This window comes from Amblyomma americanum, unplaced genomic scaffold, assembly GCF_052857255.1.
Source record: "Amblyomma americanum isolate KBUSLIRL-KWMA unplaced genomic scaffold, ASM5285725v1 scaffold_34, whole genome shotgun sequence".
NCBI classification, from domain to species: Eukaryota; Metazoa; Arthropoda; class Arachnida; order Ixodida; family Ixodidae; genus Amblyomma; species Amblyomma americanum.
In genome coordinates this window covers 265,977-326,924 of record NW_027526506.1, presented here as the reverse complement: position 1 = coordinate 326,924, position 60,948 = coordinate 265,977, and the positions used below count along the sequence as shown (strand labels likewise).

The following is a 60,948-nucleotide window of genomic DNA, read 5'->3' as shown; positions in this document are numbered from 1 at the left end:
CGTAACGAGACTTTAGTGCACCACATAATTTTTTCTATTTACTGCACTTAGCATGCATATTCGTATTGAAAACTTAGAGGCAGAGGCATTCAAAGACGTGCATATCTCAGGACACAGGCATTTTACTAAAATTGGAATGAAGGTAATATTCTTTTAATATCAGTGCCTCTAAGTTTTCGATATAAACATGCGGGCTTACTGAAGAAGATTAAAAGCTAATTCATGAATTTTAGTTGTTTACTCAGGTTACGATGGCAATTTTTCTCGCTGTTTGCACCCGCCCGGCCGCTTAACCAATTTAGAAAAATTACTTGTGCACTGTTCTTGGAATTAAAAAAAGTTAATTAAAGCCCACTTTTGAACACTCTGCGTATATATTATGTCGATTCCATTCCTAGAAGCCAAGTAATCGCCAACTAGAAAAACACCGTCGCTAGGCCCCATGTCCCGCGTGAGGAGGAGGAGGACGAAGAAGAAAAAACTATTTGGGCCAGCACTAATGCCCTGGCCAATCCCCCGTAGTGGGTATGTGTCAGCTTTATCTGAAACCAACCAACCAAAGAACCAACCAACCGACCTACCGAGCCCGAGTGAAGCCAAGCACTCCAGGAAGGAGGGAAAGGGTAAGAGAAATAATAAGAGGTAATGGCAGTGTTACATGATCAGAGAATGTCTGTGTCTGCCCTGATCTCTGGACAGCTGGGACAGTGAGCTGTGCCACGCCATCAGAAGTTGCAGAGCATTAGCGGAGTGAAGAGAGCGTTAGTCCGAACTTTGCGAAGGACGTGTGCTTCTTCCGCGTGAAGCTCGCCCGCGGTGTGGAGCAGCGAGTAAACACCGGCATGGTGACGTCGCAAAACGAGCCCATCGCGGCCGCGATTGCATTGCTCGCATCTGAGCGCCTGCCGTGCAGCCGAGCCCCCAATCGGCTGCGACGGGCTCCTCTCATCTTGGTATAATCATCGAGCTTGAGGAAGTGTGTAGGCGGAGCGGTGAAGTTCTAGAGAGACATGAAAGAAGATCCAAGAAGATAAATTCAGGGGGCACTTTGTTGACCCAAAGTGCGTTGAGGCGAAAGCCTTTAGAGCGGTGTTTGTCGCTGACGTGTGGTTAAGATGTTAAGTACACAATCGTTTGTGAATGGTAAATTCTGGAGGCACTGGAGGGCGTTTGGGAGGCATCCGTCTGATACGACGCCTTTCCGCAAACACTCTCCAGCGTCCTAGACAAGGAGAACTACATATGCGTTGGCAGGAAGTAGCGTTGTCGGTACCACGCTCGGCTGCGGAGCGGAAGCATGGGGTTCGAATCCCATCGTGCACGAAAATTTTTTTCTTATCGAATTGAAGAATGTCACGGACGGACGGACGGATGGACACCGCGAGTATGAGCCATTAAATGCTTTCGCCTTAATAGCGAGCGAATCATAGCGGCCTTCTGCGCAGCCTTTCGGCGTCCGACCACCAGCGGTCGGGAAGATGCCGTCTTTCACTGCTGCCCGCCAGAAAACAGGCTAAGCAAGCAGCGCAGTCGGTTGCGGCTTTGAAAGGGGACGATTTTTAACCCCCGCTTACATGTGCAGCACGGATCACTGCCGTGACAATGATATTGTGACGTACAACGCGAAGGAGAACCACCGAAGCAGAGCCGAAAAACTGCTGCCGTCATTGTTGTTTTAGGCTCTGGTGGATTAGCGCATACCCACAGGTGGGGGGGGGGGGGGATTGGGCAGGGTGCCTTGCACATTCAAACATTAGGAACAATTAAGATTGACGTAGGTGAAATTTTGTTGTAATGGAAAATATTCAGATTATCATAACTAACAAAGGAGTCTCCCCGACGCATGACTTAATGATGAAGATAATCGCGCACTGGTTTTAGGACATATCCCCTGGCGCTTGCCCTAAATGAGAGATGGACTAAAATAGAAAGTGGAAGCCCTGATCGAGTGAGCACAAAGTGGTCTCAGCGCGCGAGAGAGGCAACCGACTTCTCCCTCTACTAATGCATGCGTTACTTCGTCTACAATTGCATGTATCAATGTCCTAAGACCTCCTCGGTAATCGTTGAGAGGCGGGCAAATTTAGTACCACTTCCAGCGAATCCATTTCGCATCGAGAAGTGTCACTTTGGAGGTATGTATGCCACACAGGGAAGGAGAGCGCCATTTATAATGAAGCTTTTTCCGCAGCATATTGCCTATTCGGCCGCATCGCGGCCACCGTCCTCGCAATTGAAACCCGCTGCACCTGTTTTGTATAGCGCTGGTATATTCTCGTCTAAAGCTGAAGCTCACGCAGTCCCCGCACCAACATGAATCAAGAAAAAGACGCGCTCTGGTACGCCAGAGTACTCCAAGAGGAAATACCAGAGTACCTAATTACATTTTGCTTTGGCAATTCCATAACATTCGAAGGTGTTGATGCCTTTGTCAGAGGTGAGCGGTGAGGCTTGCGAGACCCAGGGTGCTCTCCTTACGAAGCTCTTCTCGTACACCACGTTTGGTAAGTTGAGGCTTTACAGAGGCGCGTCTGGTCAGGTGACTTCACTTACCTGCAGCCAGTGCTCATTCTGCGCTCTGGTGACGTCATCGATGACGTCAATGCCCGCCAGCCAGTCAAGATTTATTCTGGAAAAAACCCCGGGTGATGCCGGGTTCCTACTTCTGAGAGGGTTCAGTGCTATCGAGTAGAACGGATCAAGTGCCGCCGTAACCCCAGATGGGCTATACGATACCGGCGCTACTTAGAAATATTTTCCTGAAGTAAAGCCAAGCATGCATTGCACAGCAATTTGCTAATGTGCACCGCACAGGGAAGCCGCCTGTGCACACAGATAAACCGTGTTTAAGCCGAGTGTAGTGCGGTTGCCGAAATCACTTCGCGCCGAGCGTGTACTTCAGCGAAGATCACTAAAGTGCATCGCATGGCCCGCCGCGAATATGACACTAAAGGCGAGTTCCACTCGTTCAAAGTCACACTGAACTTGCCCGCGCAACAAGCGTTGCAATACCATCAGGCTTTTCTCACAAAACGAACACGTAACCGTCGTTGTCAGGCGATTTTGCCAAGAGAATCGCAATGAAAAGAGGGGAAACGAATTAACGGGTGTTTTTACATCTCGCCTCCAAGAATATGCGGTAGCCGCGGATGGTGTCCAGCCGCGCTGGGCAGCAGAATCGACAACGGCGGCTAAAAGCACGGCGTCCGTCACGTGTGGTATGGAACCTGCGACAAAGTTCCATAGCAGCAAAAAGGCAACCACTGAACAGCCACTGCGGTAGTTTTGCGAAGTGCCGATGTAGCGGGTCCCACGGAGCGTTCGGCTACTTTGGTGCTACTTCGCTTGTTCGCTAGGCTCAGCATTTAATCTGCTTGCAAGTGTGGGAGACGAGTGCTTAAACAAAGGCAGTAGTAATACGAGGGGTCAATAGAACGCTTCAATATGTAGCAAAGTGCTATACACCTTTGCCGTGTCCGCACATTTTCGTCCGTTCGTCCGTCGGTCCGTAACGAACACCTAATATGAATAGGAATAAAATTAACTCGCTAAGGGTGGAGCTCCAAGCTCACTCGGGTGACAATAAAGATCCCTCCACTGCTCCGTAAGCATACGCTCTAGAGAAAAAGAGCTCTTTAATTCGGTTGGATAGAGTTAGGTAAAAATAACTAAAACATTAATGGGAGTGAAAGACGGAAGGGAGTTAAAGCCGCTGCATTAAGGGCGGAAACGTGTTCTTCAACCATTCCACTCTGCGATCGTTTTTGGCGGTTCGTTCACGGTTGGCTGTCGGTGTACCCTAGATCAACGATCGCAGAGGGGAATGGTTCTCGATTCGTTCTAGAAAAAAAAAACGGGAACTGAACAGGACCGTGCATTGCTCAGTTCTGAACAAATGCCCCAACCAGCTGGCTCGCTAAATAATAGCAGCAGCCAAGATTTCAAACCTCAAGAGTGATTGCGCTAGCACGCTTTCCGTTTCGCTTTCAAACAAAGAATTCGCATTCCTGTCTGGTTTTATGCGATTTTAACCGGGTATTTCCGGTGGCTTTTTCCTTCTCCATTTTATTTTATGTCTTTGCATCCCTTGGCTGTTTTTTCTCTCTTCTAGTCTTCAAATTGTAGAATTTTAATTTTGAACGTCTTGTCTTTTGCCGTGTCTTTTTATCGTTTAGCCGTGTTAATTGTTGGCTCTCATAGACATCAGATTTTCGGCTCGATCACCTTCAGGCTTCCATGCCGCGCTTGGTTACTTTTATCGCTTCTAAAGAGATGTTTCCTCTGTACTGAATGTTGTGCCTACTGCTTTTTATGCAGAAAAGAGGGCAAGCGAAATTGTTTTTTTCCTCTTATAATCTTTGTTATTTCTCAGGGCTTGGTTCTCTGTCTGCCGTACTCTTAACAGATAAAGAATTTTTTTTTTCGCTTTTTCATCTCTCTTCTAGCTCGACACATGCTCTGATTCTGGTTCTTCTCTGGTGGGCGGTTGATTGAGGGTACATATGTAGTGGTAGGCGCCTTTCTCAAATAAAGTTTTTGTTCAGCGCTCGTGTGCCTTTGTTTTCTCGTCCTTCTGTGCGCGTCTAGATTCCGCTATTGAAATATCATCGGTTAAAGTTAGACGCCTAGTTGCAATTACAGACTTGTAGCCGGTCTTTATTAACAGCCATAACAGTTTTTAGAATTTAGAAAACGCCTTTACCCTTGGCGCTGTCGCTCGACAAAATTTGGCTTTTTCGACTAGTTGCGTTCACTAGAGGGGTTACTTTGCCCTAATGCTTTCGAAAGCGCAAATGGCACTCAAGCCTCATCCTTGCGTCCGTGGTTGGAATCAACTTCTCGGTGAACATGGTGTCGCCAGAAGAGCCAGTACTTATTTCCTTCTATTTCAGTGCGTCGTTATGCAAGATCATTTTTAATTTTCGTAACTTCAGCAAGTGAGAAAATCTTGGGAAAGTTTTAACGCAACATATTTCTGTTGTCGTGCCCTTGAACGACGAAAGAATAAAAAGCACCAAGCTATGACAAGCAAATTCATTTTGGTACCATTAGCGCTGACAGACCACGAATGCCTTGTCAGTAGCTGCTGTTGTCACTTGTGCTTCTGTAACGTCCTCCGGGCCCAGATGTGGTTGTTCTTGGCCTGTTTCCTTGAGCTTCAAAACGCAGCAACGCGAGGTGACCGTTTGCTCCGTTGTATTCTGGAGCAAGAAGTGTTGGCGCCATTCGTGCCAACTTTTTTTCATCCCGCACCACTTCTCGCCCGTCGCCTGGTACGCAGGAACAGATGGTTGCCAAGTGACTGTTCCGACTCGTGTCAGAGCCGCTAATTGTTGCGCATATGCGGTCACATTCGGAGCAAGTGCATTTTGCAAAGTACTTCCTCCTTAAAAGGGCGCTCGAGGCTCTTTCGAAGGCGCAGATAGTACAACGTCACAACCGGCGTCTAATCACTGGCCGCTCGCCAGGGCTGGTCAGGGTTGTCAGAAAACACACACACACACACACACACACACACACACACACACACACACACACACACACACACACACACACACACACACACACACACACACACACACACACACACACACACACACACACACACACACACACACACACACACACACACACACACACACACACACACACACACACACACACACACACACACACACACACACACACACACACACACACACACACACACACACACACACACACACACACACACACACACACACACACACACACACACACACACACACACACACACACACACACACACACACACACACACACACACACACACACACACACACACACACACACACACACACACACACACACACACACACACACACACACACACACACACACACACACACACACACACACACACACACACACACACACACACACACACACACACACACACACACACACACACACACACACACACACACACACACACACACACACACACACACACACACACACACACACACACACACACACACACACACACACACACACACACACACACACACACACACACACACACACACACACACACACACACACACACACACACACACACACACACACACACACACACACACACACACACACACACACACACACACACACACACACACACACACACACACACACACACACACACACACACACACACACACACACACACACACACACACACACACACACACACACACACACACACACACACACACACACACACACACACACACACACACACACACACACACACACACACACACACACACACACACACACACACACACACACACACACACACACACACACACACACACACACACACACACACATATAAAGGAAGCCAACAGTCACCGAAACCCAGGTGCATAGGGGAATGTTTCTGTTTTTTTATTTGTTATGCAAATAAATTGGCATTACAAATAAAAAAATAGAAACAACCATGTCGCCGCCGGCCGCCGGCATGGTTGTTGTGTCTGCTGCTTTATAAGTCATTATCTTTAAGCCAATTGATTGGAATCACAAATAAAAAATACAAACATTCCCCTATGCACCGTCAAAGGAGCCTCTCATTTCATTTGCCTTGTCTGCTATATATATATACACATAGCTCGCCAACTGTTAACTGACTCTGCAATCAGTGGCTGTTCGAGCGAGAGTCAGACAGGCGTCGCTTTCCGTTTCGAGCCGAAGACAGGCTGCCGTCTCTGCGCGCGGCTTACAAGCCAGCGTCTTTCACCGACACGATTAACAGCGCGAATGACGTCTGTGAAACAGGCTGTATAGGGACTGGTAAATTGAGGCACGAACTTGAGGAAGCGAATCTGGCTCCAGGATTGTTCCGCAGATGTGATAGCTTGCGCTTTATATTCGAGGTTTATTTCTATTATCTTTGGACGTCATTTGAGGAGACGTTGGCATATGAAGTCGTTGCTGGCCACACTTTCCCTCTCGCGGTGTAATAAGTGAGTAAAAAAAAACAGGCGTGTACAAACTAAAACGTAGCTGCCACTTCAAAATTAGGTATCTAATAAGGTGCTTGAGGTTACATCATGCGTCAGCAAATAGGAAGCGTTTACTTACCGTGCCAACAGAAACCGGCTGCGATCCCGGCGGCCTACCCCTCCATAATCACGTAAGCTTTGTATTTAAATGAAAAATGTCTATCTTTGAGCCATGCACTCGGTGACCAGCGGGCCCCAGCCTTGCGATCATTCCAGTCGTAACATGACAAATGTGTGATTTCCTTGTTGAAAGGTTAAACGGACGAAGATCAACTGCAATTTATTTATTTATTTATTTCCAGATACTGCTGGCAGCAGTGCTACCCAGGCAGGAGAGGGTTACAAAAGGTAAGTTTACACAGAACGCTCAAAGGTATTAATGTTAGCTCATTCAACAATCGAAGGAGGCATGCGATTTCACTGTTCGATTGTGCATGTGCAAGAAGATTTTTGGAACTGCTTAGTCCTGGAATTATATGGCCTTATCACTTTTGTGTGGTTTAGCATTGATGATCTTTGGGGTGCAGAAAGTAAATACGAATCACGTGGCCATCCTGTTTTGTTATGACATAGTAAGTGCAAAAATTTTAACCTGGAAATCTGTCTGCGCATCTGGAGCGGGTCCAACTTATGCTGCCTCAACATATTAGTAACGCAAGAACGTTTCCGGTAATCGGATGAGATGAACCTGGCTGCATGACGTTGGATGCGCTACACCTGCTCGATATTTTTGACATGGTAAGGATCCCACACAACAGAGGCGTACTCTAGGACTGGTAGATTCGTAGTGCGATATGTTCAAGTTTTACGCTGGATGGGGACGCTTTTAATTTCTTGCTTAGGTAGTATGATTTCGTGAATGATTTCGAGCCTATAGCATTGAGATGCATATCCCATTTAAGATTGGTAGTAATTGTCAGGCCAAGATATTTAATGTTTGTGACTGCATTTATGCACTGATCTCGAATTTTGCAAACAAGTTTGATTATAAATTAGAGCATCCGAGCATTCAGCCTGATCTAGGAATCTGCTCACATTGTACTAGAATGAGAATAATGATATTAAGCGAGTCTATTTTCAGGAGCGGTCAAGTCACAGCCGAATGCAGGCTTCGTGCAGAAAAAATGGGTATTCTTTCTGTCAAGTCCAGCAGTGGGCCTGAGTGCGTGCGCGTTGTTTTGCCATCTGCAAGACACAGCAGATTGTTATTATACCGTTCTTTCGTACAGAGAACTGCGTAAGTGGTTGTGGCGCACGCCGGCAGGAACTGCGAAGTACTAGACTAAAAATTAAATAGGATTGTTTGCACGGACACTGTAGTTCGCACGGCTGCGTCAACCTCTGACATGCCTCATAGCAACGAGCGTCGTCATTCGAGACTAAGCACGCTTTCTTTTCCGCTCGAAAAATAAAAACAGACCGAAATCGACCAAGGCCAATGAAACCGGATTCTTCGAGGCAGTCGGCGCTGGTCTTGCATACGTCACTGCAACGAAATGCACAGCTGTAGGCCGGCACGGTCTGCAATCCATAGGGCCCGCAATAATGATGGTGGGGTGGGGCGCTCAGGCGGGCGGGGTTCAGTATCGTTAGCAAGTCGGCTTTCGCTGCTACCCCGACAAGCTGTCAGGTGCAAAGCTCAACTATCAAGTTTGCATAGCTTCATTCAAAATAAGACTCCTTTGGAGGAATCCAATGCTTACGCAGCATTAAGTGCCAAAATGGCATGTCGTGTCTCTACGTCCTTTATTTTGCTGCCTGGAAAGAAAAGCACACGAAAAGCGGCAAAATACTACGGTCGAATTGAGCAGAACACTGCTTTCATCATTCAATGAAGCCGGCTCAGGACTGGCGTTAGAACAGTGAAGAAAGCGCTGAGCTGTGTGTCCCTGTGTCGGCGACAATCCGAAGGACCTACTCAGAGGTTGGGAGGAGGGGGGGGGGAGGCGTAGTAGGGAGAACTTGGAGTGTGGGGGGGGGGGGGGGATATGGCGGGTCCTAGTAACAGGCGCCAGGCTGCGGATAGGACGGCCGGCGGAACAGCCCGGCCGGCGTCTGCTGTTTTTTCGCGACGCGATGCCGCGAGAACTTGCCGAGAATGAGGCGGCCAGGCGGCGGCGGCATCACTAGCGCCCCCACTCAGTGCAGTGAAGGAAGTGAGGCCGTCTGCCGTCGCCTTCCCTTCGTCAAAAAGCCGGGCCGAGCCGGTCGTGCAAAACAAGACGCGGCCGTTTTTTCAGGGGGCTAAACTTTCGGTCCCCATTGGGCCTTCGGCGCGCCTGGTAACAGCGAGCGATGTCCAAATATGAGCATGCCGGCGGCGGCAGAGGCAGCGGTGACATCTGCCTGCGGAGCGGACGTCGTCTGCTCTTTTGCGCGCACGCAGACGACCACTTGTTGCGTCGCCTGCTGCCGTGCCGCGGGCTTCTGTCCTACTTGTATTCCCAGCTGGCTAGAAAGTAGTGCAGAATAAAGCGAGAGCCAGGATCCGATGTCTGGCAGCTACGGGTCTCAGCTTTTACGAACAAGCATACTGCGTTCCGTGGGACACAGCAACACAATCAACATTCTCTGCTACACTTCGTTCGACTAACGTACAGTGATTTCATTTCAGGCGTTTGTGCAGAACCCTGACTATAGATAAAAAGATAGTTTGAAAGAAGTGTCTTCTCTTGCTCTATTTGTCTCAGCTGCACAGGAAAAACTTCTACTAAACTTACATGGACATCGCTAATCATGTATGGGTAGCCTAACAAATCTAATAGCTAACAAGTCCGACATTCATGAATAGCAAAGTCCATCCCCAACCGCCTCCAAACTACACCCGTTTATTATGCCCGCTTGCTTAGCAACTCAATAAGCTATGAAAGCTATATTTGTTACATGGTGTCCCGCTCATTTCGCCTTTTGTCAGGATAATAACTACGACTGCAACGACGGGTTCTCGGTTACGACACAACACAATGGTGACCCGTCTTATCCCCAACAGTGCGCCTCTCGGTATCGTATAACAGTCCGGAATCACGTCAGTTGCAGTGCACGGAATTATTTGGGCGCTGTATTTTTGCTTTTCATGTCCACTTTGACTTTGTCGGTTTCCCCATGCCCAAGCATTTTTGTTCATCGGGTGCATCAGCGGATGAGCCTGGGTAACAATAAACTGTGCGCAAGCCTTTAAAAGTGTTCACTGTATCAGCGACTCATATATCGTACGCTGCTACCCCTTGGCTAAGAGGTTAGACTGTCGATGCTATCAAAGTATTCTTGGAAGAAAACGAAGACAAGGAAAGATAGCAGACGAAAGATAAGCTCAACTGAAATTGTGGGTAGCCGACCTCACCTACTCAAAAGTACGTGCCCAGAATCATCTGGATCAAAGAGAAGCATCAACGTTCTACTGCATGAAACGCATTACACGGATGATTTTGACTTTCCCATGTCCTATCCTCCGTTGCCCGGATTCCTATGTACAGCCATTTCTGTCCGTCCAGCCGCCGCTCTGCACAGGTGTACCTGTGTATAGGTGCACCCGTGCACAGAGTGCGTGCTCCTGTGCGAACGCCGTACGTCGTAGAGCCGGCCAACGCGCCTTATACTGCTAGTGCTACTTTTTTTATTTTTTAAAAATTGTTTATCGCTATACCCACAGTGCCGTGAGGCATTACAGTGGGGGGAGGGGGGGGGCAAATGCAGATAAAAATCAAATAGGCAAGCAACTGAATCAAACAAGCATACAGGCAACACTAACAAAAACAAAAAAAGACAAGAAGAAAAAAACAACGGCTTAATTACAATGCATATTTCGCTAAGAAGAAAAAGATACATCAGGGGAGGTAATGGTAGCAATATCATGTGGGAGTTTATTCCATTCGCGAATTGTTGGGGGGAAGAAGGACATCTTGAAGAAGTTCGTTTTACACCTGATCTCTTTAATTTTGAAGGCATGATCAAGACGCGGTGAGACATAGTCGGGATGACGCAGATAATGCTCCCGGTTAATGCCAGTTTTATTATGAAAGATATTGTGGAGAAGTTTTAGTCTGAGAAGTTTCCTTCGCTGCTTGAGTGATTCCCATCCAAGGTTATTCTTTGCAGCGGAGACGCTAAAATTCCTGGAAAAATTGTCATTAACAAATCGCTGAGCCAAATTCTGGGTCCTTTCAACCTTGTGAATATCTACCTGCAGTCAAGGGTCCCAGACACAGCAAGCATATTCAAGTACTGGTCTAATGTTAGTTTTATACAGGAGCTCTTTGGCATTGGGCGGTAAATTCTTCGCATTTCTGCGAAGAAAACTCAGTACTCTGGAAGCCTTGCTTGTAATGTAATCTATATGGGGACGCCAGGATAAATTTGCAGAAAAGTATACACCAAGATATTTATGTTTTAAAACTTTTGACAATGTTTCCGCGTTAATACAGTATGAAAAGTCATCAGAATTTTTTTTCAAGTAAAACACATGTACACAGATTTTTTCACGTCAATATCCATGCGCCAAGTATTGCATAAGTTGGTAATCAAGGATAAATCATTCTGCAGGGCAATGCGATCGTCGGAAGTATGAATGACCTTGTATAGAATGCAATCGTCTGCAAACAGACGCATTTTTGGAGAAATACCGCAACATATATCATTCATGTAGATTAAAAAGAGGAGTGGCCCCAGCACCGACCTCTGAGGTACACCAAACGATACGTCTGCCTGATCAGACTGCGCCCCATTTAACAATACTATTTGACGTCTCAAATGCAAATATTCTTTCATCCAGGCAATAACTGAACAATTTATGTTGTACCAGGATAGTCTTTCAAGCAGTAAAGAATGGGGGACTAAGTCAAAGGCTTTCCGGAAATCGAAATATTAACAGTCAATAGTGAATCCGTCGTCCAAGGCACCAGCCAGGTCATATGTAAATTCGGTCAATTGCGTGACACAAGAGAATCCAGTGCGGAAACCGTGTTGCTGGTGGGATAGTAACGAAGAAGCGTTCAAAGGATTCATTATGTTTGTAAAGAAGATATGTTCAAGCATCTTGTAGCTAATACTCGTTAGTGAGATCGGACGGTAATTTGAAACTATACTACGGGGCCCCGACTTGTGCACTGGCACGACATGAGGAAATTTCCAATCATCTGGTAAAGCACTTTCTTGAAGCGATTTTGTGAAAATAAGAAACAAATATTTTGATACTGGGCCCGCGCACGAAGAAAGTAATGAAGATGGTAAGCCGTCTGGCCCCGTGGCTTTCGAAGGATTCAGTTTTCCTAGCAATGTTTGAATTCCGTGCAAATCAAAAAGGATGTCTTGCATGTGTTCTGCGCTCAGATCGGGGTTCTGCGCATTATCGTGATGGCTGCTCAGGCGGCCAGCAAACACAGAGCTAAAGAACTCGTTGAAAAGCTTTGCTTTTGCAAGATCGATATGGATCAACTTGCCGCTATCTTCGAGCGATGGAACTGACACCGCATCTTTGCCATTCAATTTGATAAGTTGCCAGAGTTGTTTTGGGCGCTTCTGCATCCTTGAAGGAAAAGACTCAAAGAACTTATCTTTTTCTATTTTCAACACATGTTTCATGTCCTTAGTTATTTGCTTCAGTTTCTGGCTTAAGCGGAATGAAGGTGATTTCTTATATGCAGCATAAGTAGTCGCCCTTTTCCTGGCGATCCTGCGCACCTCTCGATTACACTAAGGCTTAGATCTACTGCGTCGAGGCGTCATTATCCATGATGGCACATATTGATCGCGCAACTCGAGACGTTTATTTTTGAGTATGTTCCACAACGTCTGCACATTTTCGGTTTCCGCTAAAGTTTCGAAGACATCGTAATATGCATCTAAAGAAAGTGCTATATCATTTGTACGGTCTTTTTGATAGCTGTAAATGCGTCGCCGAGTACAATTAGCAATTTTGCGTAGTGTAAATTAATCTAGCAGAAAACAACATCATGGTCACTAATACCTGGGGGTACTACAGGAAGTCTCGCAGCAGTGGGAGCATTCGTTAATATCAGATCTAAAATATTAGCCCCACGCGTAGGCTCATGGGCCAACTGAGTCAGAGCATAAGAGCAGCAAATTTCAATGATTGCGTTGGTTGACGCACTCTGTACTCTCGAAGTAGGCCCTTGCTCTCCCCAGCTAAGTTCTGGAAAATTAAAGTTACCTCCCACTACCATGTAGTCCGTTTTTACAGCCTCAATTGCATAATTCAGGTCATGCAAAACATTTACCGGATCGCTCGGCGGGCGGTAAAATGAACGTAAAGAAACAGTTTTGCCATTTTCAAGTCTAATGAGAGCCCAAATGGCCTCACTTTGGCCAACATCTATTTCAAGCACCCTGGAGTTAATTGCCTCGTCTTTTAGTATGAAGACACCTCCTCCACGACAGTTTCGATCCTTCCGGTAGCAAACATAATTTCTGGGAAAAATTTCTGTATCGCTAACAGTTTCATCAAGCCAGGATTCGGATCCGAGCACCACAGAGGGCCGAGTCATGTTAAGGAGGGCCGTGAAATCATGTTTTATTTTTAGTGCTCCTACAGTTTACAATCAAGACCGAAAGAAGAGAGCGATTCGCCGACTTTTGTCAATGAGCAGGAGCTACCTGGTCAAGCGATTCATCAAATATATACTTGATACCGTTTAGGTACATGGTATCGTATTTCAGATGCATTTTGTCGGTTTCTTTTTTAACTTTTTTACTATATTCTAACAAACGCTTCCTTTTCATTCTAACGGTCGCAGAGAAATCTTCCGCTATGCTTATCTTGGATCCTTTAAGTTCCTTCGCGTTTGACAAAACCGCTTGCTTAGCTTTGTACGAAGGGAAGTTAGCAATAATCGGTCGAGGTCGATCTTCTGAAAACTTCCCTAAACGATGTGCCCTTTCAATTGCAATACTGTCGCATTTCAAAGTGGATGAGCATAGGTCTTTCACTTTCTTTTCTACTGTCCGATGCGATTCTCGTTCGTCTTCATCTTCAACACCAAAGAACACTAAATTGCATCGTCTACTGCGGTTTTCAATGTCATCCAGTTTACGTACGCAGCCTTGTGCCCCGAACTTCACGGCTTTTTCTGCACTGTAACACGGTGTTTTGCATTTCATCTATCTTAGCTATTGCCGATTCTAGTTTTGTTATGCGGGCATTTAGGCTCGCCATTGCATACTTATTTTCAGCTTGGTATTGTTCAATGTCAGATAGTTTGTTTTTTATCTCCTGCTTACCACTTAGAAGCTGTTGCAGAACTGTCTCATCGCCTGGCCCGGGATTTAGCTCAACGTCTCCGCACAGAAGCAAAAGAAGAAAATAAAATGCAAAACGGTGCTATAACACGAAGTGGTGCCGTTTTCGGCACAAGCAACTATGGCGGAACGAATGAGAAATGAGACTTGAAAAAAGCACAGGGGGTGGAACCGGCAGCGCATATACTGAGTGCCTACGATGAAAATCGGTGCCACTAACCTGCAGCAAGAAGAGCGCGTGCGTGAATGGTACAGCCATGTCCGTACCAGTTCCACGCCCCAACTGCTGAGTGAAGTTCCGCGCCTTTTGTAGTCTGTAGCCGACAGGACTATAGGTCCAAGGTTCGTAGGTCCGAAGCGGGCAGCAGCCAAATTCAGCGTTGAAGCACACCTCCTGATCCCTTTCGTTGCGGTCAAAGTTGGCAGTTTTCCATGACCGGCAGATGAATGATTCCCCGTCCGGCGACCGGTGTACAGATAAGCCGTTGAGTTGATTCTTCAGGAAAGGTTGGCTTGCACTTGAACGAAGCAAAGCCTGCAGCAAGAACAGCGCGTGCGTGAATGGTACAGCCATGTCCGTACCAGTTCCACGCCCCAACTGCTGAGTGAAGTTCCGCGCCTTTTGTAGTCTGTAGCCGACAGGACTATAGGTCCAAGGTTCGTAGGTCCGAAGCGGGCAGCAGCCAAATTCAGCGTTGAAGCACACCTCCTGATCCCTTTCGTTGCGGTCAAAGTTGGCAGTTTTCCATGACCGGCAGATGAATGATTCCCCGTCCGGCGACCGGTGTACAGATAAGCCGTTGAGTTGATTCTTCAGGAAAGGTTGGCTTGCACTTGAACGAAGCAAAGCCTGCAGCAAGAACAGCGCGTGCGTGAATGGTACAGCCATGTCCGTACCGGTTCCACGCCCCCACACATGAGCTTCAGCGAGAACGAGAACTCATTTATTTACAGGCGCAAATGATAGCATCGCAGAACACGCCAAACTCTATGGCAGTTCCGTTAACAGATGTCAAACGAGAAGGTACATCATTTAGTCAGTAATATACAGCCTAGTCTGTCCCCTAGAAACCTACCCGTGTGGCTCCTTTCGCGTCGTCAGCGTCTGACATCTATCGAAGATGATAGGTGCCTAAAGCATAAAAGGACATTTTGATGCATTCTCTGAAGCAGAGTAATCCTGGCGTAGGCTGCGAGCTTTTTTTAAAGCCATTCGGCACGATACTCAGTACATTTCTAATGGGGAACTCGATCACTGCAGATATATTGCTTATTTCAATACAGTTTAAAAAATAAAAAAAACAAACTAATACTTATAGCACCGCTAAGTAGTTAATATTACGATTGATGCGATGATACGCGGAGAGCAACCAACACGGAAATCTTCTTTACGTAATGGGCCACTGCACCACCAGACGCCGTTTCTCAGCTGGTGTTCCTCAGGCCTTTGGTTGCTGCTGAAAAATAATGGCGCATTGAAACAAAAAAAAAACCAAAGAAAAGAAATTCCTTACAGGAACTTTAAGCGCGTTTTGTTGGTCTGCGGAGAAATTCGGCTTTGCGCCAACTCCGCGCGCACGCAAGCGTCGCGTGCTAATACGTGGAGCTCTTCCGCCTCAAAGGCATGACATGGAGTTTCGTTCTTCGCCTGTGACGTATTCGGACATGAAACGCGTCTTGCAACGTTGCTCGTAACTTGACCCAGCTTCAAGGAAGCCACCCTTGCACTTCAGTGGCGCAACGCATGAGGAAAAGTGTTTAATATAACGGACGGCGAATCGTTCACAGAACGGTGACTTGTACGCGAGGGTAAAACCGGACCCCTCTCGCGATGCACTGCCACGTGCACAGTTAGTGGTCGCAAATCAAGTGTCGCGCTCTATCTGCTTTTTTCAAGCAAGTGTCGAGGTTCGTATGCAACATATTGTGGACGCCCTTCGCGAACTGCTTGGCTTCGTGGTTGGTTGGCTTGCGACATCCCGCGAAGGTTTCACTGCGAAACGATTCAGAGCTTGCGACGGACAGGAGACATTCGTGCACATTGGCTGACTGAAAAATGCTAAACTCAAGATAAAAATATTTGAAATCTTGGGATGTAACTTTACACAAATCTTTATTATTTCTTTATTAAAGTGTAACCTAATATTTAGGTCTAATGGATGATTTATTTAATTTTTATGGGTTATTTATTTATTTATTTACAGAAGACTGCTGGCTTTATTGCAAAGCCTTAAGCAGGAGTGGGTGTAAAATACACTTTGACAAAAAGAAAACCTCCCTGAGGTACACGCAACTCAGCACACAATACCGAAAAAATGAACGACGAAAAGAAACAACATTATACAATATTAGACGACGCCTGGCGTCAAAATGAGCACTGGGAAAAAAAAAGGAAATGTTGAATGCTGCAAAATTGTTACGAATTCCTAAGCGACTCCGTAAATGACTCCACAGTAGAAGCCTCTACAACATTCGCTTTGAGGACATTCCATTCCCGTACAGTACGGGGGAAGAAAGAATTCTTGTATGTTTCAGTGCGGCATGAGTATTCCTTCACTTTTAAAGAATGTTAGGATCGTGTCGAACGACCCGGGACGAGCTCAATGTACTTGCTGCTGTTAATTCCTAATTTGTTGTGAACAATCATGAACATGTATTTAAGCCTCTCGCGGTATTTCCTGAGCTGCAAAGAATCCAAATTTGGTTTCTCAAGTAGCATGGTAGGGGACGTCTGCCAGCTGTATGAATTATAAATAAATCGCACTGACTTTCTTTGAATATTTTCGAGTGTTTTAATGTTTTCTTTAGTATAAGGGTCCCACACAACAGAGGCGTATTCTAAAACAAGCCGGATAAAAGTTTTGTAAGCTAGTAACTTAATTTCCTGCGTAGAGTACCGGAGAGATCTTCTTAAAAAGCCAAGTTTTTTCATAGCTTTATTTTTAATATTAGAAATGTGTTTGTTCCACCGTAGGTCAGAGCTAATCGTTAATCCCAAGTACTTGTAGCTGTCCACGGTAGACAGGGGATGGTTATTAATAGTATAGGCAAAACTTAATGGCCGCATCTTCCGCGTAATAGACATTGAAACTGTTTTTTTAGTATTAATACTCATCTGCCACGTTGAGCACCAATCATGAATTTTAGCCAAGGCGTCATTAAGAAGAAGCTGGTCAGCAGGAGTTCATATTTCATGATATAATACACAATCGTCGGCAAACAGCTTGATTTTGACAGGAATTTCTTTAACAATGTCATTTATAAAAATTAAAAAGAACAATGGCCCAAGTACTGAGCCTTGTGGGATACCGGAGCTTACCAAAGCTGGGCTCGAACATGCATTGCCGATTGATATGGACTGATATCGAGACGATAGATATGCTATATTTAATAGAAACAAGCTGCAAATTTTAAGACTTCAAGAATGAAAGAAATAACAGCCAGAGCTGTGATCACCTATCTAAAAAGAAGCCGGACAATTTAGCGTGGTTAGGTCAGATGGGAATTACGTGCTCTAGCATTTCGGTTTTCATTCTGTCATTAATCATTCTCTATCTTGCATTCATAGATCCCTGGGACTCCTCTTACCAGTCATGGATAAGTGGTGCAGCGGTTAAGCGATGACCTTGCGATGGCAGGTGTTGCCACCGATGAGGGCTTGTGCTCTTCCCGAGCAACCTTGCGCGACCAGCCATTAATTCTCCTGCCACCTGCCACAACGCTCAGTTTACTCCAAATCCGGTGGGCAGGTTGTGACGAGGTCACAAAGACGGGTGCCTCCCAACTGTTCAAGGTAGCAACAGGAACAAGCATCGGTGAAATCGGCGGGTGGGGGTTCTAGTGCTAGTGCCCTAAAATCCACAGAGAAGCCTTCTAGGTGGCAGGTGGGCCAGCTGTGTCATGTGACCTTGCGACGTCATCACCACCCGCCTACAAAGAGGGGCTGCATAGACAACGGCTATGGGGATAAGTGGGAGCTCTAGTGCTAACGGACTAAAAAGGAATGACTGCCAAGGAGATCCACGGGGACAAGAGATAAACAGGAAGAGGGGAGGCACGGATGTTAATCAGGAGGATGCTCTAATTGGCAACGTTGGGTGCGCAGTCGTCTTCATATGCAACGGTTAAAAAATTGGCTGCCAACTTCAAACCTGGCAATACGAACCCTGGGCTTGCAATGCATCAACGGAAACCTCCCAAGAAACTATTGATACATTTCCGTTTACGGCTGTAGATGAACGCTCCGGAACCAGAAAAATAGCAGAGGCATGGATGATATCCCGGGTAAGAGTTAACCGTGTTCGTTATATTCTATGCTTCTAGAAGGTCTCATCACTTTGGGTATAGGGCTATTGAACCCTAATCTAAAACGTATATATATATATATATATATATATATATATATATATATATATATATATATATATATATATATATATATATATATATATATATATATATATATATATATATATATATATATATATATATATATATATATATATATGGATGAAACGTGCGTTTCCTGCTTGCAACGAGTATATAAACACAGGTCCCTGTAGTCGAAGCATTCATCATCTCCAAAACCGGAAAGGCAAATGCAATTGAATCTGTCGGTGAACTGATGGCCTCGATATTATGATATTTTGAACGTGCGCTATCGATAGATAATCCAAAATAGGGCCATACTATTGCAAGAAAACACTATGTTGACCTTTTGGACAAATCGAAGGATGTGATAAAACAAAAAAAGGAATGCTGAGAAGCTGTTTCATGCCGATAACGCATCCGCTCATTCTTCAGTTGTCGCAGTGGCAAAAGTGCATGACTGCGGGTTTCAGTTAGCTCAGCATCCCGTCTATTTGATCTAGCTCTCTCAGGTTGCTATCTTTTCCCTAAAGTGAAAGAGCACCTTGCAGGAACCAGATTTGCCTCCGTTGATGACATCAGTAGTGCTGTGGAAGACTATTTGGACGTGCAGGAAGAAACCTTGTTTTTAGATGGCGTTAAAAGCTTACAGCAATGTTGGAATGTGTGTATGGAGGTCAAAGTGGACTATGTACAAAATAGAGAATAAACCTCATTCCTACCCATTTTCCTTATTTGTAGGGCTAAAACTTTTAAGTCGTGAGGACCAGAGATACGTAATTATAGTTGTATATTTTAAGGCGAAAGCCTTTTTGCGGTCATGAGTGGCGCGTGCGGAAGTTGTAGAGAGAGGCCGGCCGCAAGCGTGGGGTCATCAGAAGTTGTAAACAGAGGCTGTCCACAAAAGTGTCCGCACGAACAAACAATCATAGTAATAAGTTGTACAGTAATCCAAATAAAATGTAAAAGTTAATTAAGCAACAGTTAATAAGCAGCACTTATGTAATCTAGTAGTGATAGTTAGCAAATATATTTTAAAATAAGTGATAGCGATAATGGTAGCTACTCAAAGTGACAGTGCTAGAGATAGTGGTAGTTATGGTAGTGATGGTAATAATGATATTGCTGCCGCTAGTGTAGTGATGGTAGAAATAGTGGTACTGATAGTTACTTTTAGTGATAGTGCTAAGTATAGATAGTGATAGTGATTATCACAGTTGCGATAGTAATAGTTGGTGATAGCGATAATAGCGATGATAGCGATTGTAACAGTCGGTGATCGCGATGATGATGATAAGGGGGATGTTAGCGGTGATCACTGTAATGATGCTGATAGCGATAGCCAAAAAGGTCATGTGTTCGAGTCCAGAGAAGTTCGTGGGTTGTTCCATGAAGGCCATGGGTTCGAGTCTCGTAAAGGTCGGGGCTGAAGGAGAAGGCTGTCGCATTTCCGGTCTTAAGCAGACTGAAGGGCAATTATGGCATTTTGGCAGTAGCGGGAACGGAGATAGGACATCAAATAATCAGCTCTGTATCTTACAGTTGGTGATGCCTGGTGTGCCTGCGGTCCCTGTGACCAAACACCTTTGAATCGGCAGAGTGTCCCGGGCTACAAACGGCATCATGTATATTTCATGGGGCTCTTGGACGGTCCTGGTGTGAAGACGCACATTCTAGGTTACGGAGCTTTCCCTCCCTGACCAGCGGCCTTTTTTCGCCTTCATCGCCATATGTCTGCTCTAGCTGCAACTACAACACCGTTTATCTATCGACTGCATGATGCGGGCGGATGCACTTTGAGCGCGGCACAATTTGGTAGTAGCGGCAACGGAGTGCGGACACCAAATAATCGGCTCTGCATCCTACAGGTTGGTGCTGTTTCTTTAACATTTATAAGACTACGCTAAGAAGTATGCGCTGCCGTTTCTGCCAGAAAAGTGTTTTTTCTGTCTTGCATATTTTTTCTGTTTGGCCCGTCGTGTTGCACCTCCTGTCACGAACTGTCGTAGCGTCTTTAACAGTAAACTGATCGGACCTTGCCGACGTTTTGCGCGTTTTGTGATGCTCCCCTACTGCGCTTTCACTGAACTGTTCTGTTAAGCTTGCAAAGAACCAGCGGGTATAAATTCCTAACTTCGCAGTGAGCAGTTGTATAAAATTTACCTTGTATGAAGAATTGAACCCCATCTCTTCGTTAAGTGAGGGCTGACTGAGGTAGCCACCTGGTACGGTGAAGGAGCTTATGGTCGACTTTGTGGGGAAACTTGAGTCCATAACTGCCATAATTAGAGCCAACATAATATCTGTCGCGGCAGATAACAAGGTATCACTGAGCGAAATACCAGAAGCTGAGAATTGCATGACACACATAAACTCGGTTTTTGAAGGCCTGCGTATAGACGTACAGAATGTTGGGCGGGACTTGACAGCCGCTAAAAAAAAAAAAAACCGGCTGAGCAACGACAGGAGACTTTGCGCCTTCGTAAAGAACTCAGTGAGGTGCGGCGGGAGGTAGTTGACCTGAAACAGTACTCTCGCAGAAACAACATAGAAATTAAAGCCTGCCCCAGTCCGCTGAAGGATGGGTACCTGCTGGCATGGTGCTTAAGATAGCCGAGAGCCTAGAAGATGGCCTTAAAGCTGAACAAACTGACGTCTTTCATCGCGTTCCCACCAAAAACAAAGCCCAATCTAGCATTATTGTTAAGTTTCTTTCTCTCGAGCGGTTCGTGACCGAATGGACCAAAAGGCAAGGAGACAAACGCTGCCGACTACAGTTCTGGGATTTTAAGAGGAAATTCCAATCTTTGTCAATAAGCACTTATGTCCAGAAAATAAGATTCTTCTTGGCAGAGCAATGAAACAGAGAAAAAGTGCTGGAAATTTGCCTGGGTGTCACAAGGCAAGGTTCTCATGCGAAAAAGTGAAAACTCTCATGTTTTTCACATAGTCTGCGAAGACGACCTAACAGTAGTTGTTTGAACGGTGCTACTTCACTTTATAACATCGCCTACTTTTCATGCTCTTCACAGTTACACAAGTGAACGATTAATATAGAGAATTGTCTCACTTCTCCTTGTTTCATTGTAACAAACGTAGCGTACAAAAAGCTTAGACTTACTGCTAGCATCTGTATGTGAACAACAGTTTATATTCGATGTCATATCTCTATCTGAAACCTGGCTGAAAAGGAATGAAGAGATTTTTATTCCTGGATACAACTTTGTATCGAGCCCTAGAGAGGCTGATCAACGTGGTGGTGCTGTGGGACTACCAAATAAATCTTCCTTACAGTTTAATATTATACCTGAATGTTGGACCAGGGACATAGGTGTGGACTCTCTTTTTGTCATGCTGTCATGTGGAACACCGGTTGCTGTGATATATAGACCTCCTAACTCGAATATGACTCTGTTTCTAGACGCCATGGAATGTATACTGAGTAGCATGGGGATAAACCAATGGGCTCTGTGATCATCATCGGGAATCTGAACATAGATGTTTCGTCAAGCATAAGCAGCAATTACACATTCTTGCATAATTCATATAACTTCGACAATTTAATCGCTTATCCGGCAAGGGTCGCCGCTAAATCTGCAACTGTAATTTATCTCTTATTATGCAACTGTACGGACGCTATCTTAGCGGGTGTGTATGATGCCGCTATTGCAGATCACTCGCCGGTTTTGTTCCTGCTGCCCAAGAATTAGAACGCTCCTACTAAAATGAGCGTTGTGCCAAAAGCACGAATTAATTATCACCTCTTGCATGAAGAAATATATAATTTAAATCTCAACAACATATATGATACAAATGTTTGTAATAATTTGAAAATTGTTTGGAGTCTATTCAGTCTGCCAAATCAAAATGTACATTGTGCACTGCCCGTAGGTACAAACAGCGTTTGTGAGTGGATGCACCAGAACATACTTCAAGCTATAAAAGAGAAAGATAAATGGTGTCACAAAGGAATACATCGTACAGAAAAGATTTGTTATTTGAAGCAGTTTAGATCATCCAGAAACCGTGTGGTGGCATTAATTTGCAAAAGAAAGAATACAATGCTCTGTTAACACAGAAGCACAGGGAAACACCCGCAAAATGTGGGAAGTGGTAAATAACTTAATTAGAAAGCAAAACAAACAACATGCAGTCCCTGCGCATATTGACATCAACACAGCTGATAGGTTTAATGATTACTTTGCAAGAATTCGCCCTGAGCTTGCGGCCAATATTTTAAATCTGCCATGCTCGATCAATGACCCACGTGTTCATGAGACTTTTTTACTACAGGCCATTGTCGATTACGAAATCGCAGTAGTCGTCAATAATATCGTCAAAGGCATTAGGACCAGACAGGATAACTGTGAGAGCACTGAAAGAGGACGTCTACTATCTTGCACCAGTCCTCAAAACACTATTTAATCATGCTATTAACGACGGTATCTATCCAGATATCGTCTTGATAATAGCTTTTGAAAATAGGTTTTGAAAATAGCTAAAGTTGTCTCTGTTCACAGACGGGACGATAATGATCCAGGCAGTTACCGTCCAATCTCAGTTCTTAGTGTCAATTATACTGTGTTCAAAAACTTGTGGCAAAACAAAGAATTATGAAAACTCTTGGAGAAAACTACATTTCCCTCTCAACATAGCTTCAGGAACAACTGGTCCACATCCACAGCAGTAATGACATTGCCTGAAAACTTCCGCTCATGTTTGCATAATAATGAAATCGCTGTAGTCATACTGCTAGACTTGAAGAAAGCGTTTGATACTGGTAATCATACAATCTCAACACAAAAGTTATAGCACTATGGTTTCGAGAATTCCATCATGATTTCTTTGCAAGTTACCTCACCAACAGAAAACAATTTCTTCACCTCAAACACTTAAAATCATTTCACAAATCTGTTTGCATTGGAGTTCCCCCAGGTTCAGTTCTAGGCACTGTGTTATTTTTCCTTTACGTCAGCGACTTCCCCCTCTGTTTGACAAACTTCAGTGCGGTGATGTACGCTGAGGACACTCCAATAGTTTTTACAGGCAGCACTCTATTTGAAATTCAGTCGAAGCCAAATGAGGTATCTCACATCTCCTCATGGTTTAAAGCTAACAAACCGTCAATAAATGCTGATTAAACAAAGTATATGCTGTCTAGATCAAGACACAAACGTCTCATAAATACTAATGTTCATATTTGCCTTGATAACGTTGCAATTGAGCAAGTCGAGGCCTTTAAATATTTCGACGTAACATCAGGTATTGCAGCGATGGCGTAGAGGTAGAACATCCGCCTCGCGTGCAAGAGGACCGGGGTTCAAATCCTGGTGCCGCGCAATTCTCCACCGGGTTAAAAAAAAAAATCCGCGTGTCGATGGAATTGCATAACCAGGCCTGGAGTGCGGCCTGATCTCGGTGACCAGAACCGACAACGCACTCTCTCACCAGAGCAGGACTTGGCCACCCTGGTGTAGTACTTGGCCACAACCTTCTATGATCAAACCAATTAACCCTCGGTCCTCAGTCCCCAGCGGCTGCAGAGCAACTGACCACGGCGCCGGTCAGACCTGTGACGCAGCGGAGGGTGCTAAGAATCTCTGGCTCCGGACAGGCCGCCATTGGAATCTGAACCTGGCAACGCTTAACGCTAGAACTTTAGCCAGTGAGGCTAGCCTAGCAGTGCTGTTCGAGGAACTAGCGGGAATTAAATGGGATGTGATAGGGCTTAGCGAAGTTAGGAGGGCAGGTGAGGCGTATGCAGTACTAAAGGAAGGGCACATACTGTGCTATCGCGGGTTAGAGGATAGACGAGAACTAGGTATGGTATTCCACATTAATAACGATATAGCTGGCAACGTAGAGGAGGTCTATAGTATTAACGAGAGGGTAGCAGCTATAGTAATTAGGCTGAATAGGAGGTACAAGCTGAAAGTGGTGCAGGCCTACGCACCCACATCCAGCCATGATGACCAGACCGTTGAAAGTTTCTATGAGGACGTAGAATCGGCAATGAATAAAGTAAAATCGCAGTACACTGTACTGATGGGCGACTTCAATGCGAAGGTGGGCAAGAAGCATGCTGACGACCACGCGGTAGGTGACTATGGGATAGGCTCTAGAAATAGCAGGGGAGAGTTATTAGTCGAATTCGCGGATAGAAATAATTTACGGATCATGAATCCCTTCTTCCGCAAACGAGAAAACAGGAAATGGACCTGGAAGAGCCCCAATGGTGAGATTAAAAATGAAATCGACTTCATACTATGCGCTAAACCTGGCATCATTCAGGATGTGGCCGTCCTCGCAAAGGTGCGTTGTAGCGACCACAGAATGATAAGGTCTAGAATTAGCTTAGACTTGAAGAGGGAACGGAAGAAGCTAGTGAAGAGGAAGACCATTAACGACTTAGCCGTAAGAGGGAAAGCAGAGGAGTTTAGGATAGCGCTGCAAAACCGATATTCGGCCTTAACTGAGGAAGATGATCTTGATGTTCATTCAATGCACGATAATCTGACATCAATAATTACGGAGTGCGCAGCAGAAGTAGGCGGTAGGACAGTTCGAAAGGATACCGGGAAGCTATCTCAGGTGACGAAAGATCTGATTAGGAAGCGCCAAAACATGAGGGCATCTAACCCTACCGATAGAATAGAACTAACGGAGATATGAAAGTTAATAAATAAGCGCAATGTAGCCGTCATAAGGAAGTTTAATATGGAGAGAATCGAGCATGCTATAAAGAACGGAGGTAGCCTAAAAACAGTGAAGAGGAAACTAGGCATAGGTAAAAAACAGATGTATGCATTAAGAGACAAGCAGAACAATGTCATTAACAATATGGATAAGATAGTTAAGGTAGCCGAAGAGTTCTACACAGACCTGTACAGTAGCCAATGTAATCAGAGCGCTAATGAGAAAGACAGCAGTGCACAGCAATGTGTCATCCCGCCAGTAACGAAAGATGAAGTAAAGAAAGCTTTAGAAGCAATGAAAAGGGGAAAAGCAGCTGGGGAATATCAGGTAACAGCAGATCTGTTGAAGGATGGAGGTGACATCGTGCTTGAAAAACTAGCCACCCTGTGTACGCAATGCCTTATGACCTCGACTGTGCCAGGAGCTTGGAAGAATGCAAACATTATCTTAATTCATAAGAAGGGAGACGCCAAGGACTTGAAAAATTACAGGCCGATCAGCTTATTATCCGTTGCCTAAAAAGTGTTTACTAAGGTAATCGCTAATAGAGTCAGGGCCACGTTAGACTTTAATCAACCAAATGATCAGGCAGGCTTTCGTAAAGGATATTCCACAATAGATCATATTCACACTATCAATCAGGTGATAGAGAAATGCGCAGAATATAACCAACCTCTATATATAGCTTTCATTGATTACGAGAAAGCATTCGACTCAGTGGAAACCTCAGCAGTCATACAGGCATTGCGTAACCAGGGGGTAGAAGAGCCTTATGTCCAAATACTGGAAGATATATATAGCAACTGCACAGCTACTATAGTCCTCCATAAAGTCAGCAATAAAATTCCAATAAGGAAGGGCGTCAGGCAAGGAGACACGATCTCGCCAATGCTGTTCACCGCATGTTTACAGGAGGTATTTCGAGGCCTGAATTGGGAACAGTTGGGAATAAGAATAAATGGAGAATACCTAAATAATCTGCGATTTGCTGATGACATTGCCTTGCTGAGTCACTCAGGAGGTGAACTGCAAATCATGATCAATGAGTTAGATAGGCAGAGCAGATCGATGGGTCTAAAAATTAACATGCAGAAAACCAAGGTAATGTTCAACAGCCTAGCAAGAGAACAACAGTTTACAATTGGCAGCGAGAGCCTAGAAATAGTGACGGAATACGTCTACTTAGGGCAGGTGGTGACAGCTGATCCGGATCATGAGAGGGAGATAACTAGAAGGATAAGAATGGGGTGGAGCGCATATGGCAAATTCTCGCAGATCATGAGTGGCAGTTTACCAATTTCCCTCAAGAGGAAAGTGTACAACAGCAAAATCTTACCGGTACTCACCTACGGGGCAGAAACGTGGAGGCTAACGAAAAGAGTTCAGCTTAAGTTAAGGACAACGCAGCGAGCCATGGAAAGAAAAATGATAGGTGTAACGTTAAGAGATCGGAAGCGGGCAGAGTGGGTGAGGGAACAAACACGGGTTAATGACATCCTAATCGAAATCAAGAGAAAGAGAAAAGCTTGGGCAGGGCATGTAATGCGAAGGCAAGATAACCGCTGGTCCTTAAGGGTAACGGAGTGGATTCCAAGAGAAAGTAAGCGTAGCAGGGGGCGTCAGAAAGTTATTTGGGCGGATGAGATTAAGAAGTTTGCAGGCAAAGGGTGGATGCAGCTGGCAAAGGATAGGGTTAATTGGAGAGACATGGGAGAGGCCTTTGCCCTGCAGTGGGTGTAGTAAGGCTGATGATGATGATGAACATTAGACATTTATTTATTTATTTATTTATTTATTATACAAAATACACCATAAGGGCCCCCAGTTCTAGGGAATTACATAGGGGGGGGGGGGAGAGGGTACAGGCATGTAATCAAAAGTAAACAAATAAACCAAAATTTCAAGAAGCTACATACAAGAGAGATAAAAGCATATGAGTCTTTGCAAGAAAGATAGAAAACACAAAATTAAACAATGAAGCGTAAAGGGGCAAAACAAAGACATGAACAGAGCAGCAGATAGTAACGTTAACAAATGAGTGGGCACGAGAGCAACGCTGACAGCATGTATCACGCACCGCGCTTCTGCATTCCGCAGGCATATTTGGCATTCCTGCTCCTGTGCACTTCTACATCGGCCCAGGCCCTATCATCCAGCCCGGTTCTTCCGCCGTCACCTTCACAAGATACCCTCAGATCGGTGCTTCCTGATGACCACCTGCGGCCGGTTTTCCTATTATCACTGCGGACGGCCTACCACGCACAAACGTCATCGACGATGTCGTGCACTCCCACCGGCTATTTAAACGACCGGCAACCCGACAACATCTTAAGTGGGCACGAGAGCAACGCTGACAGCATGTCTCACGCGCCGCGCTTCTGCATTCCGCAGGTATTTAGGCCGTTTTCCCTCCATGCTAAGAAAAGCAGTAATCGGTGCTTGCTGTTGCTCCCGTGCCCACAAGTGTTTCTTGAGGTTGTTTTTGAGTGTTTCTCAACGCTGGTCCTGCTACTGCGTTCCAGGGATGTAGAAACAAACCCAGGACACAACACTCGCTCTGAATCCTCGCTCGAAAGCCTCTCTTTTCCGAGCGAGCCATCCGAACAAATGGCTGCCGTTTTTAACCTTCTTAAGGATGTGCACGCACGTTCTGTTCAATCTGCAAATAATCAGGCTGAGCATTCCGCAGACATAAAAGCCGTAAAATCCAGTCAAAAAAACGTAGAGAACAAAATTGGCCGCATTAAAGAAATGCTGGACACCCTGGAAAAGAAAACAGAAGCGCTAGACCATTTTGCTGCAAAAACGACCCACATTCAAAATTTCCTACAAGCCCTGTCAACGCAGCATGATTCTTTGCAATCTCCTCTCGACGAACTCGAGGACAGATCGCGGCGAAATAACCTGCTTTTCCGAGGCATTCCTGGCTCACGTGAATCCTGGAGGGAAACTGAAGACAGTGTGAAAGAAACCCTCGCAGGCACCATCGACAGCCTATCAGATTTATCAATAGAACGCGCACATCGCCTCGGCCAGTATTCTCCATCAAAATGTCGCCCTATCATAGTCAAGTTCAACAACTTCAAACTGAAAGAACGCGTACTTTCGACACACAGCAAACTTAAAGGTAAGAGTATAACAGTGTCCGAAGATTTTTCCCCCGCCACGCGTACTGCCAGAACTAAGCTAGTTAATGTCGCGAAAAGTCTGCCAGGCTCCCCTAGTTTTCAGTTGCGCTACAACAAAATAGCAGTGAATGATAAATTATATGCCTACAATGCCTCCACTGATAGCATAATTGAGATTACCATGCCACTGAAAACAGATGCTTTCCACGGCGCAGTGCCGCAACATAATATAGCCACCACTGATAGCACAGTCGAGTCTGCCTCGCTACAGAATACATATGCTTGCCACGTTGGAGCGTCATCACATGACACTAGCTAGGAAAACGGGAGGGGAAGTGAAACACGTAAGTTAAACATACAGGTATTGTTTTGCGACATACGTAGCATCCTTAACAAGCGTAATGAACTAGCTTCTGCAATTGATACTATTAATGCCGACATTATTGTGTTAACTGAGACCTGGCTTCGACCTCAAATTAACGACTGGGAACTCGTCCCGACAGCCCGCAGGTTTTCCTTTTATCGTTGCGACGGCACTACTAGACAGGAAGGTGGTGTTGTCTTAGCCATTAATAAGGACTTACAGTCACAATGCATTCAGTTTCCCAGTTCCTTAGAGTTAATTTGGGCTAACATCGTTCTTAATAACCAAAAACTTGTGATTGGAGTTTGCTATCGTCCTCCATCTGACTCTTCTAATTTTCTGAACGAACTCCACGATGCAATCAATCTTGTTACATCTCGGCACCCTTCATCGCCTATCTTCTTACTTGGCGACTTTAATATTCCGAGCATTGCATGGAATACTTACCCCATTACCATTAATCCCAGCTCGACACTAGCTAAAGACTTCCTTGATTTATGCTCTGTCTTCTCTCTTACACAACTTGTAAAAGAAGCTACCAGAATAACAGATTTCGTTTCAAATACGCTCTACCTGGTCCTTACAACGCAACCTTCTTTTGTTTCGAACATTACTTACTTGCCATGCCTGAACAACCATACCCTCATAACCTTTCGAATTTGCATCTCTCGGCCGAAAAATGTCAAGAAAATGAAAACAATTTATAACTACAATAAGGCCAACTTTGGCGCCATAAACAGTGAGCTGCGTGTATTCCTGGACACTTTCTTGGACGGTTTTTTCGATCGCAGCGTTCAATCGAATTGGGACTTGTTCGCTGCGAAAACTAAGGACTTAACATATAAGTACATACCAACCCGTATACTTACCTCTAACAGCACAGCTCCCTGCTACAGCACTAATATCAAATGGTTGTTTAACAAGAAAAAGCGTATTTACAAACTTGCGAAGCATTCGTCCAACTGTAACCGATGGACTGTGTACAAAATCGATTCATGTGAATATATTGCAGCGCTAAAACAGGCGAAGAACACTTTTTTACTACTTACACTTCCGTCCATGCTATGCACTGATCCGAAAAAGTTTTGGCGTACCATCAACCCGACTGATAGCAATAGCATATATCTTGTTAACAACTCTGGAGCTACCATTCCCCCCGATCTGCAAGCTTCCGCATTAAACGGCGATTTCACATCCAATTTTTCAATCACCGCCGATCCCCCACTTCCTAGCACAGTGTCATTCAATTATGCGCCCATGTATCCTGTTACAATAGACCTTGATGTTGTTGAAAACCTGATAAACTCTCTAAAAATATCCGCTGATCCAGGCTGCGACCTAATCAATGCCAAATTCTTAAAAAAAATACAACTGTTTATTCTTCCGTCATACTAACAAAAATTTTTCAGCAGTCACTTCACCAGGGTTCGCTACCTGCCGCATGGAAGGTGGGGAAGGTGATTTCACTCCACAAATCAGGTAACAAGCATTCTCCACTAAACTACCGGCCAATTTCTCTCACCAGCATTCCTTGTAAACTTCTCGAACACATCTTGTTTTCTCACCTAGCTAACTTGTTTTCTCACCTAGCAGCTAGAACTCTTTCTTCTCGCGATTTCAACACGGATTCCGAAGATCATATTCATGCGAAACCCAACTTGTATCCTTTACTAATAAGTTGCATGTTATCCTTGATCGCAACTCACTAACTGATTGCGTGTTCATAGATTTTGCGAAAGTGTTTGATAATGTGTGTCATAACTTACTATTATACAAATTGCAGCAACTTAACTTCGACCCAAATATTGTAGCCTGGCTTGAAGTTTGTCTTACAAACCGTCAACAGTTTGTTTCTATTAATGACCTCACCTCAGATCCGAGTGTGGTTAACTCCGGTTTTCCGCAAAGCTCTGTGCTCGGTCCGCTTCTCTTCGTTGTTTACATTAACGACCTACCCTCCTGCATTTCATCTCACTTTCATCTATTCGCCGATGACTGCGTAATATTCAGGGAAATAACATGCGATAGCGACATACTCATGCTACAATCCGACCTCGACTCCATCTCAACCTGGTGTAAAACTTGGCTAATGGACCTTAATGTTAACAAGTGCAAATTCATGCGTGTGTCTCGAGTGACTAATAACTTGCCCTCTTATCACCTTAACGGTTTGTCTCTAGACTCCGTACACTCTTATAAATACCTCGGTGTTTACATAACTAATGACCTTACCTGGACTGCTCATGTTACACATGTCGTTAACAACGCCAACAAAACACTTGGACACCTTCGTCGTAACTTTGCTAAAGCACCATCATTGCTGAAGCTTTTACTGTACAAAACTCTAGTTTTAGGTAAAACTCGAATACGCTGCATCGATATGGGATCCTTATCACCAGAACTTAACGCACTCACTTGAGATGGTCCAACATACAGCTGCTCGATTCATTCTCTCTAACTACAACAGAACTGCAAGCATAACCAGCATGAAATCTAGTCTCGGTCTGCCATCCCTTGCGTCCCGTTGTAGAGCACTTCGTCTTCGCCTTTTTCATAAACTTTTTCACCATTCTTTTCTACGCGAAGAACTTATTTCACCACCACAGTACGTGTCATCACGCATGGATCACGCCCACAAGGTTGGAATACCATTCTGCAGAACGAAAACCTACTTTCATTCCTTTTTACCCCGGACATCCAACGAGGGGAATCACCTTCCCGCACCACTGGCACTAATCGATGATCACCGTTTATTTCAAGATGCCTTAGCTAACACTGTATAACTAGCAACCTTCTGTAATACTGTGCTCATATTTCTATGTTTTAATACATTGTATAACCACTCCCCTCTATAATGGCGTATGGCCCTGAGGGTATTTAAAATAAGTAAATAAATAAAAGTTATGCAATGTCTAACAAACAACGGCATCAAAATAAAACGAGAATCACCAATAAGAGAAATACAAGACAGAAACCTAATGCACTAGTAAGTTAACAATGTACCCAACAAATTAAGCAGAGGTAATGTAAGCTAAAACATTATAAAATTTATCCGCATCAGCGACGGTAGCAACATGTGAAGGCTGAGCGTTCCAGTCAGCTATGGTACGTGGTAGGAATGAATGTGCCTAGTTAGATGTACGACATAACAAGCGCTTGACTTTAAACGCATGGTCGCGGTGGTCGAAAATGGACGAAGGCAAAGAAAAAAGTGATTATGAAGCGTTGAGTGATGAGGAAATTTATGAAAAGGTTTTAAACGTGCAACTTTACGACGGAGACACAGATCATGAAGATCAGCGCGTTTCTTCAAGGCTGTTATGTTGGTATGACGCGAATCATCAGAGAAGATAAAACGAACTGCACGATTGTGCAAAGAATCGATGTTATTTATTAAGTATGCTTGAAGAGGGTCCCAAATAGCCGAAGCATATTCAATTTTAGGTCGAATAAGAGAGGTGTAAGCACGAAATCGGAGGTGGGAGGGAGCATGCTTCTTTAAGTTATGTTTCAAGAGACCTAAAGACCGATTAGCGGATGCAAGAGTAAGGTTAACATGGCGGTTGCATGTTATGTCTGGAAGAACGTGAAGACCGAGGTATTTATACGTGGTCTTAATTGGCAAAAACACATTCATACTTTGTGCTGTAAGCTTGCTTCAGCTTGTTATATCGTATTAAAAACAAGGGGTTGCTGGACATATCTGTGCTAAAAGGTATATGCTTTTCCCTTTTCAGAGCGTTAGCTCTTACTCATCACGTTTCGAGATTTCGTGGCTTCAGCTACCACCCTTAGATCACAGCGCCATATTTGGCAGCAACTGCAAAGCAGCATATCATTCATTGAGACTTATAGCGCAATCTACAATATCATTGCACAAACAACCACCTGCCGCGTGTCAATGATGACGTCTCGGTGCAATATGGTTGATAGGGGTGGAACTATGTGAGAACGACGTCAGGGGACGAAATGGCGGCATAGTTTCGGTTCGTAGAATCCAAGATGGCGGGCATTAAAATTGGCTCTGCCCTCCGATCCCTTTCTCCTCTCACGCCCTAAAAATATCCTACAACGGGACGAAAACTGTCGAGTTACGAGACAACTATATGTGTATGCATTCGTTCCGCTATATATATATACTCCGACAACAAGGGGCACCCATCCGGGCACAGTTGGGTACCGAATTTGGGAGGCAAATAAAACCCTATGGCTTGTGGTATGAAAATAAAACCACAATTAAATAATAGATAAACATTGTATACATGCAATTACTAATTGAAGCGTTACCATATCGCGCCGCAAGCCGAGTTCTAGGCCCACCTTGACCCCTCAAAAGAGGAAATTTTCGTGGGGACGTATCTTGAGGGGGTGTAACTAGACAACGGGCGCGTCCTTCTTCGCTTTCTTCGTTGAGAAAACCAAAGAACAAACGCTCGTTACATCAACGTCTTCCGGATGGTGGCGGTCTTTTTTTCATTGTCATTTAACTTACTGCTCCGAATCGTGGCCTACCACATACAGGTCCTATATTGATCAAATTTTTTTGTTTTCAAAAAAGAGCACTCCGTATAATATTCTCCAGCGGGCAGCAGCTCAGTGCCTCCTTGTTCAATAGGTTGCAGATTTTGTAGTTTCCTTCGTTGCATAAAATGAAAATCGCCATTGTTGTAAATAACATTATACGAAATAATTACCCTGTTTCAAACAACATTTTTGTGTTGCCTAATAGGAATACCGGGGATGCAAGCAATATAAGTTTTAACTATCTTGTAAGCCGAAACACCTACTGACAGCGCCTAATTGAGTACAATGAGGCGAAAATATGGAATACCGTGCCACCAGAAATGAAAATGGGTAGGAACTTTCTCTTCTACATTAAACGTTTATACTTTTCGAAAGTTTAGGGGTACGTTTGGTGATCATTTATATGTGGACGCTTGAATGTTCATTACCATTGGTGATTATGTACAACGGAACTTAGTGCGTATTCAGTTGCTTAAATAACAAAGTGTAAAATGGGCTTCTACTGACTCCGGCTATTGTACCCAGCAGATTTTTGCGAATGGTTTTTGTATTCACTTTGAAAGATAAATAAAAAAAAATCCTGTGCAGACTTAAGTGCAATCTCGTAATGACCCATAAGACATTAGAATACTTGGTTCATCACATGGTCTTCGCCTACGACCGATAAATATTTTGTAATATTATTTCTTCTTGATGCTGTTTCGTTTTATCGAACGAACCTTGACTGTGATGCATTGGGAGTGTCCAAGTCAGGCAAGGCAAGCAAAAACCGAAATGCATGCAAGTGCAAGTGTTTTAACTCCAGCCTGCTTTATGGGCTAGACTGAAAACAAACGACGCAGGAGTGATACTATTGCAGTTTTTTTTTCATTCCTTACGTGACCTAAACACTAATTACGTGTAACAACCATCGTTAGATTGATCAAATGGAAACAGCATCCAGAAGAGAAATAAATTGTAAAATATTAAGGCTTGGTCGCGAATACTGCGTGGTGAACAATGTATTCTAATGTCTAACAGTGTCTAAAGCATCATTTGAAACTAGAAAGCACGCAAACAAAATTAGGTATCTTGTTTCAGGGAAGGCTCCTGCGAAAATATCCAACCATACTTTTTTCAATACATGCATGTTGCCACCTCAATGGCGTATTTCGAAATTAACTTGCTTAAAAGAAAATATTTGAAGATACACACGGAAATTGTAAATTTACCACTAGAAAAGCCGGATTTGTTTATTTAAATTTTTTTTATTTATTCCATACTGCGGACCAAATACGGTCCAAGCAGGAGAGGCACACTACAAAACAAAAGAATACAAAACTTCGACCTTGAAAGAAAAAAGGAAACATGACGACGAAACAAGTACTAAAAAGGACGACCAACACATATACAACGCTAAATAGGCACACGATGAAAGAAACAATACGCAGTGTCAACAACACAGCGCGTCACAGGCAGCGCCAATCGACGGTTGAAATTACTCAGGGGAGGCAAGCAAAGGAGAGGAGTTAACATTCCCCGATTCCCCGCAAAGTTGTTGAGCACTTTTCGTTTCGCCTTTCGCGCTGCCCTGCTTTTGTCATTCTGCCGGCGGCAAGAGCTTGCGCTGCTGGTACAGCTGTTGCAGAACCGTCTTTTTTCCGGCATCTTCGCACACGATGCGGTCTTTCGAATTATCCTTTCTGATTCAGGCAAGTACCCGACACAAATGTAGTATAACACTGAAATCACTAGTAAATGCCACCCCCGTGCGAAATTTGAGTGCAAATAATCGCGCGGCTTAACCGAGAGAATTTTTCTTCTGCTTTCTCAGAGCGACGCAACAGTCGGCGCACGCACAATTAAGCTTCGATAGCTGTGGCAGCAGTACACGCATGTAAGAAAAGAGCGGTGTGGAAACCGGAACGACATAGGCGCGTGAATTGCTACACATCGCCGTCTTAAGGGCGCTCTACGATCACTTTTTTCCCGCATGCGCACGCGTCGTTGCAACAGTGCGCAAGGGCTGCGCAAGGGCCAAACAAAGGAGCGCATGAACGCATCCGCTTGTGCGCACAAGTTGGTTCAACTTCAACTTTTTTCCGCACGAGCGGATGGTCGCATCACGCTATTGGCTGCTGTCCCGTGACGTAGCAGCGCACCGGCGCAAGGTCGCGCCTGGTCAGCAAGATGGCCGCCCGCGAAGCGGAGTTAAAAACCATACCTATTAGGTGGCAGCTCTGCCGAGAAACACATAATTTCGGCCGCATGTGACTATTACGAGTGTTGACAGTAACTTCGAGCTTCACTGTGGTGGGACAGCGGCAAGCGGCAGTTTCCCCCAAGTTGTTTTGTCGCCGTCTACGCTGAGTTGACCGAGCGGGTACGCCAGACGTAACAGTGCCGGTGTCGCGATGTGTGTATTTGGAGCCGTTTGTGATAGCTTCTTTAGAGTTCTTTATTCGCGCGACGATCTTCACGAACAGCAGCGAGAAGCAGCTCCCCAGGGTGTATTTCCTGCGTATACAGCAAGCTTCACAGCGCAGTGACAAGCGTCAGTGTAGTGAAAGTGATTGCAGTCGGAACGAGTGGTTTTTCGTCAGTCAGTGATATCGCCTGCGAGTATAATTACGTTTGAAAAGCTTACTGGTGAAAAGGATTTGGTGGTTTATAGTGAAAATCGGCTTTTTCTTACTAACCATCAAGTCTGCCCAAAAAAATAGTAAGAAAAAGCCGATTTGCACTATAAACCACCAACTCGTTTTAACCCGTTGCACTACTAAGGTAGTGTTCAGCATTCTGCTCACTTGCAATAGAGTGTACATTGGTCAAACGGAACGCTGTTTTAATGAGAGAGCTAGGGAGCTTTATAATCTGGTGAAAGAAGAGAAAAGTGGTCATCTTGATATCCACTGCCGGGATTGTAAGTGTAAAGCGATATTTCGTAAAGCTGAAATTCTTGGCGCGGAAGGGATCGGCTGGAAAAAGATTATTGAAACACATCACATCAGAAAAGCAGGTGGTCAGTGTGTCAGCACGGCTTCCTTGTCTCTTCTTGATAATGAAATGGCTCAATCAAAACTGCCATTTGGGCGTGTTGGTGTGACATGATTCGAAAAGACCAGCGCGGAAACAGACAGGGACACGAGAAGAAAAAACACTGACGACAGGACGAGCGCTAACAACTCTTTATTGTCGAGGAACACCCAGCCCAAAATATGCCAAAACAACACGTGGCAGTCAGGGGGCCAAAGATTACAACCTAATCCACAGTCATCGAAGGGCGGCCAAAACATGCTTGGACCAGAAGGAAAAACCACAAAAAGAGAAAAAAAGTGAAAAAAAAATGGGTGAAACTTTATGAAGTGAGCATATCAAAACTACTTTAACCAGCAAAAAACCAAGGAAAAAAAACCAAGGAAAAAAACACAAGTGCCAAACAACATCGTGGCCAAAGGGCGGTGTCAAGAACACTTTAACAACAACAAAGAGCGAGCCTAAAAGGGCCCAAGCAAGCGAAGCAAAAGCAGAGTCAGAAATCTAAAAACAGATAAAACGTCATGCAACCCTACAGATGCCACAAACAACTAAGACCAAATGAAAACAACCTAAAAAGCGTGCACTCAAAGTTAATAAAATGAATGATAGTAACAAACGCACTTCAGGCGGCGTTAGCCAAGATTTGTGTGCATATGGCAAAATCAAGCTTTGACAACCAGGTACAGCGCCTCTACTCTGCCGGGTACACGCCTTCATTAGTTACTAATTTATGTGAGGCGATGGTCAAAAAGTTAAAGGAGGGGAGGCAGGTTGGGAAGGAGCGAGAGAAGAAACGCGTTGCAGTCATACCGTACCTTCACAAGATGTCCCACAATGTGAGAAAGGTAGCAGGACGGTATAACGTCCTGGTCGTCTTTTCCGCACCGTGCAAGCTATCGGGGATATGTGTCTTGAACAACAAGGCAAGACAGGCGACCTGCACTACGAGACATGGGCAACGGTACACACACTGCCGGACAGGGGTTGTTTATCAGATACCCCTAACGTGCGGTTGTGTGTACATAGGCCAGACGGGAATATGCTTTAATGTCAGGGCCAGGGAGCACTTCCTCAACGTAGATAGAGGGTCTGGAAGTAATCTAGCAGACCACTGCAACCAGCCTCGCCACAAGTGTAAACCTATATTAGAGAACACAAGGTTCTTAGCAACATCAAAAAACAAAACAGAAAGGGAGGTCATTGAGGCCTACTTTATTGCTAAGGCAGGAGACAGTTGCGTAAGCACGCCCTCAATTTCACTGCACGAAAAAGAAATGCGCTTCCTTGACCATGCCTAAAGATTACTGATTTTACGTGTTCACCTGCCACTTCCCGTTTGCTCATAAAGTTTCCTATGCTAGCCCGTGCGCATTCTTCTCCTCAGGTTTTTTTGGTGCGGCTCATAAGCGGTAATTGTCCAAATTGTGTTTTTACATGCAGACTGTTTTTTGCCTCTTACCTTATTGGCGTTGACAAGATTTTGCTTTTCAGTTTGTTTTCATTTGGTCTTAGTTGTTTATGGCATCTGTAGGGTTGCATGGCGTTTTATCTGTTTTTAGATTTCTACTCTGCTTTTGCTTCGCTTGCTTGGGCCCTTTTAGGCTTGCTCTTTATTGTTGTTAAAGTGTTCTTGACACCGCCCTTTGGCCACGATGTTGTTTGGCACTTGTGTTTTTTTTCCTTGGTTTTTTGCTGGTTAAAATACATTTGATATGCTCACTTCATAAAGTTTCACCCCTTTTTTCACTTTTTTTTCACTTTTTGTGGTTTTTCCTTCTGGTTCAAGCATGTTTTGGCCGCTCCTCGATGACTGTGGATTAGGTTGTAATCTTTGGCCCCCTGGCTGTCGCGTGGTGTTTTGGCATATTTTGTGCTGGGTGTTCCTCGAAAATAAAGAGTTGTTAGCGCTCGTCCTGTCGTCAGTGCTTTTTCTTCTCGTGTCCCTGTCTGTTTTCGCGCTGGTCTTTTCGAATAATGAAATGGCGTTTTTGGATAATTGCTGTTTATTGCCACGAGGCGATAGTAGCGCTGTACTTAAGCTTTGGTATTCGCAATAAAATTCAGTTGGAAGTGTAGCATTCGTCCTGTCATATGTGTGCCTTTTTCGTTCCCGTTTTTTCGTGCTGCTTCCTGTTCTCAAGTTGATGAAATGAACTTACCAACTTCGAGCTCTGCAGCGAGGCGCATCGGTCGCAGTGGTTGCAGTGATCGCGAGCACAAGTCGTCGTGCTGCGGCGCAGCCATCACCGATATCGATCGTAGTCCGTGTGTACTGTGTTAGACAACCGCCGTGAGTGCGACGAGACCATTCTGAAATTTGTTTTGCGTATGCGAAACGACTTCGGCTGCACAGCGCTTGGTCTGTTTTCTGCCGGGACTACAGAAGCGTCGCCAGCATTCTGCGGCATTGTGCAATTTGCGGCTATGAGTGGCCGGATCACGATGGTATGCCGGCGGTACTGTGAAATCTGCGTGAAAACATCGGTGTGCATAGCAGCTCTCATGTATCAAGAGTCTTTTTCTTATTTCCTCCTGGCTGCGCGGGCCCATATCTGTAGTAAATATTTGCGTCACAAATTGAATGAACCCACTTCCCCTTCATGTGATCATGGTCTGAGCCAAAGCGTTAGTGTTAAGTTTGGGTTGTAACATATCACCAGATCAGGAACACTTATGTACGAACAAAAACCATTGTCACAACTCATTCACCGCTGTTTCACAATGCAGAAATCTCTAATATGGGCCCAATAGTGCAGCTCTTTTTGATGAGCATTTCATTTTATCTGATGCCAAATATGACCACAGCAGATACTTAAGCTTCTCAAAGCAAGTAGCCCATGCACGATTGTGCGTTATTAATATGAACACTTTGGTTATGGATCAGAACTGTACATACAGCGTTTTCAATAATAGTGAGTCGTGATTAAAAATGAAAAGCATTTTCAGCAAACTGCTGTGATTACAATTTATTTTTGCTTATCAGAGTGCAGTGAAGATGCATTTTAGACAAATGCTTGCAATATTACGTCCATTATCATGATTGCCATGACTACTGGTAAAATGCAGCAACCTCGCAGTGCTCCGTGAGCCATGACAATCGGTATAGAAACTGTACTCTTTTAATAAGCACCTTATTCCATATTTATTGTTGCTTTCTCTACACTGCTGTCGCCGAGGTGTTCAACAACTTGACTTTATTGGTGTCGAACAGCTGTTATCTAGCGCTTCCTAAGTAAGCTGTACCAGCTTGTGTGAGACATTCTCAAAGCCTTTAGAAGCATATGTCATCAATGCACATATAGCATCTGGTTACCACAGTCCAGACGTTCGCATTGCAGTCCATATTACACGACAAAAATATGCTGGTCCCATTTGGCTTTGGGCATTTAAGCCTTGTCATTTGTCAGAACATCGTTTTCATGTTAAGGCATGCATGTTTTGATAAAGTTTCATCCCCAGAAAGACTGTCCATAATCCAAGCCATCATATCACAGGGTGGATATTAACGAGGCATGGCTGTATAGAGGATAATGTGGTTAAATGTTTAGTTCTTATAATGTCACAGGCACCAAATAATTGCACCATTTCTATGACTAGCATGGGTTCCTAATCGTGAAAAACACTATACTCTCACACTGCTAAATTGTTGTGGCCCATTAAATTGCTCCTTCCAGATTGGTACACTTTTTGAAAAACATTGCCGTGATAGCCAACTTTCGTTCTTCGTGACATACACTTGCTGCTTGGTCTCTGAGAAAGCATGTCATAAAATCCTTTATAAAATAATGTCTAGCATCGTACTGTTCTCCTAGCCTAGCCAGTTAACAGCAGTTGGCCCATGCTAACCCTTGCTCATCCTGCCTTTCTTTTTTTGGAATCTCGGGCAACCCGAAAGGTATTGTACTTGGCCCTTCCCTTTTTTTACAATCATTAATGACCTTCATTTGATGGGAATAACGCGCTACCCACGGACAAAAACCGACAACTGAAACGATGGGCACAGGACAAGCACCCCATTGTGCAAATCTCTAATGTTCATCTTACTTTGAACGGACTACAATTTTAGCTGGTGCAAGGGACCAGAAATAAAGAAAATCAAAGAAGCTTTTGAGATATGGGAGGCCGGTGAAGACGAGAGCGCAAGCACACCCTTGGTGTTGAATCAAGTGAGGAGATAGAACTAATGAAGAAACGAAGGAGCGTGCGACACAGCCCGTGGCAATGAATTGATTGTTTTCAGCATGTGCATGAAATGTATTCATGTGCCGTCGTACCAGAACAAATTTCTGTTGTTAGTGCGCGCTTTTCCTCTGTCCGTCGTTTCAGTTCTCGGTTTTTGTCTGTGTGTAGTGCGTTATTACCATCAAATATACAACCAACTAGCCCACATTGCCGCCTTGCTTCCTTTCCCTGTTTCATTTAACTAGTCTTCATTGATTGCTATATGGTCTGCCATCCCACTATCAATATCAAGATTCCAACACTCCAGAACAACCGTCTCTGTGCTCGGGAATGGCCTATTTGCAATGTTAATAAGACTGAATTATCATTTTTTACTGTCAGCCATACCCGTCTCCATTACGATCTGATATGGGTCAGTATTTCCTTCGTGCTTTTATGCTACCCTGTTTGATGGCAAGCAACACATAGTTGCAATATGCGATGTGGTTAAAATGCTAGGTGCCTGTGTTTACGCATGTGACTCTTATGTGCGTGTGTCATTTTAGCCTTATCCTCATCTGAAATGGCCAGCCAAGCATGTTATGGGGCCAGCATTTATAAAAGGGTGCCTCATCCTCTTCTATACTAAAGCTAAATTTCACATACAGTTCTGCCATCATGAATGGAGTCAGATTACAGCCGCTGTGAATTTTTTGTCTGAATGTGATTTTCTTACATTGACGGCAGTGATACACATGGAAAGGCACAAACCTGTACTCAATATTAATTTATTTATAGATTTGCTGTTTTTCTTACATAAGTAACAAGAGTTTTCATATAAGGCCCTAAGGAGGATTAGCATTTTCGTGCATTATATTCAAAAAAGAGGCCACAAAACAAGACATTTGTTTGCCTAATGCAGCCCTTCTAGGCTTGTTTAAATTCACATACACTCCCTGTATGAAACCGAACAGTAGGCATAGCCTAGGCAACGATCTTCAAGCAGCTAAGTTTTTGACTGAGTCACTTTAACATAAGGTATGCCGAAAGGGAGCTTTGCCAGTTTGGAAACCAAACTGGCAATGAAATAAGATTTACTTTGCAGAAGATGTTGCTAATAACAACAGCTAGCACGGTCAAAAATTTTATACATGACAAGTTGTGCAGAGAATGCTCACTTTTATCTGCTGTTTTGGGAACCAGAATCACAGTTACGATCCCTCATTTTTTTTCTGCACAGAAAAGAGTCTTAAACATTACTCTAAAGCTATATGAGAGGATGTACGCATGTATGCCCTACACACACTTATATGCTTATTTTTTATTTCATTGTGTTTTGCAACAACACAGCTTTCACCTTGTAAATATATTTCTACAAATTTTGCTTGAGATAACCCCTATGCATGGTCAGTGCATCCTGTTTCCCTGAATATATGAAGTATTTCCCAACCTCAACAAGGAGCTGTCCATATGTAAGCCAGTTTGCCAACTCCTACATCATGTTATGTTTACACTGAAGGTAAAAGGCATGTATGGCCTTTTACTAAATACTAAGCAACCACTTTGTTTTCATTCACATCGGCACTTTCAGAATTTTTTGGAGTTGTACAGATAACATGCCAGCTTGTTTCTGCATGTGTCACCATTGACTGGCTCTGAGCACAACTCTCCAGGCTTGTTTGTACTGCTGCATTCTAGCTTGTGCAGTTGTGAGTGCAATATGAGCTAAGAAATGACTGCAAAAATAAAACTGGTCGCCCGCTGTCACTGCAAGAAACAAAGCGGCGCATTTAAGCGCAGTGATAGATGGCTTAGCCCCTTTAATTGTCACAACACTGTGCTATTCAAATTTTGCCTTTTCTAACGAGCCGAATAACATTACAGAGAGAAAGCAGTACTGTTGCATGGTCACTAATCTGTGAAATCACTACTGCTGCAGTTACAACGGATTTTACATATTCCAAATTAGTGGGAATGTTATAATTTTCTTGTGTATTTGAGATCGTATTCGACAGCAGAGTACTAAAATATGAAATTTTTAATACATGCACAATTAAGATACACACTACATATATTGACGAGTAGATCAGTGTCTTTTGCAATAACATTTAGGTGGGGAGACGGCAAGGAGGCCTGTTTACTTGACATTGTTAATGTCAACTAAAGTGTGCATGGATTAATGGAAAAGCTACAAAATAAAGGTAATTAAAATGCATGTAAAAAGACTGCAGTGAGCTAGTTTAAATAACTGATGATTTATCCTCTGCCTGGTCTCATCTATGCGAATTTCCCTGGTATAATTACAAACGATCGAATATGTACTGGTAACCTATAGCTTGTTCTAGTCCCGTATCCTTGGCTATGAGAATTCGTGATATTAATCGCGTCGTCGTTCTGCAATAGTTATTGCATGTTAGAGTATAGCGTAAGTTTCAATGGAGGCACTTTTCAAATGTTCGGAGGCAAAAACCTTAGATCGTAGTTATAACGGTTGCATGTACGGGTAGTCTTCAGCGGAGTCTAGCCGACTAGCGGTCGAACGAGTTTTGTCACGATCACGGTGTGATGCCTTTTATCACTTTCTGAAGTAGAAATAGCACAAGCGTTAATAGGTTCCCGCGACGCTGTTTTAGAACCTCGCCTGTGGTGTTGCAAAGTTTGTTGCGACTTCGCTCGTGGACGTCAGAATCGGCCGCGCCGAGATTCATGGCTATCACAGCCGATCGCGGTTTTACCTGCTACGAAAAATCTCACAGCTAAACATATCTCGGGTGAGCCACCATATCACTGTGCGTGTATTCGTACAGCAAGATATCTTCGTGTTTTGCTACGACACATGCCTGTGCTGCCGCACGGGCGGCAATGCCGAGCGCGCCAATCAGAACGCCGGGGTCGTCCGCTCGGTCGCATGCCGCGAACTTGATCGTACGACACCTCATCGTACGACACCTCACGCGGCTGTGCGTATGGTCGCAAGGACGCGTGCGCATGCGGAAAGAAAGTGATCGTAAAGCGCCCTTTAGGTGTTCACAAAGTAGAATGAAATGAGGAGGAGTAGGAAAGGCAGGGAGGTTAACCAGGCGAATAGCCAGTTTGCTACCCTGTACGGGGGGAAAGGGGTGAGGGGACAAAAAGATGAAGGAGAAAAGAGAGTAGTAGAAAATCGAAGTCACTCTGCGAAGTCACAGCGTTCGGTACTGTTGTATCGCGGCCCGAAGAAAAAGGGCGCTGAAATAAGAGAAGACACCGGACAGGGTGCCCAACCTCCATTAACGGCGAACAAAATTAAAGAGCGTTTATTTGAGCTAAGCGGCTTATATACCCTTCGCCAGGGGGCACACAATGTTATCTGCACAGAAATGAGTTCAACAGGTTGCCAACAAGCAACACTGAAAAAGCTATACTTGAGAACACCACATCATCCCCTTCGCAAAAAAACGACAAGTCACACGCAAAAGTCCCGGAAACATGACGGCATCCGTCTGTCCCTAGTCGACGGCTCTCTTGATCTCACTACTGAAGGAATGTAGTTTGCAGGGGGTTGAAAAGAACCTGAAGCATCAGGCGGTGATCTCGAAGGCGATGTTGCAGCTTGCAGAGGCAGTTTCGAGTTTTCCACAGCACCTGGGTCTGCGTTCTCCCCAGTAGGCAGCTGGCACAACTGCTGGTTCCTCTCGGTCCGACACTCCTCTGGAGCAGGCACCAGCTTGGATGCATTCCATGTTGGCCATCCTCCGTCCGAAAGAACTCGGAACCAGCTTCTTTCTTATTAGCGAGGGCTTTGAGTAGGATAGCCCTGCCTTTCCCGTACGCGCTGAGTTACGGACTCGGACATAACTTCCCACATGGAACTTCGGAACTTTCGCCGCTCTCCTCTCTTCAGTATATGTCTTCATCAAAGTCTGCTTGGCCCGAACACGGGCACGCAGGTGGCGCATTGCCAAGGGAGGATGTTGGGAAAACCTTTCGAAGGTATGCCCACAATGTCGAGGCGGGTTCTGGGCTGGCGGCGATGAAGTAACAAAGCTGGCCAGACTCCTGTAGTAGCGTGCGCGGTCGCCCCGTACATGGCCAAATACTCCACTACAGTTGACTGGGCGCATTGGCCTTCCAAGGCAGAAAGTTGAATGAAGTCCTTCGGACTTCTATTAAACCTCTCTACTAAGCAATTAGCTAGGGGGTAATACACCGAGGAGACACAATGTTTGATGCCCCTCTCCCTCAGGAAATTTTCGAACACTTGGAACTTAAAATGGGGTCCATTGTCCGAGAGAAGTTCTTCCGGATAGTCCTCACAACTGAAGACACCGCACAAAAAGTCAACGACGACTTCAGACGTCACTGTATTAAGGTATTAAACTTCTGGCCACTCATAATGATAATGTATAAGAGTTATTATGAACTTCGATCTGGCCTGCTGCACTTTCAAAGGGCCTACTATATCAATAGCCACCCTTTGCCATGGCAGCTCCGGAAACCCAACAGGCTGCAGGAGTGCAATAACCAGTTTTGCCGACTTGTCAGCTTCTCACTGCATGTTCCACCTCGTTGCCCCTGCTTGGCCACCAGAATTTCTCTCGAAGCCTTTGCTTCGTTCTCGTTATGCAGGGGTGCGTGTCATGTGCGAACAACACTAACTCGGATGTCAATGTAGCGGGCACAACAATCCTCTCCTCACTAAAGAAAATGTTGTCTATTACCGAGAACTCCTCCTTCAACTCCTGGTAGGGCAGGAGCTCTGGGCCTAACAGCTTTTTGGCAGGCCATCCAGATGCAATGTATTCAGACAAAGCCTGTAAGGTAGCATCCTCAGCAGTAGCTCATATTTGAAAAGCGCAATAAAACAACGGGACACAACGAAGAAAGGACACCACAAACGCTGACTCGCAACTAGAATTTTAATTCACGTCAAAGCATCTTAAATACTAAGAACGCCAAACACACACAACCAAGAGGGGAAACCAAAATAAAACGACACAAAGCTGCTAATCATGCCCACAACGGTGACAATCAGCACGAGCGCGAGACTACACATCTTGGCCGGATAAGAACATCATCTCTTTATTAGTTAGTGCGACAGAAGGATCACAAAGTAGCTATCAGGTTCCAAGCGGAACCTGTTCATCAGTAGCTGTTTGGAGTTGTTCTTTGGTGATACAAGAGAGTACTAACGATACCACTTCTTCGTCCAACTCCGGCTAAACTGCAGACACGTGACTGCCACCCTGGACAAGGCATCAGCAACTACGTTATCACTTCCATTGTAGTACACGATGCCAAAGTTGTAGTATAGAAGTCTGGCAGACCACCTTGCAGTCCGTAGCGGCCTGACGACAGCAATGTCTCCAATGCCTGATGATTAGTTCGGAGAAGAAACTGTCAGCCCCACAAGTAAACATGCCAATGTTCACACGCAGAGAGACATGCAAAGGCCTCTTTTTCTCCTGCGGAGTACTTGCGGTCAGCAGCTGTCAATGATCGGGATGCAAAGGCTACTGTTCGCAGCTCGTTCCCGGCCTGATGCTGCAGCACAGCTCCGAGCCCTGTGTCGGATGCGTCAGTAGAAACGACCACTGGCAAGCGTGGATGAAACACGTGGATGAGACTGCATGACGATAAGGTTGCTTTGAGTGCATCAAAGCTATGCTGCGCTGCTTCGTCCCAGACGAATGCTTGCTCTTTGCGCAAGAGGTTTCTTATTGGCTCCACCACGTCCGCATAATGCGGCACGAAACGAGAATAGTAACCGGCGAGTCCCAAGAGCGATCGTAACGCTGACTCATCCTTTAGCACCACTGCCCGAGTGACTGCTTCTACCTTCGAATGCATAAGTGCAGTGCCCTCACTGCTGACTTCATGTCCCAAAAAGGATATCTTGCCGACATCAAAAGCACATTTTTCGTTCAATGTGAGGCCTGCGTTAGAGATCCGTCCCAAAACTTCTCGCAAATTCTCGTCATGCTCACGAGCAGTATTGTCCCAGACTATGACGTCGTCGATGTAGCAAAGTACCCCTTGGCACCCTTTAGGTATAGCTGACATGAACTTGTGAAAAGCTGCAGGTGCAGATGCAAGGCCAAAGAACACTCTCCTAGACCTTAATAAGCCTTCGTACGTTACAAATGTTAACTTGCGGCTCTCACTTGTCAGTTCCAGCTGATGGTACACTGCTTTCAAATCCAATTTCGAAAATCTGGTTGCACCTACCAGCCGATGCAGCAGTTCCTATTTGTGGTGGAGGGGGAACCCATCCACTATGATGGCCTTGTTCACCTCTCGTAGGTCAACACAAAGGCGTATAGCCCGATTAGGCTTCTGCAAAACGAATATAGCAGACACCCATTCGGATGCATCCACTCGTTCTATGATGCCAAACAGTTCCAGTCGGTACAACTAAGCAGACACACGTTCACGCAGGGCAAGCGGCAATCTTCGTAGCTTGGCAGCTACAGGCTTCACCGAAGGACGAACTTTTACTTGGTGCACGAAACCTTTAGTCAGGCCGAGTTCACCGGAGAACAGGTGTGAAAACTCACCACGCAGGCGGGCTGGTAGCAGCGAAGAAGACTGCGACTCAGTTTGTAGACAAAACAGTGTATCCCCTCCAATGCAAAGTTGGAGATTCTGTATGACATCAAGTCCCAGAAGCGATGTACCACGCTCTACGACGGGAAGAAGAACGGGAGTTCTAACCTGCTTGTAGGCTACATTTGCCAGAAAACAACCCTTCATCGCAATCCGTTGCTTCGAGTAGTCCACCAGCCTCACTTTTGCATCCGTTAGTGGACAGCCGGATAAGTGTTCTTTAAAACTTTCTTCACTCAGCAGGAGACAGACGACCCAGTGTCGATGAGAAGGCTCAGTGTAATATTAGTCACATTAACGTCGATGTAAATACCTTTCCCGCGCATGCCTTCGGAACTGAGGTTGAGAACGGAGATCGCATTCGTCGCTTCCGACGTGGTCTTACGGCGAGCTCACGTAGTGAAGTGGCATAGGCTTTGAAGGGCTCACCAGGCAGTTTTTTTTTTAATTGGTTTTGGGGGGAAAGGAAATGGCGCAGTATCTGTCTCATATATCTTTGGACACCTGAACCGCGCCGTAAGGGAAGGGATAAAGGCGGGAGTGAAAGAAGAAAGGAAGAGAGAGGTGCCGTAGTGGAGGGCTCTTGAATAATTTCGACCACCTGGGGATCTTTAACGTGCACTGACATCGCACAGCACACGGGCGCCTTAGCGTTTTTCCTCCATAAAAACGCAGCCGCCGCGGTCGGGTTCGAACCCGGGAACTCCGGATCTGTAGTCGAGCGCCCTAACCACTGAGCCACCGCGGCGGGGTAGGCAGTTGACGACGCTGCCGAAAGCGGTGTTGTTGCATCAGTTCGTTGACACTTGTAGCGAAATGCTTGTCAAGAAGTGCAAGTGCCTCGTCGAAAACAACGGAGTCGTTCTTGGTCTTGACATTCACGTTGATGAGCTCCAACGCGGTAAGGATGGCACCAAACTTTAATATATTCGCTGCCCCTCTAAGCCTAGTGCATTCAGTAGGATAGCTTTCCTGCGTCGATGCGTAAGGTCCTGTAAGTAGTTGAGGAACGAAAGCTTCCACTGTTTCATGGCACTGATGCAGGACCCGGCGTAGCAAGAAACGGAGGCGGCGGCGGGCTGCAGTTGAACCAGGCAGCCATGGGTTACCGGCATAGAGCGAAACGCAGACGTCAAAAAAAAAAAAAAACGGCGACAATGGCAGCGCTGCGAGGCCTAACTTGCCGGCGCAAAGTCGCGAGCGACGGAGAATGCTGGAGCGAACGACGCAGTTGAAGCTCGCATCCTTGAGGTTGACCAAGCTTTGGGCGATGCTGGCAGGCGTGTGCCGTACGCAGTTTTACCTCGTCGCCATTTATGTTGTACCGCGGCCCGAAGGAAAAGGGCGCGAAAATAAGAGAATACACCGGGAAGGGAGCCCAACCTCCAGTAAGGGCGAACAAAACCAAATAACGTTTATTTGAGGTATACTGGAAAACTTGCAGCGCAGCAGTAACAAATACGAGACGAGAAGGACGCAAACAGCGCTTGTGTTTGCGTCCTTCTCGTCTCGTATTTGTTACTGCTGCGCTGCAATTTTTCCAGTATGAAGAACCAACTAGCCAGTCACTATGTTTTAAGCAAATTTGAGGTAAGCGGCTTATATGCCCTCCGACAGGGGGGCGTACAATGTTATTTTCACAGAAATAAGTTCAACAGGTTGCCAACTCGCAACACTAAAAAATCTATGCTTGAAAGCTCCACAGGTACACTCACAGGTGGCGAAAGATCTGATTAAGAAACACCAAAACATGAGGGCGTCTAACCCTACCGACAGAATAGAACTGACAGAGCTATCGAAGTTAATAAATAAGCGCAAGACAGCCGACATAAGGAAGTTTAATATGGAGAGAATCGAGCATGCTCTAAAGAACGGAGGTAGCCTAAAAGCGGTGAAGAGGAAGCTAGGCATAGGTAAAAACCAGATTTATGCGCTTAGAGACAAGGAGGGCAATGTCATTAACAATATGGATAAGATAGTTAAAGTAGCCGAAGAGTTCTACACAAATCTGTACAGTACCCAATGTAATAATAGCGTTAATGAGAGAAACAGTAGCGCAGAGCAACGTGTCATCCCACCAGTAACGAAAGAGGAAGTAAAGAAACCCTTAGGAGCAATAGAAAGAGGAATAGCAGCTGGGGAGTATCAGGTAACCGCAGATCTGTTGAAGGATGGACTGGAGATCGTTATAGAAAAACTAGCCACCCTGTATACGCAATGCCTTATGACCTCAACCGTACTAGACGCTTGGAAGAATGCCATCATTATCTTAATTCATAAGAAGGGAGACGCCAAGTACTTGAATAATTATAGACTGATCAGCTTACAATCTGTGGCTTACAAGGTAATTACTAAGGTAATTGCTAATAGCGTCAGGGAAACCTTAGACTTCAATCAACCAAAAGATCGGGCAGGCTTTCGTAAATGATATTCCACAAAAGATCATATTCACACTATCACTCAGGTGATAGAAAAATGCGCAGAATATAACCAACCTCTATATATAGCCTTCATTGATTACGAGAAAGCATTCGACTCAGTGTAATCCTCAGCTGTCATAGAGGCGTTGCGTAATCAGGGTGTAGAAGAGCCTTATGTCAAAATACTGGAGTATATGAGTATATATATATATATATATATATATATATATATATATATATATATATATATATATATATATATATATATATATATATTGTGAGCCTTCCAGGGATCATCTTTCTCTTGTACATACCATCATCATCCTGTGGCTGCGCCTGTGGCCCGCGCCCGGGTTCGCTTTTGGAATGAACACAAGGCACGGCCGCCTTGCCGTCTCGGTCTAGCCTTCCACAGACGTCTTGCTGTCTCGGTCTGGCCTTCCTTCACAATATATATATATATATATATATATATATATATATATATATATATATATATATATATATATATATATATATATATATATATATATATATATATATATATATATATATATATATATATAGCAACTGCACAGCACCATGGTCCTCCATAAAGTCAGCAATAAAATTCCTATTAGAAAGGGCGTCAGGCAAGGAGACACGATCTCTCCAATGCCATTCACCGCCTGTTTACAGGAGGTAATCCGGGGCCTGAATTGGGAACAGTGGGAATAAGAGTAAATGAAGAATACCTAAATAATCTGGATTCGCTGATGACATTGCTTTGCTGAGTCACACTGGAGGTGCGCTGCAAATCATGATCAATTAGTTAGACCGCAGAGCAGAATGCTGGGTCTAGAAATTAACATGCAGAAAACCAGAAGTAACAACCGGCAGTGAGCGCGTGGAAGTGGTAAAGGAATACTACTTAGAGCAGGTAGTGACAGCTGATCTGGATCATGAAAGGGAAATTAATAGAAGGATAAGAATGGGGTGGAGCGCATGTGGCAGGTTCTCTCCGATCATGAATGGCAGTTTACCAATTTCCCTCAAGAGAAAAGTGTACATTAACTGTACCTTACCGGTACTCACCTACGGGGCAGAAACGTGGCGGCTAACGAAAAGAGTACAGCTTAAGTTAGGAACAACGCAGTGAGCCGTGGAAAGAAAAGTGATAGATGTAACGTTAAGAGACCGTGAGCGGGCAGAGTGGGTGAGGGAACAAACGCGGATTAATGACATCATAGTCGAAATCAAGAGGAGGAAATGGACTTGGGCAGGGCATGTAATCCTAAGGCAAGATAACCGCTAGGCTTCAAGAGTAACGGAGTGGATTCGAAGAGAAAGTAAAACGTAGCAGGGGACGGCAGAAGGTTAGGTGGCGGATGAGATTAAGAAGTTTTCAGGCAAAGGGTGGATGACGCTGGCAGAAGACAAGGTTAATTGGAGAGACATGGGCGAGGCCTTTGCCCTGCAGTGGGTGTAATAAGGCTGATGATGATGACACTCACAGCCTATCGTGCAGGCCAGAAGCCTTCAAGAAGTGGAGCAGTGCCTTGGAGACCTTCACCGCCGGCGATCGCTGCGGCCGGTGGCCGAGAAACTTCATTTCCGTCAGTGGGCACGGATCTAGACGCCCCAGTGCACGGCAGAGAGACTGCTTTTCGGCGCTGTAGGCAGGACATTCACAAAGAATGTGGGCTATAGTCTCATCACACCCGCAGATGGCACATACAGGACTGTCAGCCATTCCTATCAAGGAGTAGTGCTCGGTGAAAGCTGCATCAAGCCACAGGCGACACAATAAACTTGCTTCACGTCGTGGTAGGCCGGATGGAAGCCGAAGCTTCAGATCTGGTTCCAAGGTTTTTAAACGCGAAAGCGAGAATTTGCCTGAATTCCACGCGGCAAGCGTGATGTCCCGCGGCAGTGGTCTAAGCCTACCCGCTGCATCGGCTCCCGAGATGGGGATGGACACAATCACCCTCATGGGGAGCAGTTCGCTTGGCCTTGTCCACGCGGTAGTCGCCTGCGATGCCGCTGTGTCCTGGCAGCCATTGATAAACAATATCGTGCCCTTTGTTGATGGCTGTGTGGTGGAGCTCTCGGATTTTCGCGACAAGTTGTTCATGGGACCCATGACGAAGAGTAGATTGTAACGCTTGGAGGGCTGCGTTAGAATCAGTGAAAACAGACCATTGATGGCGTGTTTCCTCACTGATATGCTCAATGGCGACACGAACAGCAATAAGTTCTGTGCCAGTCGATGAAGTCCGGTGCGATGTTTTCACTTTCTTAACTATGGTCCTTACGTGGTTGACTGCGGAGCCCGAGGAATTGGAAGAGGTCACTGAGCCATCGGTGTATACGTGCAGTCGGTGTCCGTGTTTCTCATGCAAATATTCTACAGTGGTCTGTTTTAGTGCTGTCGTCGATAAATCAGCCTTCGTTTTGATGCCCGGTATGGAAAGAAGCACACGAGATTGGTGCAGACTCCATAATGGAGAACATGGTCTAGAGGCTGGTGTAAATTAGGTTGGTAGGAAGTCGCGATGGGCATCAATAATCTTCGCAAACGATGTACTCGGCCGGTTAGCAGGAAGACTGGCAAGATGGTGTGCGGGAATCCGAGAGAGGTGACGGATATGCGCTCTTACGGCTTTGATTGTGACATGGGCAGTCACTGGATTCTCTAGAGCGATGAGTACTGTTGCGGCTGTAGACGCGAATATTGGCAGTCCTAGGCCCGTCCGCAGAGCTTGAGCCTGAACAGTTTGCAGACACCGTATGTTCGTTTTTCTCAAGTTTCCTAGTGCAGAGATACTGTACCGAAGGAATCCCATGATAATTTGGTGTACAGCTGGAGCATTGACGGCTCTGCTGCTCTTCCGAGAAAGTAGAGAACATGAACGATCGATGTCAGTCGCCTTTTCATGTACGAGACATGTGGGCTCCATGTTAGATTACGATCGATGATTACTCCAAGGAAGCGATGACTTCTTTTGTAGGGCATTGTTGATCCATTTATGTGTACGAGGTAATGGGACATGCTCTTGCGTGTAAAGGCAACAACGGAACATTTTTCAGCAGAAATCTCCAGGCCTTGCAGGCGGAGACAGGCCACAAGAATGCTTGCCGCCTTTTGAAGCCTTGCTCGAACTTGCGGTCGCGTAACTCCTGATGCCCAGATACAAATATCGTCTCCATAGACTGAGACTCTCATCGACTGTGGTAGTACATCGACAATGCAGACAAGCGCAAGACTGAAAAACGTTGGGCTGAGTACGCCACCCTGTAAAACCCCACGGGAAGTGTAATGTGAAGATGTTGGTGCGTCCCCAGCCTGCACAAATAGTGATCGGTTGGATAGATAACTGCGTATCCAGCAGAACATGCGACCACCAATTTCAGCAGCTTCCAGAGTCCAAATTAGCTTGATGAGTGGCGTTATCATACGCCCCTTTAACAACCAGAAACAACGCCGTGGTCAAGCGCTTCAGATGCTTCTGAAGTTGAACTGATGGCACCAGGTCAATCACACTATCAATAGACGAAAGTCCCCGTCGAAACCCGGACATTACATCTGGGTATATTTGATAGCGCTCCAGATACAACTCATTTCGCGTAAGTACCATCCTTTTCATGAGTTTGCCCACACAACTAGCCAATGCGATTGTACGGTACGATGCTAGGTCAAGCTGCGATTTTCCAGGTTTAAGGACTGTAACCAGACGACTTGATTTCCACGCGTCCGGAACTGTACCCGCACATCATGATGAGTTAAAGTGGTCTAAATGAAAACGTCGAGCCTCCTGACCAAGGTTGGAAAGTGCAGAGTATGTTACTCCATCGGGCCCCGGCGATGAAGACCGTCTGCAACGGGCTATGGCGGCGCCTAGTTCTTCCATGGAGAAAAGAAGGTCCATTCGCAAATCCCTAGATCTAGGCACTTCGCAGCAATTCAGATTTGTGGATTGGTTCCTCGAACCTGCTATTCTTGCGCAAAAATCTTCACAAATCTCCGCTTCGCTACGTCCTTGGTGAAGTGCGAGAATCTTAAATGGTTTGAGCTGCTGAGGAGGTGTTCGCAAACCACGCACCACACTCCAGATGCGTGAGAGAGGCTTTCGAGGATCCAGTGATTGACAGAATGCTTTCCAACGGTCAGCCTACAAGAGTTGAATTCTGCGGTAGATTTTCTTCTGTGTGTGCCTTGCATCCCTTAAGTCGTGCAGCGACTTTGTGCTCCTGTATCTTCTCTCTGCTCTTCGTCGAAGTGATTGGAGGCGCTGCAGCTCCACATCGAAGTCTGTGAACTTTGGCATTAGAGTGAAGAAGCATCTCACGTGTTTCATAACCTCCTTGATGCGCTCTTAAATGCATGTTGTAATGTCTTCTCTGCAGGCTTCTTCCATAAAAATATTAAACATAGACCAGTCTATTCGTTGCAAACGTTTGGAAGATCACCATCCAGTGAGACCAGGAACAATAATACATGTGGCGATATGGTCACTTCCATGCGTTTCTGCGTCGGTAAACCACCGGACGCGTCTCGCAAGGCACCGAGACACAAATGCCAAGTTCAGACAACTGCTGTAAGACAGCCCGCGAATGTACGTTGGAGAACCGTCGTTAAGGCGTTGTAGCTCGTGGTCAGAGGCGAAACAGACAAAACTTCTTCCCTTAGAATTCATCCGGATGCCTCGCCACATGGCGTGATGCGCATTAAATCACCAGTGATGATCCAAGACCAAGGAGTACAGCCAACAAGTCCCTCACTCTGTCGGCGTCCAACCTTCTGGGTGGAAGTATATACGCGCCCACAAGCGTAAAAGTCAGGGTGCGCCCTTTCACCGTTATACAGACGTACTGGTTATGGTTGTGAGTGGGAATCGTGTGGTGCACATAAGTGAGCTCCGTTCGAATGAAGAGGATGACGTTGCTACTTCCCCTGTTGGTGGAGGATGTAAACGCTTCATAGCCAGAAATTCGGATGAAATTTTGTAAATAGGTCTCATAAATCACAAGGATTAGAAATCTGTTTATAGACGTATTCGCGAATGTCTGAAATACGGCAATTGAGTCCACGGGCATTCCACTGAAAAATGGATGCTTCTCTGACAGCTTTCTAATGGTAACTCTGGGAGAGCTATTGTGTCTGCTACTGGAAAGCTGCAAGGACTGGATTTAGTGCGTCCAGTGCCTGCAATGCATTCCATGCTGCTGGCGAGTGAAAGCTAGACAGCATCACACGCATGGCGTTCATAACGGACCTCAAGATGGCGAACACCTGCACATCCTCACTTAGGGCTGGATCTCTGCCTTGGGATCGCTCAGCTGTAGGCGTGGGACAGTGGGGGCATGTGGCCTGCTCAGACACCAAGGTCGAGCGCGGCTTAGGCAATGCCGGCCGTGTCAGCCCTGAAGCACTCGTTCCGACTTCACCAGTCATCGGTAGCAGGAGCGATGGGAGCTTCCCTGCCGCTGTCAGCCTACGACGAGAACGACGCCGACGCACCGTAGCTGCGGCCTCTTTGTGCGTTGAATGCTCTCGCACTATTTGCTTCAACACCGCCCGTTCTTCAGGCGGGGACAGACTTTCGAAGAAGCATCATGAAGGCCACGACAGTTGGCGCACTTCAAGACAGTAGCGCGGCAACTGTCACCGGTAGGTGGTTCACAGGAGCGCGGGCACGCTATGGTGTTATTACAAACACCACTTACATGTCCAATATTCATGTACTTCCTAGACTGAAACGGCTTAGGGACGAATGGGCGAACTGCATGTCGAAAGTGGCCAACCTTCACGTGCGATGGAATGCAATCGCCCTTAAAAGTGAGCTTGACGCATCTTGACTTGCCGAGGCGCTTAACCTTGGTTGTTTCGATGCTGTTCGTCGCTGGTTTAATGAGTATCGGCAGGTCGGAGTCAGAGATGTTCGCATCGATGTCGTAAATGACGCTAGCGGTTGTGCCATTGTCTTCAAGAAGAAGAGAGTGGACGGGGATGTCTCCTATCTTCTTGATGGTGACTAGAATTTACGAGGCGCTTCGCTCCGTTACATAGATGGCAAGGAGGTTCCTTCGGCTGTTGATCCTGACGTCCTTGATCACTCCCGTGACGCGAGCCTCGAGGAACACCGACGTAGCTTGTCTGTTCAGCAGACTGAGGTTGTCGGTGGGCGTTTCAGGCGCAAACAGGACAGTATGCGCCGATGCACCACGCGTCCTGATGACGGTTGATGTAGTTGGTGAGGACGAGTCCTCACTCCTACGCAGTCTTCTCTTGGCTTTCTTGCTAATCACTGGGATGAACCCGTCGTCCACCGAGGTGTTCTCGCTTGCGGCTGAGTGCAGCACGGTGGCCTGGGTGCTTGCCTCGCTCGATTGGTGGAAGCGCTTCCTCTGGGCAGCTGCTACTAACCCAGCGGGTTCTAGAGGAGGCCTGACGTCCTCCACATCTATCGCCGTCACGAAGAGGGAGCAGCGCCTCCCTAATTGTGAGAAAAAAACGATAAAACTTCAGAGCAAAAGAGATAGCGTTTTGGTCTGGAACAACTGCGCCTTCTTCCCTTCAAAGAAATGAAATGAAGTGGACCATTTACGTGTTAAACTTACTGTGCAGAACGATCCAGGTGAGTGTTTACTTGAAAGCGAGTGCGAACGCCATTTCTAGCCACTACTGCGAAAAGTCGGAAAATTACCCTAGCCCAGTTTGGCTCTGTCAACCAAGTATTTACCGGCCATTTGCGAGAAAACATGCTCTTATGATGCCTAACTACTAAGCTGAGATTTATGTAAGAGATGCATTTTATCCTGTTGTTTAGTCGGATGTACGAAAGAAAGTAGTAAACTGATTTTTCTTATCGCTCTGCGCATCAGGGAACAATATTTTAAATGGTAATGTAAAATAGAATAAAATTCCTTGCAATTTTTTTGCAGTTCCAACATGCAAACCTACCAACCCCGCTATGAACGCCACTTGTACAAATCTTGATTTTACAATCAAGAACAACACTCCTTCACAGGCACTACAATCCGCAGCGTAAGAATGTGGTCACTGCACGCTTCATACCTTTTGCAGCCCTACAAGTAACTACTTATATGTTTTTAAAAGAAGGGCAGATACTGAAGCGCCCGCAACGGCGTACTGATAGCGTGATAATGGAAAGTTTAAAACCGTTTGAAAAATTTCGAGTTCCTGCAAACTTTTCGCCACAACAGCGACAGAACGATTTGAAGTGTCGTTCACATGACGCAACGCGAGTTTCAGAGTTGGCTCTAAGCTTTTTAACGCCTTAGCGCACTTGGACGAGCCAGATTTGTCTATTAGCCGACTCTCATTTCTGCGTCATAACGCGTCCAGCTTGTGTTTTTTATGGCACTCATGTGTCCGGTTTAAGGCGAGTAGGGCTCGTCCAAAGCATTTTTTTCGTTTGCCGACAAACAGCAGCACGGGTACTTAATTTTGATACCATTAAGAGATGGTGGCCGTTACGGGTTAAGGGGGCGCGTGGAAGGAAGAATATGAAGATAAGGCAATACTCTACGTTTAGCGATACAGTACGCAAAATTCACGTGTTTAGTATGGTATAAGTTATATGGCTTAAATGTCCGAAAGCGACATAGGCTACGAGAAACGCCGCAGTGGAGGACTGCGGATTCATTTCGCCCACTTGACGCCCTTTAGGTTCGCTGATATACGGAGTACACGGATGCCTTGCGTTTCGCCTCCATCGAAACACAGTCGGTGTGTCCGTGTTCGAACCCGCATCCTTGCGTTAACAGCCGAGTGCGCTAACACTGAGCCGACGCGGCGGAGCTGTACGTGGTTAAACGTTAAAATTTCACGCAATCACCGGTCGGAGGTCTTTCTCGCTTATAGAGGACGGTGTGAAGGTGAAATCGGATAACACGTCGGCACGCTGTGTTTCGTGTCAGTTGCTTTGGGAGAGAAACAGCCAGAACGCGTAAACAATGCGTGCGAAATGCGTAAAACACGCCACCAACTCTTCATCGGAATTCGCGGCGCCGTTACACTACCTGAGGCCACAGACAGCGCCACAGAGACGATGACGACTTGCGGAGAGTAGAGTACGAAGCGTCCTCGCATACGTGCAGGCATGCTAAGCACGCGCCACGAAAGAAGAACCCCGCGTCCGGCTCGTCTACAAACGCGGCCGGAATGAACGGCGACCCTTTCAGCTCGCCGGAAGGAATGCGCTCCCCGCCGCATCCGCTCCCGCAGTTGCTGACGGCAGCTCGTTTGTTCGTTTTTGTGGGCGCCTTGTTTATTTGTCTATTTATGTACGCACGAAGGGCAGGTCATTGGTGTCCGCTGCTCTTGTTGCGTCCTCGGCAGCGATGCGGCAAGTATTCGGGAGTGTAATTTTACAGGGCGTGTCTGGTTACAGAAAAGAAACCTCTGCTTAGGCTGCTTAATTTCAATAGAGGGGGAATGATGAGCTTTTAACTCCCTCTCTGCCAAAGGGCTAGAGATACAATGCACTGGAATGTTGTGCTCGGTGTTTAAAGGGAACGGACAAGAGCTTAAATTTGGTCAATATTGATACACTGTGTCGTACTAATGATGAAGGATATACTTTCCCTGTACTGAACACGGGGGTCATTGAAGCTATAGACAAGGCCCAATAATGAAACACACGTGTCATCGACACCTTCCGTTTACACAAGTAAATTGCGTTCACGTCGAGGCGTCTTTTCGCCACAATCTCTGAGGCGAGACCACATATGGCAGCGATTTCTGCTAATCATTAAGGAGAACATGTTCCTTGCGGCGTCATCACCACCAAGGTCACGAGTCTGAGTGAGAGCAGTAGCAAAAATATTCCAAATTTAACTAAACATTTAATGATGGGAAAGGGCTAATTTTCGCAAAAACAAGAAAGACTGTTGACCATAAATGCGCCTGCTTCCTGCCCTACGAATGCTAACAGACGCACAAAAAAATAAGTAATCGAACTTACGATCAACAAAAATGCCATGCAGTTGTCCCCAGAGTTCTTTTAACATCCCGAAGCCGCTCCTCGGAGGTGATGGAGGCAGAAGTATAGGCCTGCGAACTATCCAGCTCTGGTTATCGTTAGAGTGCACTGACGTCAGCATGCGTGCGAGAGATTGTGCATTTCGCCTTGTTCGAAATGCTACCACGGCGGCTAGATTCGTTGTCGGGACGATAGACTCAACATCTGAACACTGAGAGAGAAAGAAAAAGAGAGAGAGAAATGTTATTGTGCAGAGGAGTTCGGACCTCCCAGACCCACTGGTCCCCGTATGACCCCACCACACTCAAACGTTCAGGCCTAAAAGGTACATGACGCTGGCAGTGCGGCTGGCGACGATATTTTCTCTTCCTGGGTCCATGGAGCGTAGTCTCTTTTTTTTTATTCGAGAAGTGTACCATGAGGCATAAGTTGAAAAGGAAAGTCGGGGGAAGGAATGCACGGGATTGAAAGTTAAAAGAAGGAGTGAAGAACCGTTGCGCTGAGTAGTCTCCCAGTCCCCCCATGTTTGGAATAGCATCGGCCCGCCGGGTGGAGGCGAAGCCGCACAGGCCAGGAGGATACGGGTCAGGTTTGCCTTCTGTGCATTGCACAGAGGGCAGGAAGGTGGGATAGGTGGGGAGAGTAGAGAGGGGGTAGGTATTGTCCGCGTTTGCAGACGGCGCCAAAGGTGTTGCGATTATGTGCAACAGTACCTATAGGGACTCTCGCACGAGTGACGCGAACATATATTTTTCTTGCATTTTTGTGCAACCCTACTCACGTCTTTTTATTTTTTTTTCTGTCGCCCTCCTACGTGCTTCTCGCTATCCTCTCTCTTTACAGCGCGGGAGCATGGGTGCCGGCATTTTTGGTCACGAGAACATTTCGCCATCGCCGGCCTTCGGGCCTTCTCGTTCCGACGGCTGCCGGCGCGCTGGTGCCCGGCTGCAAGACGCTTCTCCGGCTCTCGCTGTAAATAACGAGCTGTCGGACGGCACCAAACTTAGTGTTAGTGCTCATAGAACGTATTGGTACTGCAAAACGTTTGGTTCAACCAGCTCATTTACTCTTCTCCATCAGACCGCCCGCATCGGTTAGAATGTGTCAACAAATCGCGATTAGCTACCTGCGCGTCCATATTTATTCAGTCAATTCACAGTATAACGCAATTTGTGGACTGCATAACTTGCGGTCGAACTGCAGATTAAAAGCGGGACAATGCCTGAAAGCTTGCTTTTTAGAGCCAGATGTTTTTTCCGAGTGAAGGAATATGGGTTCACAGCTATAAAGAACGTTCACTGCTCAGCACTGTGCACACGGCTTACAACCGAACGAGCGCGTGATCGCCGGCCGATCGCCCAGGTATTTACTTTATCCTCCGTTAAAATTCCGGCTTCCAAAAGAAGAATATGCATGTTTTTCAAGGGCCCGTTCAGAAGCTCGCGGACGTTCGACTGTGCGCTGTTGTTAGTTACGTAAAACTGAAAAGTGCTCCGGAGTTCATTACCCGCAGATGTCGCCAGCCGGAGTAAGCGGAAATATACATCTCTTGATAACTTTCACCCCTCTCCGGCGCATTAGATTACTTCTGTAGAGCTTGCTCTGGGTGAGAGAATTGCATGTTGAAGCGCCTCCTCTGGAAAAGCTCCGTTGCTGCTTCCACCGTGCTAGCGCCAAGTACGCACGACGGTTTAGTGAACACTGTGCCGACGCCCAGCAAGCACTTAATGCAAAGTACTAAAATAGCGCCGATTTTATACAGAAAAAAATCCTTAATGGAAAAACTTAATTTAGCCAGTTCTTGAAAATCTCTGGCATGCTACGCTACGCGGGGAAGGAAATTTGGTGGATAAAGGCTGAAGCAGAGCGGTGCGGAAAAGGTGAAATAAAACATATAAAAAGAGGAGAAGATAAAATGCGGCCAATAAATGCTATTAAGCTGCATGGCAAATAATATTGTAACGTGTTCAATGTACTGGATCATTGTTTGTCGAAAACGAGAAAGGGTAAAAGCATGTACGCTCGATCTGGCATTCCGGCAGCTACTGCTAGCTCTGAAATAAACTGGCGCATTGCATTCGTGAGATGTTTAACATCAGCGTTCTGTTCTCCCTGGAAGCGTCATGAAGTCGCAAGACAGCTCTTCGAAAAACGGCGGCAGTTGTAGATAGATAGATAGATAGATAGATAGATAGATAGATAGATAGATAGATAGATAGATAGATAGATAGATAGATAGATAGATAGATAGATAGATAGATAGATAGATAGATAGATAGATAGATAGATAGATAGATAGATAGATAGATAGATAGATAGATAGATAGATAGATAGATAGATAGATAGATAGATAGATAGATAGATAGATAGATAGATAGATAGATAGATAGATAGATTGATAT

At 45.5% G+C, this 60,948-nt stretch overlaps 1 long non-coding RNA gene across 1 annotated transcript; it reads left to right on the top strand.

The window, feature by feature from the left end:
* Nucleotides 1-507: 507 nt before the first annotated feature.
* On the top strand, nucleotides 508-28,136 carry LOC144112046 (uncharacterized). Its single transcript, XR_013310181.1, has 3 exons — nucleotides 508-623; nucleotides 7,346-7,391; nucleotides 27,456-28,136. It is a non-coding gene; the product is annotated as an uncharacterized LOC144112046 (long non-coding RNA).
* Nucleotides 28,137-60,948: the final 32,812 nt, after the last annotated feature.